This window comes from Amblyomma americanum, chromosome 9 (assembly GCF_052857255.1).
Source record: "Amblyomma americanum isolate KBUSLIRL-KWMA chromosome 9, ASM5285725v1, whole genome shotgun sequence".
Lineage (NCBI taxonomy): Eukaryota > Metazoa > Arthropoda > Arachnida > Ixodida > Ixodidae > Amblyomma > Amblyomma americanum.
In genome coordinates this window covers 113,809,747-113,879,596 of record NC_135505.1, presented here as the reverse complement: position 1 = coordinate 113,879,596, position 69,850 = coordinate 113,809,747, and the positions used below count along the sequence as shown (strand labels likewise).

At 48.8% G+C, this 69,850-nt stretch overlaps 1 protein-coding gene and 15 non-coding genes across 16 annotated transcripts in view; 12 read left to right on the top strand and 4 right to left on the bottom strand.

Moving 5' to 3' along the window:
• Stip1 (Stress-induced phosphoprotein 1) overlaps window positions 1–8,435 on the top strand; it is a 30,609-nt gene extending 22,174 nt beyond the window's left edge. The window contains exons 7-9 of the mRNA XM_077636962.1: window positions 6,102–6,205; window positions 6,738–6,901; window positions 8,063–8,435. Of these exons, the coding sequence (XP_077493088.1) occupies window positions 6,102–6,205; window positions 6,738–6,901; window positions 8,063–8,135 (341 nt within the window). The 3' untranslated portion in view covers window positions 8,136–8,435. The remainder of the gene's footprint in view (window positions 1–6,101; window positions 6,206–6,737; window positions 6,902–8,062) is intronic.
• Window positions 8,436–16,255: 7,820 nt separating this feature from the next.
• Window positions 16,256–16,470, bottom strand: LOC144105764 (small nucleolar RNA U3). Its single transcript, XR_013308888.1, has one exon. It is a non-coding gene; the product is annotated as a small nucleolar RNA U3 (small nucleolar RNA).
• Window positions 16,471–16,771: 301 nt separating this feature from the next.
• On the top strand, window positions 16,772–16,845 carry TRNAN-GUU (transfer RNA asparagine (anticodon GUU)). The gene has a single exon. It is a non-coding gene; the product is annotated as a tRNA-Asn (tRNA).
• A 19,814-nt stretch (window positions 16,846–36,659) lies between these two features.
• TRNAH-GUG (transfer RNA histidin (anticodon GUG)) lies at window positions 36,660–36,731 on the top strand. Its single transcript has one exon. It is a non-coding gene; the product is annotated as a tRNA-His (tRNA).
• Window positions 36,732–36,854: 123 nt separating this feature from the next.
• Window positions 36,855–36,926, top strand: TRNAH-GUG (transfer RNA histidin (anticodon GUG)). The gene has a single exon. It is a non-coding gene; the product is annotated as a tRNA-His (tRNA).
• Window positions 36,927–37,048: 122 nt separating this feature from the next.
• On the top strand, window positions 37,049–37,120 carry TRNAH-GUG (transfer RNA histidin (anticodon GUG)). The gene has a single exon. It is a non-coding gene; the product is annotated as a tRNA-His (tRNA).
• A 122-nt stretch (window positions 37,121–37,242) lies between these two features.
• On the top strand, window positions 37,243–37,314 carry TRNAH-GUG (transfer RNA histidin (anticodon GUG)). Its single transcript has one exon. It is a non-coding gene; the product is annotated as a tRNA-His (tRNA).
• Window positions 37,315–39,187: 1,873 nt separating this feature from the next.
• On the top strand, window positions 39,188–39,259 carry TRNAH-GUG (transfer RNA histidin (anticodon GUG)). Its single transcript has one exon. It is a non-coding gene; the product is annotated as a tRNA-His (tRNA).
• Window positions 39,260–39,736: 477 nt separating this feature from the next.
• TRNAH-GUG (transfer RNA histidin (anticodon GUG)) lies at window positions 39,737–39,808 on the top strand. The gene has a single exon. It is a non-coding gene; the product is annotated as a tRNA-His (tRNA).
• A 122-nt stretch (window positions 39,809–39,930) lies between these two features.
• TRNAH-GUG (transfer RNA histidin (anticodon GUG)) lies at window positions 39,931–40,002 on the top strand. The gene has a single exon. It is a non-coding gene; the product is annotated as a tRNA-His (tRNA).
• A 122-nt stretch (window positions 40,003–40,124) lies between these two features.
• TRNAH-GUG (transfer RNA histidin (anticodon GUG)) lies at window positions 40,125–40,196 on the top strand. The gene has a single exon. It is a non-coding gene; the product is annotated as a tRNA-His (tRNA).
• A 122-nt stretch (window positions 40,197–40,318) lies between these two features.
• TRNAH-GUG (transfer RNA histidin (anticodon GUG)) lies at window positions 40,319–40,390 on the top strand. The gene has a single exon. It is a non-coding gene; the product is annotated as a tRNA-His (tRNA).
• Window positions 40,391–40,512: 122 nt separating this feature from the next.
• On the top strand, window positions 40,513–40,584 carry TRNAH-GUG (transfer RNA histidin (anticodon GUG)). The gene has a single exon. It is a non-coding gene; the product is annotated as a tRNA-His (tRNA).
• Window positions 40,585–48,218: 7,634 nt separating this feature from the next.
• On the bottom strand, window positions 48,219–48,290 carry TRNAH-GUG (transfer RNA histidin (anticodon GUG)). Its single transcript has one exon. It is a non-coding gene; the product is annotated as a tRNA-His (tRNA).
• A 1,609-nt stretch (window positions 48,291–49,899) lies between these two features.
• TRNAH-GUG (transfer RNA histidin (anticodon GUG)) lies at window positions 49,900–49,971 on the bottom strand. Its single transcript has one exon. It is a non-coding gene; the product is annotated as a tRNA-His (tRNA).
• Window positions 49,972–55,465: 5,494 nt separating this feature from the next.
• On the bottom strand, window positions 55,466–55,537 carry TRNAH-GUG (transfer RNA histidin (anticodon GUG)). The gene has a single exon. It is a non-coding gene; the product is annotated as a tRNA-His (tRNA).
• Window positions 55,538–69,850: the final 14,313 nt, after the last annotated feature.

The following is a 69,850-nucleotide window of genomic DNA, read 5'->3' as shown; positions in this document are numbered from 1 at the left end:
AAGTATTGCAAAACACCAAATAGAAGTATTTTAAGGGGGGACACTGGTCTTAAAGCTATTTTTGTTGTTTTTTGACCAATCTTAATAAAAATGCATAGACTTATTCAAATTTTTATGCTGATTTCAAATATGCATTTAAGTGTAGGCCAATTAGTTTTCAAGATAATTAACAATTAATGTCCATTGTTTGAGGCCCAAATAGCAAAATAAAGATTTCATCTAAAATTAATTTTAAGGCATGGTTAGATAGCCAGAATAGTGAATTATGAAATGTAGAGAGCAGATTTTTGATATGTCAATTATTACTCATTTTACAACCTTCTGAATTTCAGTATAAAAAATGTGTGTACCAAGTAATGGTAAATTAACGAAAATAATTATTTTTTTAAGGTAAAATGAAAAAATCTGCTCCCAACATTTCACACAGCATACATTAGGCTTTCCATTGCAACCGAAATTTCAGCTCTATGTGACTTGGTTGCTGAGATATCAAGGCCTCAAGACTGCTAGCAGTCAACCATATGCATTTTGAGAAAAGCCCCAAAAACAAGCAGGGGACAGTTTAATAAATATTTACAAGTGCAGTAATATATTTACAAAAGGAAATGGCTAGTAGCCACCAGGAATGTAGTCCTTTTGATTGCCAGTAGTATCCAGGTGCCGCTTCTTGAGCACTCCTTGAATACTTTCCGCAATGGAATGCTTTCGAGCGCACTTTTGCTCTCGGCGCTCATCCTTCTCTCGCATTCTTTTTGCGCTCATAGCATTCGTATTGAGGCCCAGTTCCTGTAATATTGCTGCAGAAGTTCTTTTGCTGCCTGCGTTGAACCGCATTACTGCCTCAGCCACGGCAGCCTCAACAGTAAACAATGATGCGTGGCGCTATTTGGGTGCCAAGGCCCATATCAAAGAGTGTAGGCTTTCATTACTGTTTTGGGTTTTACCCCTATGGCACCGCTCTAAGAGCTTCCTATCCGACAGTCGCTCATAGACAGGGAGCAATGCTTTAGCAACATGGGGTGGAATGTTGTACCGATGCTTTGGAGCAGATTCGCCTCGGGCTGCTGCCGCATTTTGCTGGCACCAAGAGTCCAGTCCCGATGGGCAGAAGCTATGGTTTGATGCCTCATCAGTAGAGGTAATGTGGTGGTAGGTGGCCATCACAGCCTTCTGCGTAGCCTCAGCATCCCCTTTATGGGATTTTAAAGCCCAGGCATAATAGGAGCTTAACTTTGTTATGAGGCTGCCTGTCAGTTTGCCTTTTCCTCCAAGGTTTTCGGCACCTTTGTGTTTGGACAACAAAGTCCGCAACGCTGTTCCCATACGTTTGTGCACGTGGTTTATGCAGTCTTCTTTTTTTACTTTGATGTATCCATACACATCTGCCTCTTGCACAGCTAGAAAAGCCCGACTATCACCGTCCGAAAGCATTGTGGTATAGCGAAGGCCACACTTCTTCAACGACCTTTCAAAAAGAATAAGGGCTGCCTCAACTTCCATCTCTCCAGCTTTTTTTCTGAGTTTTTTTGGCATAGGTGCCCAGCCCTCCAGGACTGGTATGGTGGGTCACCTTCTTTTGGGCCTCGCTCGCAGCCGGCACAGAAGTTGCACAATACAACATAGTCCAGCACAAGCCCGGTAAACAGTTCGATGACGGTTCCCACACCAATGTGGGATGTGTGGCCGCGTGTCATCCAAGTGCCGTCGTATGATACTGCAATATTGCCGGGGTTCCCAAGATCCAATTCATTATAAAGTTCTCGAACCGACCGCGCACACTCTTGTGTAACTTCTTCGGCTGCACGAGCTGCTGCAGGTGCCAACTTTTTTTTCACATAGTCTTGCCACGTTTTATTGTGGAGACCGCGGTGCGAAACGTTCAGCGATGAAAAAATGTCATTTAGAGCTGTCTGCTGGTTGCCAGTGCTCTGCATTGCACAAGCAGCGAGCACATTCACCACAAAAGGGTTGATCTTCTGATCGCCACGTACCCGCGGCGAACTCCATGCAGACGATGCGTCTCCACAGCTCGCACATTGAAGAGAAAGTTTAACGGCAAGGCCGTATTCTCTCTCATCTTTTACGAAGCTCAAGTCATTGCCGCCACACGTTTTACACTTCACAAGTTTCAACAAACTGTTGAGCGATTCCAAACAAACGATCGTGAAGCTTGCCTCGTCGAGCAGACAGTCCGACGCGCTGCCGTCACGTAAGCAACGAGACTTCCGCTCCGTTGCTGGAGTTGAGGCGAGTTCTCGCAGTTTTTGTTTAGTCTTCGTCTTATTTTGGAGCACATCTGAGGGCTCCAGCATCACTGTATCACGGCGGATGCGGGCGCTGCCGCTTACAGCTTCCCGTGCTGCGGAGCGCGTTAGGCCTACCTGCGCGGCCTCGCAGACACGATCGTTCAGCGCAGGAGTTTCATCATTGTCGGGGCGCACAGCAGGGCGTCTCTTGAGGTTATCGACCAGCGACTTCTTCCTTTTCTTGCCGAATTTATGCCTTGAGTGCACCTTGCGCGCTGAACCAGGCATCGCTGCGCGCTTCTTGCACTGCACGGTCCGGCACAAAGAGTCGAGTCTCCCCGCGGCTCGGGCGCGTCAAGCAGACGCTGCCAGCCAGCTCCACCAATCGGATGACGACCTGCTGTCACGTGATCCGCGGCAGCCAATAGGATTTTGAATACTACCTTTTCTTTTTTGCTATTTTCTCGGCAACCAATGGGCGAACGGAAGCCGTGGTGGCGGGAAATTGAAGGCGAAAGGCGGCTTTTTCAAATGAGACCAAGATGGCTGCGGTGCCGCGCATGAAACGGGATCTACGCTTTGCGAAATACTGCTGTTTCGGCGCCGATTTCAGCTCAAATTCGGGCGACATGGATTATATAAATTGGTATTGTGAGTAAAATACTGACCTTAGAGGCGAGAAATTTAACAGAGAGGTAGATAAATGGCTGCTGATTTCGAAAATAACATTTTCTAAAAACTGATTTTTTCGAGATTTTTCGGCCCGAAAGACCCGTGTCCCCCCTTAAAACAGCAGAAATTGGGAAACTGCAAGCGAAACTGGGTTTTGGCCAAACTGTGACTTCACGAATACTGTTTCAAAACTTATTGTATGCGTATTGTATGATTATTGATTGGCTGAACTGGTGACTGCAGGCGACAGCTTCGTTCGTTATTTGTCTGAAGTGACCACAGTGAATATCGATGAGCTTGCCAAACTGTGACGTCACAGACGCAAGGTTGCCTGTAGAAATTGCCCCGATTGAGGCCACAAGCCGGAAGGAAAACATGAAAATTGCTTTGGGTTGCAACAAGACGTCACCTGGCTGCAAAATTGGTCGCAAACATGGAGGAAGGAAAGCTCAGGGGAGGCCCTCGCTATCCGAGCTTCGCATCAAGAAGTGTGCCGGAAGTCGCGCTATTGCAAAGACTACTGGGAGTCTTTGGCCGCCGGCACAGCCAGTAGTAATGCTGGGCGAAGCGGCTTTGTCTGCTGCGCCTGCGCAAGCACGCTTGAGACGGCAGCCAAGCAGGGTGGAGCCTTACCGGTTCGGCTTCAAAAAAAAAGACTTACCGTATTTACTCGAATCTAGGCCGGCCACGATTCTAAGCCGAGACCCGAAAGTTGAAGGCCACAGAAAAAAAAAAAACTTACCTCGATTGTAGGCCGGCCGAAAAAACAACACTGTTTATACCTCATTATCACAATTATTTTTATGACGCGACACGACTGTTCTTACGTCGCCGCGCACGTGAAAGTGCGTGGCGCGAAACGACTGCACCATGTGTCTGCGCATAGGCGACTTGGTGTAGAGAGAGGAACTCGAGTGAGACACAGCGGGAAGCATCGTGCCTGCATGCTCTGCCGAAATGTGATTGATGGCCCCGAGAGGGACCGTTGAAAAAAAAAAGCTGCCAAAGGAGCTTTGAGAGAAGAGGAGGAGGAGAGGCGGCGTTGGGCGAGGAGACATATGCAACGCCAGCCCGGGATCAGCCCCCGCTCATTCGTCATCATCATCGCTGACTTCTTTATCGCTGGCCTCCTCGAACAGTGCACTATCTTCACTGCCATCAAGTGCATTAGAGATGCAGCACTTGCGGAATGAGCGTGCAACCAAGCTTTCTGGGATGTCATCCCAGGCTGCAGCTACCCAAGTGGCTACAACTCCCAGTGAGGCACGCTTTATTCGGCCTGTTGGTGTAAGCTCGCGCCGCTCTTCACTAAGCCAGTCCACGTAGTACTTGCGCAGCCGATCCTTGAAAGGCTTATTGAGGCACACATCAAGAGGCTGCAGCTGGCCTGTCATGCCGCCGGGTATGATGGCGACGTCGGTACCGGCTTCGGAAAGCGCAGCTTTTACGCCGTCAGTGAGGTGTCCACGGTAAGAGTCCAGGACGAGGAGGGAACGTTTGGCCAAGAGGGCCCCTGGACGCCGCTGCCAAACCATTCTGATCCACTGCTCAACCATATCGCTCGCCATCCATCCATTTTCGTTGGCGCGGACGATCACATTTCTTGGAAACACTTCCCGAGCTGGTAGAGTCTTCCTCTTAAAAATTATATACGCCGGCAGCTTGTGGCCATCCGCCGTGCAGGCCAGCATTACAGTCATGCGCTGCTTTTCGTATCCGGCCGAGCGCACTTTCACTTCCTTGGCACCTTTTTCGTTCACGGTGCACGCCACTGGCATGTCAAACCATACCGGCGTCTGGTCAGCGTTTCCCATTTGTCCTACGGCGTAGCCGTGCTCCATCCTCTTCCTTATTACGAATCGCTGAAATGAGATGAGCTTCTCTTCGAAGTCGCCCGGCAGCTTTTGACAAATGGACGTGCGACTTCGGAGGCTGAAGCCAAAGCGCTTCATGAACTTCTGCAACCAGCCCCGGCTGGCTTTGAACAGTTCCCGGGGGACGCCTCGCTCTCTCGCCAGCTCTCGCTTTGGCTTGCAGCACTTCCGTGGTCACTGGAAGTGCCGCTGACCTCTGCGTCTCCACAAACTCGGCCAGAGCTACCTCCACTTCTGGATGGCGGCCTTTCTTGGGGCCCGTGAAAGCCGTTCTCGTTGCCGCGCAAGCAAAAATTTCGTTACGCTGCCCCCTCCAACGGCGAACATTCTTCTCATCCACGCCGAAGTCCCGCCCGGCTTGAAGATTTGACGACTGCTCTGCAGCGACTATAACTTTCCGCTTGAAGGCGGCACTATAATGGCACCGCCTGTTTGGTGCCATGGTGTTGGTGATAAAAACTACGCACGAAAACTTCACTGCTGCGAATGTGCTCACGCCACCGCACGAGAACAGAACAAGGCCAAAATGGCAGCCAGTGCTCATGTGTGCTTTGATCAGTATCGCCTACGGATAGCAACGGCTACGGATAGCAACAGCTACAGTGCTGTCTTTCGTTGGCGTTTTGTGGGGGCGCCACCTGCGTGCTACATTTATTCGTATTTTACGAATACGAAACCTCGAAACGAAATCCTCGAATCTAAGCCGACATAAGAGTTCTACATCTCGTTTTTTTGAAAAAACTATCGGCCTAGATTCGAATAAATACGGTAACCGTCTCTCCTGAATTCTTTCTTTACTCCTTGGTCACAAATGACTGGAGAACTGCGTAGAACTTACCGTGAAAGTTTCAGTAAAATCCGTGGAGGTTCAGAAACACCAGAATTGTCTTTTAATTCAGCAAGATGGTGCATACGCCCTCTGGCTGCAATGCTTGTGCCTTGTCATCCAAGGGGTGCATTTCTTGTTGTGGTTAATGGCTCAGTCGACCATTATTGTAGCAGAAATCATGCACTAGCTGATTTTGAGCACAGCATCTACTGATGCTGTGCTCTAAATTGTGTTAAAGAGCAGTTTATCTAGAAGAATACTGCCAGCCTGAGTGCCAGGCTGGGCTCTTACAAATATGTTGGACGGAACTGAAAGGGGGCAGCAGATGTAGTGACTATTTATGCAGCCTCGTAGTGTGGGGCAAGTTTGCAATTCGTGCACCATCTAATCATTTCGCTAGAGTGGGCATGTGCACGTACTAATATGTCTCCCTGCAGAAATCTCAGAACAGTGGTGCCCTTCTCTCTGCTACGATTGCAGTGAAAGGGTACGTGCGGAAAGGAATGGCCCTCATGGCGATGAAGGAGCACTCCAAGGCACTCACGGCATTCCAGAAGGCCATAGAGATCGATCCCAACAACCAGGTGCGGACCTTGTTTACTCACTTGCTGTTATCATTCTCTTAAGGGCTGCAGAAATTGTGGGAAAACTTTTTTTCTTCCCACGTCGTCATATTCAGATGTGCGAGATTCTTTCCTACTGATAGCTTCGGTTTAAAAGCTGAAAATTTCTTGGTTTTGCCAAAAATATCAAATCAGTGTGCTATCTCTCTTCTTTCATTCCCACCACCCTCCTTTCCCTTAGGGCTCTGTTCAGGTGTCCACTGAGATTTGGCACAAGTACTGAGTCATCCTCAAAACCAAATTTCAATTTTTTTTTGTCTGGACACAGTACCAGCATCAAAACATTAATTTTACAACCATCCACTGTTAACACTGCTAGTTCAGCTTCGTGTGTCACATGTTGCCCTCTGCCATTAATGTAATTTATGGATATCTTTGGTGATATGCTGTTGTTTTCTTTATTGAGCCCTAAACTGTGGATTGTGCGTGTGTGTGTGTGTGGAAATGGGCTACTATTTCATTTATTGACTGTTGGGCACTGTCCCTCCGGCAGGATGCTGTGGATGGTTACAAGCGGTGCCTGATGGCGTCGGACGCGGATCCAGAGGAGGTGCGGAAGCGTGCCATGGCAGACCCCGAGGTGCAAAAGATCCTGGGTGATCCTGCCATGCGGATCATCCTCGAACAGATGCAGAGTGACCCCAAGGCATTGCAAGAGTGAGCACTCTCATTTTCTTAGCACCACATTGGTCCTCTAGAACCCGAGCTTTCTGGAACCTGCATCAGTTTGTGCATGGGCTTCATGAAGTTTATTGAAAGTTCTCAACCATTTTTTCTTTTTTTGAAGGGGGGGGGGGGCTATTTTAGTGCATATTGGCTGCTGTCATGGGTCTCGCATTAATATCACCTGCGGTGGTATGGGGTGTATCACTTTTAGTGATGGCACGAGAGTTTGGACAACACCCAAAATTCAGCATATTGTACACAGTGCACTTCTGCCAGTGGATTTCAAAAATTTGTATTGTACCAAGATTTGCGTCAGCTGTTGTGTTCTAGAGATTCTACTGCAGCATAACACCAGTTTGTTTTGTTATCCTGCACATATGCTTCCATATTACAATACTTGATGCCAAATGTTTATTTTTGAAGCTGCGTGAATACATGTGGTTGAATTGTATGTTGGGCTTGAATGAGCACATGCAGCTGTGCTGGGTATCGTCGTGTTGCAAGCAGGAATGTGGGGAGTTTCACCGAAGATAAGTAAGGACTCCAGAGTGCCCTTGGTCCCTTGATCTGAGGATCGCTATCCTAGGACCAGCACAGTGCATTTTCTGCATGCATTTTCAGGTCTTGCTGCTTTCGTTCTAAAAGCCCACTGGAAAGAGAGAGCAATATTGTGCTTTGACAGGTACAGACAGGCTGTGTATAGCCTGTGTTTACAGAATCTTGAGCAAGGTACCACAAAGCTTCTTGAAGTTCTTGTGCAAATCCATATCCAGTAGGATTCGCTGTGGTGGCAAGTGGCCTTGACGTTCATCTGCTGGTCCCAAGGTAGCAGGTTCGATTCTGGCCAAGGCGGCCATATTTCGATTTGGGCACAAACACTCTTGTGCGGTGCGACGTTCGGTGCACAGATAAGAACCCCGGGTGGCCTAAATTAATCTGGAACCGTTCACTACTGCGTTCCTCATATTCTGGGTCGCTTCAGAACATTAAGACCCCACAATCCGTATCCAGGAGAAAAACTTGTGTTCCTGTCTTCAGCAGAAGCCGTGGTCATGTAGTGGTTAAGGCTCTCTAACTGTGCCTCGTGGAAATGTGGTGAACTGCTTTCCATTGACTCCGCTTCATTTATTTTTATTTTTCCCGAAAACGCAGGCATCTGAAGAACCCCGACATTGCAGCCAAGATCCAGAAGCTCTTGGAGTCTGGGCTCATTGCCATTCGCTGACGGGGTCATCGGAGCAGTCGTGTGAACCAAGAAACAACACTGCCTCCACTTTGCCGCAAGATAGGACGTTAAGAAAAAAATGCCACCCGGTCTTGTTGGGACTCTCGGACATCGCCCCTTAGCTTCTCTTTTGGAGGCCACTTTTTTTCTTACATGCGTTGCAGTCTCGTGTTGTTTTTTTTTTCTTTTTCTGTACAATTTGCAGACGCACATGTCTCTCACCTTGCGTTTATTTCTTTTTCTGTCGTTTTTCGACACATTAAAAGACTGTTGCTTTGCACAGCGTATGTGTGGTCATTAGATCTTCTTGTATGACTGCATTTCTTATGGCACTGTCCAGTGCATTCCATCAGGTCTCTTGTTACCGACATGCGGAAACAGTGAGAATTTGAACAAATGCCGAGACATAAGAATGGACAGGTTAGCGGAACTGGATTAGGCACGGTTTGTGATAGAAGAGAAACTTTTTGATAACTACCCAATTGCAGACTGGTTGGTGGATGACTGGGAAAATCGATGTGTGTGGTGGGATCAGGTGTTGGTTGAAAATATCGGGCTTTTAACTATGCATGAATGTTGGTAGTGCATTTAGAGACTGCGTGCATTCTGTTCATTCCCTGGACAAGGATGCAGAGCTTCAGTAAATTATGATGACATCATTTGCAATGCTCGTAGATGTCTAGCAAGTTTTTTTTTTGCATTGAATAAGGTGGTGGGTTCTAGCTATGGTGAAACTTGCTGTGAGGGTTTGCTCCAACCTGATAATAATAGAATGCTGCATCTCTTAGTTTCCCCTATTTCGCTAAGCATGAAATTTACTTTCTTTGTATGGCACGGTTGCAATACTCTGCACTTCGCTGCATCAAGATTGGTTTGCATTTCGGGAGACTCAAGTCTACAACTTGCCTACATTTTCGATGCCTGGAAATTACTGGGTTAAAAATCAGGCCTGCAGGCATGAAGTATGGGAATCTGGCTCATTTAAAGTACTGTAATGTGTTGCTAACATTGGGGCAATTTTTTTTTATGTACATGTACAGTCTTTGTCAAAAATATTCAGCCCAAGGGGTCTGCTTCCGAGCCATACTGCGTGGCTCCTTGCGTACTCGGGGGACCCTAATCTCACGAAGCCGGGAGGAACTTGAGTTTTCAACCCTCTCAAGCTTAGGACTGTCCAATGTGCTTAGGAGCCCCGCTACATGGCTTGGAAGCCTTGGGCTGTATATTTTTGATCATTGTATTATGGCTTCATGATTTTTTGCCAGTGTAGAAAAAGTGGCTGCACCGACATACACGAACGCAATTCTTTTTTTGTGTGTATTGTAGCATGAGAACTTACTGTAATACACTTTTCCTAAAGGTGTAGGCTAGCAGACGAAAAAAAAGTGTTCGAAAGAGCTGTGCCATTTTCTGGCGACAAACGCCACGAAGGCTTGCAGGTAAGGCAGTTCTCACGACTGACAGTGCGTATTTGAGGCTGCTGTTGAATGTAACTTCGAGTTTGGATAATCCACATTCATTCTATATTGTTAGCCCTGAATGACTCCCGTAAAAAGAATGGCTGGCTGTTTAGCGAAAATATGTGAAGAAAGCATTTTTTTTTGCAGGTGGATGTACCATGCCACAAACCAAAGTGCCATTGAGGTGTGCACTGAGCCAGGGAGCCAGTTAAGCGCCTTTCCTTTCCTCGAAATCAAAGTAGTCCTAACCTGCTAGTCTTTTGGAAAAGGAGAGGCGCATAGCTGCCTCAATTTGCAGCTAGATGCCACTGCCTACTCGCAGGGACTGTGTTGTTACTGAGGCTTCACACAAATATGCAGCACACATTGCTGAAACCCAGGGAGTGCAGGCAGAAGTGCTTTTGCATACATGGAGATCTACGAGACTAATGCCCAGCTTTCTATGCGGACACTTGCGTCTTTCATGACGGTGTATGGTAGTGCGGTGGCTTTTCAAAGCACTCAATGGTAGAGTCACTGGATATCCAGCGACTCCACTCACCGGCTGAGCCAAAATAGTAATTGAAAGTCGCACTTACCTGCCTCTGCCACCTGCCTGAGATGAGAGCCTGCGTCCAAACATGATCTTAGTGATTTTTCTGCTATATCTACATAGTACGAGTGCACATAGTGCTCCAAGGGCTTTATTTGTAAAGAAAATTTTTCTCGCAAAAAATACTCGTAACAAAAATCACGGATATTTACAATAAGATCACATAATCTACAGCAACACAAAAGCTTTTGCTCTACAGCCAAGTCTGCAACTGCGAACCAATGTCATAACCTCTACCCCATGCATGTGAATCTGCACGCAGATGCAGAGGCGCTTTAAAAAAATTCACATTTAATTTTTTTTGGTTTACGATCATTTCAGGGCAATGCAAATGATGAAGTAGGCTAACGTGAAAGGATACGTTTCATTGGGTAAACTGTGCCTGCAGTTAAAAGTAGTGCATTTAAGGCGTTCAGTGGCGAAGAAGAGTGCCTATTATCTGCAATGACTTCTGCTTGCTAATAGAACAAAAACTATCTTTGTCACCAAGCTGACACTTCTTATTTTCGTTTTTACATTTTAATTGTCAATGTGGTGTGAACAGTAAGGGCGAAAACAAAAAGGACCAAAAGGAGGGGGAATGCAGTGCTCAGAAAATTTCGGGGGATATTCTGACACCGAAACAACCACCTTCCGTCTACGGCCCTGCTATAGTGTACTCGGCATACACACTGCACCGCAATGGGTGAAGTGCGTTTCCAGATTCAGCGCAGAGGACCATGGGAAAGTCGTTTGCTGCCGCTGCTTCCGGTTCAAAATTTCTCCTGCTCGCCTGCTTCACGGCAGCCACTTTGTTAATATCGCATACCTACACTAATTTATTTGTACTGCAGCACCGCTGACTGTATTGCATCATCACAAGACCAACGCGACATCCTCTGCTGTAGTGCACTGTTTTTGCGCGAAATGTTATCAAAATAATGTAAATGGTAGGAGGCTTTCTATGGGTATGTATATTATGGTGCTATGTGTTGAGACGTGATGCGCGCACAGTGGCATGCGCGGATAGTTTGCTAGCACACTGGCAGCTTTTACATGATGTAAGGAAAATGCACCTAGCGTCTGCTAAATTTTGTTTGTTTCAGCCCTTCGTTGCCTTTGTAGTGTGGCGAAAAACAAATATATGTTATGACCAATGCGTTACATTAGTTCACACGCACATGCAACCAACTGCCGTGCATACGCAGAACAGGCAGCCTACGTTGCATATTATAACCACGACAAAACGCTATTGCTACTGTCAGTTTCTGCGCTGATGACACCTGAATTGCGTGGTAAGGGAAGGGATAAAGGAGGGGGTGAAAGAAAGCACATCGGAAGTAGAATGCTCCTCACAGCTAAACCAGCCAATAGGTGGAGCCCAAACTACGACGGACATTGCATCACGGCGAAGCTCCGTCATGTGAATTTGGACTTACGGGTCGTTCCTGCGGTTTCGTTTGTATAGGCATTGCTTGCAAACGTACGGTTTCGACCTTTCTTTCCTTAATACCTACGCTCACATCGCTGAAAAAATGGTGCTGTGTGCTGCCTGAAACTGCAGCAACTTCACTGCAGCAGCATGCAACATGTTCCAAGTGCCGTCAAGTAGTGAACGGCGAAAACAGTATGCCACAGTATGCCGTTGCGATCCGCTGGCAGACTGCCGGCTGCGAGCTTGACGGACAACCCTTAGTGTTGCTTTGAGCATTTTGTTGGTGGTAAACGTTTCAGAGCGTTGTGGAATTTCTGGAATTTGGTTAGGTAGGCTGTTTTCTCTCCTTGAGGAGCACCAATTTCTGTCTCTGACAACTTCAGCCACAGACAGTCTCGCATGATGGCGGCAGAACCGCGCGGCCATAGGTGTGCAGATTTGTGCTATTCGGCCTCCGTCACTACAGCTCGACAAGATGTTAAAGGACAGAGCAATTTATTCCTCAGAAATTTGTGCCGCATGCGAGTTGCTGAAATTCAGAGCTAATACTTCAGGCCTATGCGATCGCAACTGTCAGCTGCCGAAACGGCGACACCGGCCACGATGGGGTCCCGTTGCCTGACATTGCTGGTCGCAGTATATGTTTACGAGCAGTTTTAGGATTTATTAAGTGTTATATAAGAATATATTTGCTAGCTTGATTCCCAAAATGAAATGCGTGTTTTCACCAGCAGACCAGTTGACACGTGCACGCAGCAGGTATGGAAAAATTATAAGCGAGCTGTTACGTTTAAGTTCCCCGTTTGCGTAGACCCGCATGTTGCAGTTATGTTTCTTCATTCCAGTGTGCGGAGAGGGAGGGTGACAGACAAGGTGATCACATTACAAAGTGATAAGAATTATTCACCACCATTCTTTCCATACTCTGAGGCAGTAAGTTATGAGAAGCATCACTTCAGGATAACCAAACTTAAAAAATATATAGCAGCCAACATAGTCTAGCATGTCCTGTCGTATGTGTGTCTTTTTCATCCCCGTTTTTTCGTGCTGCTTTGTTTTCTCAAGATAGTCTAGCAGTTTATCATCTTTCATTGTACAGCACATAGAATTGACATCTGAGACAAATGTTATAATACTGAACTGTTGCTGAGTAGCAAAGCATCATTTGAAAACTGTCTAGGTGCTGAACATGCATGTGAAGTAGATAAATGTCTGTCTCTAGCTTACGCTGGAGTAGCATGCCAGACCAACAACCAGGCAGACCTCCTGTTCCATTAAAGTACTCCTCCTCCTCCTCTAACTTACGTGTGATGCATCGCATCCTTGCACGTCGGAATATTGCACCGAATGGTTGATTATTGACAGTGACGTTTGTGATTTCAAGAAGTGCAGAATGCTGCAGGGACAACAAAGGCTGGTCTGGTGGTCGGCCGGGTCAATTATCCGTAAGCATAAAGAGTAATAAACATGCTATAAAACTACTAGTTTTAAAAGGCCAAGAAACACATTATGTTCACAGACAATCCAGATTTTTTGGCATCACTAGTGTCTTATGGACGGTTTACCAAAGCCAGTTAACATGCAAGCTATGTTGCAGTGTTCACGCCAAAGCTAAAACTGGGTGGGAATGTCTTTTGTTCAACATTGCAGAAGACTTGGTCAAAAGAACTTGTAGAAATTAAATGCTGAAAACAACTCTGATCAAGCTTCTGTGTGTGCTGGAAAAGCCGAAGCATGATTTTTTTATGCTCTACCATGCTATTTATTATAATTTACTATTTGTCGCTGAGATCTCCTGCATTAAACTCATTTATGACATGCTGTACGTGCTGTATAAATGTGCCTGTGCAAGAGTTTTTGCAAGACAAGGGTGATATCAGATGTTATTATTGCCCACATGACAAAAGGAGTTTCCATTTAACAGCCGATGAACTTTCTCATTTTGCAATTCAACAGTAAAGCTGCCTATGTGAAGAATTAGTTCTGTTTTTGACTGCTGTCTGTTTTGCTTTTGTGCCTGACTACGTTTATGCTGTGGTGCCTGTAGCGAAGCTGTGTAGCAGGCTTTGATGCTTTGCTTTGGCTTGAGGTTTTCATTAAAAAAAACACAAGGCAAGCTAATCTTCTGCCTAGCTGCTTGTGTTATTCCTTGCCTACGTTACCTTGAACACTGCATACAATGCATGTTTTTATATTTCCACATTTCTGTACATATGCATCAACAGCTGAGGTGCCCGCCATTGGGGATATCTGTCCGTACATTGGCTGGTGGTTCTTCGACTAGGCTCTGAGCACTAATTTCACGACAGCAAAATGGCTACAAGCTCCCCTCTGCCATGATGGGAAGCCACGTTGATTTTAATTTCTGTAGCTAGTGAAAATTCAAGAGATGCCATAAAACAAAGCAAATTTATTTCAGTACTTTTTTTCATGTACATAAAGCAGCAACCAGCATTGGTAAATCAAGCACAAGAATTCTTAACATTCAGAGCTGCAAGTTTTATGTAAATGGCATGTAATGTCCCACACCACCATGCAGGCTGTGAAATGCATTGCACTGCATAACTGCGTGGTTATAATTTTGCGTGTGAGTGAGGTTCTTATGCTGGGTTAATAATAAATAATAATAATAGTAAATGGGTGCACCTCTCTCAGTGCTAGCATAGCTGCCATGTCACTTTCCTATCCATGGCCTTGATGCACTTTACTAGAGGTTTTCAGCGACAAAGTCTCGGTGCATGCTAGGTGCAATTCGTACTGGCAGATGCAGTAGGGCTGAAAATGCAACACATTTATCATGCAGTTGTATTTTTGCATAACAGACGAACTGAAATTCAGTTGCTTGAGACAGTTGTTATGCATGCCAGCTTGTGCAGTAATTATTCCATAAGCCATAGCAAATATTCGACAAAAGCAGTTAAGCTGACTAGAACATTAATCGACAGCAAAACAGATCGTGCAGTGGCCTTTGCTATGGTTGTGAAGCATTGTTAAGTACAGACTTTTGGGAGGAGCTCAACGCACCGCATGTGCCAATTTTAGTGCAGCAAATAAAACGCGGTCTACCAATGCTTGCAGGCAACGACAGCTCCGGTGCTACCGCGTAGCAAGAAACCCTTGCAGCTCCGATGGAGTGCACATGAAAGCTTTGTAGACTATAAAATCATAAAATATTGCAAATTGTATGGTGTTACGTCTAGAAACGATGCATGGTCAATGAGGGACGCCGTAGTGAAAGGCTCCGGATTAGTTTAGACGGATTCTGCCGCACAGCACACGGGTGCCTTTCGCGCTTCGCCTCCCTCGGAACGCGGCCGCCGCGTGCCGGATTGAACCCGGGTCCTCCGATTCGGTAGCCGACTGCCCTAACCACTAGGCCACCGCGGCTGGTGCAGAAAAAGCACCGCAAGTAGCCGGAGGATTTGCATGATGCAAGTTCTTCGCCGTCGCAGCCACTCCTGCAATGTGCGCAGCAGTGCGCTCGTACGCAATGCTAGGTTAGGCTACGGTTGCTGGTAGTCCATATATTCAGCGCCTGATAGCGTTAAACCTCTCAGAAATATATACCCTAACATATATTAGAGATCAATGTAGCAGTCACATGATAATAACAACAGGAGAACTTTTCAGCGAGTGAATGTAGCGTCTTCTGCGCGAACAGACGACGCACGCCGAAACGTTCGTACTTGCAACGCTTTTTCGCCATTAATTCAAATATGGAACGTCGAGCGCGGAGCACGTACAGCATCCTGACCTTTTTTACGGCTTCATTCGCGTGTATTAACGCGTGAAGAGCCGAATTCAAGCTTGTCAGTTGTGCATTTTAAGCACAGCGTTACACACGCAACTCGGCAAACAACCCAGAATTCAGAGTACCCAACATGCCTTGCGGCTCGTTCAGATTGGGCGCCACCTATTCAAAGTTCGCACAGAAATGGCATTTGGTCGGCAGAATTGTTTTATACCACATTCATTTGTGGTACCTGTCTGAAAGAATCAATAAGAAGTCGGATATTCGCATCGTCTGCAGCGACAACGGCGAAACGAAACAGGCCCTCTCGCAACGATTGCACCGGTTGCGCCATCTCGTTGGTGACCGTAAAGATTAGGCGAAGGACAGGGGTCTTTTGCTGCAGGCTTCAAGTCTCTTCACCAGCTGCTTTATCAATGACAACAAAAAGCTTCGTTCGGCCAAACCAGTATTAAGTTTTAAGACTTTCGTGGCACAGCATCGCCAAACATGTTGCAAAACAATCCCCCACTTTCTTCGGCGAATTTTCACAGCAAAGAAACGAGATGGCGCCACTAGTGCAACAGCTAACAAACAGGCTAGCCATGCGGCAAGCTGAACCGTTTCGCCGTCGGCACAGGCGGTGCGAATATCCCACATGATGTTATTGATGCAGGAAAGTAGACAAATGCTTCGTAAACAATTCTGCCTACCAAATGCCATTTGTGTGAAATTTGAGCTCGAACAATTGACCAGTTTAACTAGACATGCATACTACGGCGCACGTTTAATTGCGGGACACGTTACAGATCTCACGCATGCCTCGTGCTCTCCACGCAGAGAGGGCTCCTGCTTCGCGGACTCAACTATTGCTACAGAACTGGAAATTTAATTCTGCTTTTAGATTCTTTAAAAATTCACTCAACCACTCAGACTGGGCCTCCGCCCTCCCAACAGGCTTTTAAACCTGAGGGAACGGTCATCAATGGCAGGAACCCGGGTCGGAACCCAGAGTCCCGTAGCCGGCTTCGCGCTCAGGCGGAGACCCTCAACTCCTCATCGTGGATGAGTGTGTTCCGAAATCGCGACTAGCGACTCGGCGATCATCCTATAGAAATGATCCTATGAAGAATGATCTTGCCCAAACACCGGTTGCGATTCGGACCAACCTTCTTCGGCCGTACATGTTGAACAAGCTTAACCGTCTTAAAAAGTAAATAATTTGCTGTTAAACACTAATGTTAACCTTTTTTCTTTGCAGCAGTCAATTGAAAAGGTCGTTCGGCAATGAACTTTTATCTGAAACAAGAATAGTACCTAATAACGTGAAAATAATTGGCAAAATAATGCTCAATACAGCAAACAAAACGTTTGAGAACGTGCCACAGTTGGAAAGACTTATGGTAGAGAACCTGCTTTCACGCCGCACCTTGCAGACCCGCCTCCGTGGCGCAATCGGCTAGCGCGTTCGGCTGTTAACCGAAAGGTTGGAGGTTCGAGCCCTCCCGGGGGCGGCTAATTTTTTTTTTTTGGTTACTTATTTCATTTTCTTCTATTCTCAAGGCTAAGCGCCACTAAAACAAATACACGTGCTCGCTCACTAATGACTGTAACACCCCGTCCCGTCGTATCGTTCTCAAGCCCGTTTCACATGCCTGCGATTTTCGCCGACACTGCGAATTCTGTCGGTCTGCGACCAGGAGAGCCGTCGGTCTAGTCGCAGACGGCTTGCGATCGAGTTCCGTGCGGTTGGTATTCAGTCGCAGTGTCGGTGTGTTCGCTCTGCGACTGACCAATGGGGAGTGCCGAGACGGCGTGCGACGTGCGGTCACGTGGGAGCCGTTACCGCGGTGGAAGCAAAACTGTTTATTCTAATGAAAACATGCGGAATAATGCCTTGCATCTAAAAATACGTTGGCCATAAAATCATCAACACATCCTGTGTGATGTTCTTGTCGCGTTTAAGAATGGGTTCCCTATGCAAACATAGGAACCTTGCCTGTTTTCCGACCGAATTCGTTGTGTCGGCGTTGCATGTCAAAGCACTGACCGAAAATCGCACTGCGGCCTTACCGACTTCACCGGATATTTTCGGTCCAGTCGCAGCATGTGTAACGGGCCTCAGAGGACTGACACAAAAATTGGCATGTGAAATGCGAAAAGAAAAAATTATATCGCAGTTTGCTGAATTTTTACTTCTTCGTATTCTAGCCAATGCGATGCCTGACTGCATAAGCGGGAAGTTTTTTTTTTTCCCCTCATGCCGTGGTCGCAGCAGGAGGGGTCGAGTGTGTTGGCGGCATGCAGGCAAGCGACGCCGCTGACGCCGATCGAGCGGTGACTGCGAATAGCATCAAGAGAGGGCGACACTATAACTGCGACGCTGTGACTCTCCCTCGCCCAGCTTTTGCAACACAACACGTTCGCATGGAGGAAGGAAAAATTCTCGTTCGTGTTCTGTTGCAAAACACGTGACACATTGGAGGCATAGCGTTACGTCATGGCCACGTCGTATCTCCAAGTCTTTTCCGTATATTTATTTTCTTTTTCCTTCGCCTCTCAAGCCGACCACACGCGCGGGAAAGATGAAAGGCAAGGTTGGTGTGCTGACCTAGCCTGCTGCCGAAACGCATAGTCTGCCCGCACTGCGGAAGAATTTCTCAAACGAAGTTCCCAATGACGGCTTCGAGCCGTCATTGAAGATGGCATATGTTGCTCGGGTGTCGAAGCTCAGTTGTTTGGGAACTTTAAATGCAGTCTTGAGACACCTGCTCTTTGCTCAGTTCCTGTGCATTATTTATTACGAAGTGTCCAAAGATACGCCAGACGTTCCCAGTAGATTCTGATTACAGGCACGGCGGAGGTCGCTGCACGGCCATGGCTATAGTAACGTCATGTCATTTGCGCATACGGAGCTATGGAGTTCACCCTTCGCGACTTCCGAGGAGTTGCAAAGAGAAGTTCGCCCATCTCCACAGTACCACAAATGACACAGGTCGGATTCTTCACACGCCCCGCCGCGGTGGCTCAGTGGTTAAGGCGCTCGACTACTGATCCGGAGTTCCCGGGTTCGAACCCGACCGCGGCGGCTGCGTTTTTATGGAGGAAAAACGCTAAGGCGCCCGTGTGCTGTGCGATGTCAGTGCACGTTAAAGATCCCCAGGTGGTCGAAATTATTCCGGAGCCCTCCACTACGGCACCTATTCTTCCTTTCTTCTTTCACTCCCTCCTTTATCCCTTCCCTTACGGCGCGGTTCAGGTGTCCAAAGATATATGAGACAGATACTGCGCCATTTCCTTTCCCCCCAAAAAAAAACCAATTATAAAATTATATAAATTCTTCACACCCGGTTGTGACGGCGACAGGTGACGCTACCTCGATATGGTCGTAATTTAAGCAGTCAGTATCACTGTATAAACTCGCCGCAGTGGCTCAGTGGTTAGGGCGCTCGACTACTGATCCGGAGTACCATGGTTCCACCTCGACCGCGGCGGCCGCGTTTCGATGGAGGCGAAACGCAAAAGCGTCCGTGTGTTGTGGGATATCAGTGCACGGTAAAGATCCCCATGTGGTCGAAATTATTCGGAGACCTCCACTACGGCACCTCTTTCTTCTCTCAGTCCCTCCTTTACCCCTTCCCTTAAGGCGCGGTTCAGGTGTCCACCGAGATGTGAGGCAGATACTGCGCCATTTCCTTTCCCCAAAAAAAACAATTTTCATTTTTTTACTGTATAGCATCAGCGCTTCTGCACCAGCTTCTGAAGAGCGAGTATATGCATATTGGATCGAGCGCTTGTATACCCAGCACACCACGCATTCCACCGCGTGCAGAGTAATCCGTAAGAAATAAATGCTACATACCTGTTTTCCGCATACAGAGCAAATAGGGTGTCCATCACCTAAATTTTACAGCGAAAGCTGTAATAGCTTTATTACAAGTCATTTAGAGGGTACAACGGCAGCCGTAAAGCGTAATGCGTAATGTCACGTTACATGAAAAAAAAACTAATGTGGATTAGGAGAGCAGAAAGTTGGGCTAGTTGGTTGATATGCATACTGAAGAAGTTGGCGCGGAAGAACGAGACAAAGACGAGCGCTACTCAAAACTGAAGGTTTATTCCAGACAATGCTCGAATAAATAGTGAAACCAACAAGAACAAAAACAAACAAACGTCATGAACACCACAGGTTACCCCGTGAATCCCAATGATTTGGTTAGGAACAGATACTCCCTATCAGAGAAGCGGACGGAAGTCTGACTAATGCACTTATCGCCACTGATGCGCATATGAAAGGCTTCCATGAGCTCACGCGTGAGTTGCTCCCTGTGCCTGAATAGGATGGTCGTTTTTTCGAAGAGCGGTTTACACTGGATTTTCTTTTCCTTGTCGTTTGTAATGCACGTGCGGCAATGTTTAGGGAGGTTGTCAAGAGAATCTCCCCAGAGCAATCTTCGGTGTTCTCCTAATCTCTCGTTGACGCATTGTCCAGTTTTGCCGATGTTTAGTGCGCCACACGACAACGGCAATCTGTACACAACCCCCCTGGCACAGGTTAACGAACGGGGCTTTGTGTTTGATGCTGCATTCATTTCTTGTTTTTCTTGTTTTTCGTAACGTTCTTTCGCCTCCTTCTTCCATCCGTTTGTGCACCTGTGAACAGATTGCTCCCAACTTCCGAGGGGCGGAAAACACAATGGGAATTTGATAACGCCCGGCAACATTTTTCAGTCCATGCGCCAATCTGTGCACATATGGCATCACTGCAAAATTTTGACGCTCTGTTTCCCGGAGTTTAGGTCGCGACCCATCCTTGATCCACCTTACCAATCTTCCACAAGCTTCCACAATTATATGCTGAGGGTACCCGCTTTCTTTCAGCCTCTTCACCGGGGACTCGACGCTTTCCTTGATAGCATGTGAGCAAGACTTGGTGATGGCCGCTTTCAGGCAGGAAGTGACTATCCCGTTCTTTATGACTTTGGAGTGACCGGATGAATAATCAAGCAACGCTTTTTTGACCCTAGGGTGGTATGCCCAACAAACATGTTTGGGGCGAAAATGCAAAGACAGATCTAGGAACTGGAGCCTTCCATCTCTTGGTACTTCTACTGTGAAATTGAGACCAACCAGGGCCGCACTCCTTAAAAAGTTTTAGCACATTGACGACGGTGCGTTGCAGGTTGGGTTCAGAAGATAACACTAAGTAGTCATCAACATACCTACATGCCTTCAAAATTATCCCTCCTGATTTCTTTTCTATGGCTCTGTCGACCTTAGCCAGAACAATGTTGCTAAGGATGGGGGCTACGAGAGACCCGTTACAAACACCAGTTCGCTGTACGAAAAATTTCCCGTTCCACCCTATGACCGTTGATTTGAGATAAAACGTGAGTATCTCCAAAAAAGACCCAACAGATACACCACATCGGGACACGAATGCGGCCTCGTCGTTGTGCTCCATAATGCATTCCTGGACACTTTTTATCATCTCGTTACTTGGCATTGAATAGTACAAGTCCTCAATGTCCACGCTGAAAGAGGTACACTGTTCTGGGTTCCTGTTGCTGAGTAGACTCACCACTGCCTCAGAATTTGCCACCATGAAAGGGTCCTCCACGCTTAGGCTTCCCAGATGTTTCTGAAGGTACACGGCCATCAGTAATTGCCACGTGTTCCGCTCGGACACGATTGCCCGGAACGGAATTCCTTCCTTGTGGGTTTTTGCCGTAAAAAATGCGGCTAGATGAGGGTCTTGAGCTTTCTTGATGCCATTTGCTAGTTTCTCCAGGTTGTGGCGGAGCGCCAAAGCCAAAGCTTCTTCCTTTATCTTCTTCTCCTTGAAGTCGATCTCTCTGAAGTTCTTCGCGATGGCTGCCTCGGCTTTCTCCGAGAACATTCCTTCAGGAATCAACACGAACCCCCCTAGCTTATCCGCACATAGTACTCCTGGGGTTCAATAACGCGCAGTGACATCGCACAGCACACGGGCGCCTTTGGACAGCACGAAGCTTCTTTCCACCGCTGCTCTGCGTCGGTTACTCGAAACAACAATCCCGACGGAAAATCGTTGATCCAGCACCGTTAGGTAGACATCTTGTACCTTTTTCTATTTATTTATTCTATTATTCAAAGTGAGGACCATAAATGCCGTTGCATGTAGCTGTCGAAACATATCATATCGTTAAGCCAACAAATGGACAAAAAAATGGGGGGGGGGACGTGAAGAAAATTGACACAACTGCCTGCAGACGCCATCATTTTCAAAGCACGAAACCACTGTTGGTTTGTTCCACTAGTGCCCGCACGCTCGCAATGGAGCAGTGGTACAGCGTACGTGCTTTCCCTACGTGGGAAAAAAAAAGCGTTCCGGGTCCGTCCGACGTGCTGTTAGCCACAGCCTTCGGACCCGTCCGACGCATTCGGGGAAAAAAGCGTACAGGGTCGGTCCGACGTACAGTCTTTGTCAAAATTATGCTGCCCAAGGGACTGCTTCTGAGCCCTGCAGTGCAACTCATCTTGCGTACTCAGGAACCCTAACCTCACGAAGGCAGGATGAATTTGTGTCCTAAACCCTCCCAAGCGCAGGACTGTCAAATGTGCTAGAGAGCCCTGCTACACGGCTTGGAAGCAAACCCTTTGGGCTGTATATTCTTTACAAAGATGACACCTTTAGCCACAGGCGATTTACAAATTATTTTACAGTTCGATCCGTTTTAATCAGAAGCCACCACTACACCTACCTGCAACAGCCTTTATGGTCCTCACTTTGAAGAATAGAATAAATAAATTGGAAAATGTACAAGATGTCTACCTAGCGGTGCTGGATTGACGACTTTCCGTCGGGATTGTTGTTTCGAATAACCGAAGCAGAGCAGCAGTGCACAGAAGCTTTGTTCTAAACCGGCTTCCAGTAACACCAGGGGCCCACTGGGCGACAGAAAAATTAAGCGAGCGCTTCCTGGCGAGGACTTTTCATGATACCACGCCCCGCATCCGGCCTCCTCGTTGATGAAGCTGTGACATTCCGTGTGTGCTACGAGGATCCACGTTCGACGGCGCGGCGTAGACGGAGACCCGTGACAGCGGCATCATCAATTACCCAGCCATGCTCTTTGAGTGACGACCAGAAAAACCGGACCCGCCGCCGCCCCGGGGAAACAGGCTTTATCCTCCCCAATTTCCGGTTACATTCCAGGACAAGGGAGCTGTCAGCGGGCCAGAGCGCGCCGTACCACAGCCGACGCTATGCGCTACCGGGAAGACGACATTCTTTCCCTCCCCCCCCTTTGTCGTGGGCTATCGCCGGGAAGGCACCCACAGCTTCCCAGAAGGGCCGCGACGGACACCTGTCATGGCGGACAGGCAGTACTCGCCAAGAATGTGGAAGGACAGGCGCTAGTGAATTAGCTCCGAAGAGAGAGCCTGTGTATACTCTCACTTGAGAGAGAGTGGTGGCGTTTTTGTTGTTTATTTAGTTTGTATTGTTAACAGACTCTGGGTTCGAGGCTAAGCCCAACCCAAAGGGGTGGTCCCCATCTCGCATGTTATTTTGGATTGGAGAATTGATGCTTTGGGCGGGCCACTGGAAATGACCGCCCTTAGTCCTTATTAATCAAGTGCTTAAAAGCACATGTAAACGGATGCAGTCCAGTCTGAGCTGGGGCTCCATGCTTAGCATGTAATGTGATGCTACTTAGGCACTAACCTGCCCGGTCGATGAGTAAAGTAGTGCAAAGTTTCTTCTGTTGTAAAATTATGCTCTGCTGTCATCATCTACAAGCTCGCCTCCTGTTCATCTTCCAAGCCGAACGACACTAGAGGAAGGGTTTGTGAGCCATCCTCGAAGAAACGGACGACTATTGAAATTCTACTGCATACACGCTCAGGACGACATCGTTAGCGAAGAGGGCCTTCAGCGCCGAAGCCCGACGGCGTGCAGCTTCTGCCAGCAACCGCTCGAGCCCAACTCCGGAGCCACTCCATCGCCCCCATGAAGTCGTCGGCACGTAAGCTCGGACGCCCCAGCCTCTGATGTATAACCTTAATCATGTGTAATTATTGAATATACCTGTTTGTTTAAACTGAGCCATACGGTGTCTCTTTGCCTCTCCGTCCCGTGTGGACCTGCGCATTATGGGGGTCATCACACTGGTGTCAGAAGTGGGGTCTCAAAAGCAAATGTCCTCTGAATGCTGTGACATTCATGACTTCAAAATTGTAATCAAAAGGGAATCACGGGACTGATTGTGGGACTTTTACCCCCATTTGAGAGGCTTGAGGCACTGGAGGGCTTGAAAAAAAAAATGACTGTATCTGAGGGAGCTCCCACTCCACAGCAGTCGCTCGGAGCAAGCATGCTGGCATTAGGAAGCGTCATTCCGACGTTTACGGGAGATAAGACAGGGGTTCCAATCTGCGATTTCTTTTCCATGCTAGAAGAGATTGGGAAAATGGGGGGATGGTCCGATGCTCAAATGCTGGGAATGGCGAGGTGTAAGATGGCAGGAGCTGCTCATGATTTTGCATGGCGAGACGAAAAAGTAAAATCCACAAAATCATTTGCGGAATTTAAGAAGCTCGCGTTTGAGCATTTTGACACTGAACCACGTCACGTGCGAGTACAGAGGTTCCGTGACGCCGGACAGATGGTAGGGGAGGACGTGCGAACGTTTGCGTCGCGGCTTCAGCGCTTAGCGCGCGATACGTTAAGCAGGGAGGAGGAAGGAGACCAGCTTAAGAAGAAATACGCGGAGGATATACTTAAAGAGGAAATGACCGCTTTGTTTGTGGCTGGTCTGCAAGACCCCGTGCGCCGGTTCGTGCTCTCGCGCAAGCCGAGCAATTTCGACCAAGCCGTGGAGGCCGCATTGGATGAGGAACAAAATGAGGCGTTAACGACAGCCGCAGCGAGAGTACGCGTCATAGAGAGAGCGGTGCCCAACCCTGAGGTTGCTCTCTTGACAGAGCGGTTAGATCGCTTAGAACAGCTGCTATCTCAGCAGGTAGAATGCCAGGTTGAAGCGCGCGCTCAACAGCGCCCATTCGCTGGAAACCGGAGACCGCCACAAAGCTACAGGCGCGGTATGCGAGATTTTGAAGAAATCGTATGCTTCGCTTGCCAGGGTCGCGGACACATCGCCAGGTTCTGCCAAAACGTGCGCCGTGGGGAGCCACAAAGAGAAGCAGGCGAGACACGCCCTAAGCAAGCCGACAGCGGGGCTCCAGATACCGAGACAAAAAACTAGTTAGTCCTCCCCAGCCTGAGGAGCGTGGGGAGGGAGCAGTAGATGATGAGGTGGTGGTAGTTTGTGTGGCCGACGAGGCATGCCCTGTTGTGCGTTGCAAGTTAAATGGTTGTTGTATGGAATTGTTGATAGATACGGGGTCAAAGGTGACATTGCTTAAGGAGAGCAGTTTTAACACGCTTCGAAGGAAAGGGGACCGCGAGGTGTTGGAAGCGTCTGGTGGTATGACAACCAAATTTGTAGGCATAACGGGGGATCCTCTTGGCATAAGTGGACTCTACCGGTTACACTTCTCTCTCGGCGGAATTGCATTGGAGCACCCCTGCTACGTATGCCCGGACACGGTGTCTCTGCCAAACGGAGTGTCAGGTATATTAGGGCAGGATTTTTTGAGAAAAGGGAAGGTAGTAGTCTCATTCTCTGAGGAAGAGGTTAATGCGGGCGGCTCAAAAGTTCCGTTTTTGAACAGGAGAGGGGCTGAGATTCGCATTACCGATATTGACACCCGTCAAACAGTGGGATCATTGGAGAAGGTATATTCGCGGGTTGCCGTCCGGCTGGTCGAGGAGGCGGTCGTCCTTCCTTGGTCGGAGCACATTTTGTACGCGTTTGTGCCTTCAGATGTAGAGAGCGGCGCCGTGGGAGTGCTTGAGCCGGTCGACTCTCTCAGCAATGGCCTGAAGGCAGCCGCGTGCCTCGTGACAGTTAATGAGGCCCACAGAGTGCCCCTACGGGTGGTTAACTGTAGCCAGCAGCCACTGAGCCTTCCCAAGAACAAAACATTGGCTTTCTTCACCTCTGCGATAGAGCAACGTGAGCCCACCGATACGGTACTCGCAACTGTAGAGCATGCTAGTTCTTCGGCTGCTCCAAAGGTGTCGTTCGATCTTTCTCACGTAAAATCCAGGGAGAGGGAGGCTCTGGCTGGTTTGCTGAACGACTACTCGGAGGTATTCGCCGCGTCCAACCTGGATTTGGGCTGCTGTGGCGTTATAAAGCACAGGATAGAAACCGGCACTTCATCGCCCGTTTACCAGCGTGCGTACAGGATTCCTTACTCCCAACGTGAGGAGATGGAGCGGCAGGTGCAGGACCTGATTGATCGCGGCATTGTCGAACACTCAAAGTCACCCTGGGGAGCACCAGCACTATTGGTGGAAAAGCCAGATGGCTCGTATCGATTGGTAGTGGACTACCGCAAACTAAATGCCGTAACTCGCATCGATCCATACCCCATCCCCAATATACAGGAGACGCTTTCTCAGCTGGGCTCTGCCAGGTACTTCACGGTAGTGGACATGGCGGCGGGATTCTGGCAGATAGCAATGGATCCGGCAGATGCCGGGAAAACGGCATTCAACACGCCCTCAGGGCACTATGAATGGAAAAGAATGCCGATGGGTCTGGCCAACAGCCCTGCTGTCTGGCAGAGAACCGCTGATGTTATCCTGGCAGGTCTTCTGGGGAGGCTGTGCTTCGTGTATATGGATGACATTATCATATACAGTGACAGTTTTGATAACCATTTGCGCGATATTGAGCAGGTTTTGGTGCGACTAAGAGCAGCGGGTCTCAAGCTGAAGCCCTCTAAGTGCCAATTCCTCAAAAACGAGGTGAAGTACCTCGGGCACGTTGTTTCAGCTGACGGCGTGCGACCGGACCCTGAGAAACTAAGGTGTGTCTCGGATTTTCCATCCCCGACTAGCGTCCGCCAGGTCCGGCAGTTTCTCGGCCTGATCGGTTACTACCGAAGGCACATAGAGGAGTTCGCCAAGCTCGCTAAGCCGCTCACCGCCTTAACAGCCAAAAATGTCGCCTTTCGCTGGGACGAAAACGCGGAGAATGCTTTTGGGGCCCTGAAAAGGAAGCTAATGAGTGCACCGCTGTTGCGCCACCCGGATTTTAATTTGCCCTTCGTTATGGCCACAGATGCGTCAAAGTTCGCAGTTGGTGCCGTGCTATCTCAGGTTATCGAGGGCAAAGAACATCCCGTTGCTTTTGCTAGCCGACAGCTGAGCCCCACAGAGCAAAAGTACGGAGCTACGGAAAGGGAGTGCCTCGCCGTTGTCTGGGCAGTAAAGCACTTCAGATGCTACCTTTACGGCCGCAAATTCAAGCTAGTCACAGACTGCCATCCTCTGAAATGGGTGATGAGTGTCAGGGACCCTAGCTCGCGACTCGCTAGATGGAATCTACACCTGCAGGAATACTGCTTTGAAGTTGAGCACAAGTCAGGAAAGACACATCTGAATGCTGATGCACTCAGCCGCACAGCTGCCGTGGCAGCTATAGATGAGTTTGTCCCCGTAGTCGACCCCGCCGAATTACGCACAGAGCAGTGCAAAGATCCTGACCTGAAGCGAATAATCGAAAGCTTAGAGGGCGCACCGTCTCACCCCGAACAGCTAGGTTATTTCATTGACAAAGACGGCACCCTGTGTCGGCGCACGAGGCCAACCAGGAAAGGGAGACCAGAGAAAACCGCTTGGGAGAGAGTCGTCATACCTCGGTCGTGGACAGAAAGGGTTCTTCGCGCGTTTCACGATGCGCCATGCGCCGGTCATTTTGGCGTAGCGAAGACACGCAGGCGTGTGGAGCGTTTGTACTTTTGGAGTGGCATGCGACAGGATGTTAGAGACTACTGTGCGAAGTGTCATTCCTGTCTCGAAAGAAAAACACCCAAGGGACGAAGACGAGCTCCAATTCAGCCGTTCCCTGAGGTTTCGGCTCCCTTCGAGCGGACAGGTATGGACATAATGGGCCCATTGCCCACGACCACTTCCGGAAACAAGTACATTTTAGTATTTGTCGATCACCTTTCAAAATACGCGGAAGCGGTAGCACTCCCAGATCAGAAGGCAGACACGGTTGCAAGAGCATTTGTCGAACAGATCGTGCTCCGACATGGACCCCCGAGGCAACTCTTGACAGATCGGGGAACGAACTTCGTGTCGCAGCTAATGAGGAGAGTTTGCGAGCTGCTTAAGATCGCTAAGAAGCAGACAACACCGTACCATCCGGCTTGCAACGGCGCGGTGGAGCGACTGAACCAAACCGTGGCCGGGTTCCTGTCGCATTTTGTTTCGCGCGACCAGCGGGACTGGGATTTGTGGCTCCCGTATGCAATGTTTGCCTACAATTCCGCAGCACACGAGAGCACGGGCGAATCGCCATTCTTTCTTCTCTACGGCCGAGACCCGGACCAGCCTAGTGAAGTGCCAGAGGGCCCCCGTCGTGTCCCATACGCTTCACTGGACGACTATAAGGTTGAGCTAGAATCGCGCTTGCAAGTGGCGAGGGACATAGCAAAGGAGTCCTTAAAGAAAGCGGCGAAGCGCAGGAAGGAGGTGCACGATCGCAGTGCTAGAGACGCGCCGTTTAATGTGGGGGACAGCGTGTACATTGAAAACTGCCAAAGGCAGATTGGGCTAGCTCGTAAGTTCCAGACGAAGTGGAGAGGACCGTGCGAGGTTGTCGAGAAGCTTTCTCCGGTAAACTTCAGAGTCCGAGACGTGAACCGGCGTTTGATAAGGATACACGCAAATCGCCTCAAGTCGGCACCGGTTCAGTATTCACGAAATGAGGAAAGGGAAAGCGCGGATTTTGATGGGGACAGAAGTGAAGCGGAGCGCGCAGATAGTTCGCAAGAAACGCCCTCTCCTGCATTTGTTCGGCAGGCGCCCGAGGTGACGGCCGGAATGCCACCGGATTTACTTCATGCATTGCTAGAAGAAGAAGCGCGCGAGGTTGCCGCGCAGATAACGCCAGGAGAGGCTCCTGCCACGAGCCCTCGCGAGTCCCAAAGCAGACAAAGGGGCACAGACTTACTTAGTATGACTCATGAAGGCCGATATCCGCTGCGAAATCGGAAAGCTAAGTCGGACTAATGGCGTAAACAGAGCGGAGTTGTGAACTGGTTAGAATTGTGTAATGCCGCAGCTCATAACATTGCTATGTGCTTATGTGTTAAGTTGTCGGAGTTGGTAGCTAAACCTTTCTGTCATTAAGTAACACCTTCACAGGAGAGCATGCAGAGCGCATGCAGAACCTGCCCTACTCCCTTTCGTTATCTATATTTTTGTCTGTGCCGTGATCGTGCTAGAAGTGGGAGCTCCTTTGTAACTGTGGTAAATTTATTTCGTCCAGTTTGGACTAGAAAGGAGAGGCTTGGGTGCTGAGTTTCATGTTTATCTGTAAAAGAAGATCAGTGCTGCCCCTGGAGACGCCAGTATTGACAGCGGAGGCATATGGTGTTATGCAGTGGTGTTGAGTGCAGCGAAAAGTGTTTTGTCGGACGCACTGTGCGAGGCGATTCAGAAAGACAAGGGGAGCTGCGTGGACCCAAATGTTCGGAGAACATTCTTCTGGAGGGTGAGCGAGTGTGACATTCCGTGTGTGCTACGAGGATCCACGTTCGACGGCGCGGCGTAGACGGAGACCCGTGACAGCGGCATCATCAATTACCCAGCCATGCTCTTTGAGTGACGACCAGAAAAACCGGACCCGCCGCCGCCCCGGGGAAACAGGCTTTATCCTCCCCAATTTCCGGTTACATTCCAGGACAAGGGAGCTGTCAGCGGGCCAGAGCGCGCCGTACCACAGCCGACGCTATGCGCTACCGGGAAGACGACATTCTTTCCCTCCCCCCCCTTTGTCGTGGGCTATCGCCGGGAGGGCACCCACAGCTTCCCAGAAGGGCCGCGACGGACACCTGTCATGGCGGACAGGCAGTACTCGCCAAGAATGTGGAAGGACAGGCGCTAGTGAATTAGCTCCGAAAAGAGAGCCTGTGTATACTCTCACTTGAGAGAGAGTGGTGGCGTTTTTGTTGTTTATTTAGTTTGTATTGTTAACAGACTCTGGGTTCGAGGCTAAGCCCAACCCAAAGGGGTGGTCCCCATCTCGCATGTTATTTTGGATTGGAGAATTGATGCTTTGGGCGGGCCACTGGAAATGACCGCCCTTAGTCCTTTGTTAATCAAGTGCTTAAAAGCACATGTAAACGGATGCAGTCCAGTCTGAGCTGGGGCTCCATGCTTAGCATGTAATGTGATGCTACTTAGGCACTAACCTGCCCGGTCGATGAGTAAAGTAGTGCAAAGTTTCTTCTGTTGTAAAATTATGCTCTGCTGTCATCATCTACAAGCTCGCCTCCTGTTCATCTTCCAAGCCGAACGACACTAGAGGAAGGGTTTGTGAACCATCCTCGAAGAAACGGACGACTATTGAAATTCTACTGCATACACGCTCAGGACGACATCGTTAGCGAAGAGGGCCTTCAGCGCCGAAGCCCGACGGCGTGCAGCTTCTGCCAGCAACCGCTCGAGCCCAACTCCGGAGCCACTCCATCGCCCCCATGAAGTCGTCGGCACGTAAGCTCGGACGCCCCAGCCTCTGATGTATAACCTTAATCATGTGTAATTATTGAATATACCTGTTTGTTTAAACTGAGCCATACGGTGTCTCTTTGCCTCTCCGTCCCGTGTGGACCTGCGCATTATGGGGGTCATCACAAAGCTTTCACCCATTTACTTCATTTTTATAAGGAGTAATGCCATATAAGCATCATGCCTACACACTAAACAAATTCTCACCCTTAAGGGTGCAAATCAGCTGTCCCCAGACGAACACCCTTTTGGGTGCTAAAAAGGGTGCAAAGATCAGCACCCTTCAGGAAGGCTGCAAAGCATGAAAGTTTCGATGGCGCGCATCAATCCAAGGCTTTTGCTTCATGGGTGAATCAACGTGGAGCACCCTTCCAACATGCATTCGTAGAGGTGTTATGGAAAAATAGTACCCTTTAATGAGGGTGCAACCATTACATCCTCTAAAGTATCACTAAGTGCACTCTTCATTAAGGGTGCTGATCTCTGCACCCTTTTTTAGCACCGAACAATTGGAAAAGGGTGTTCGTCTGGGGACAGCTGATTTACACCCTAAAGGGCGAGAAATTGTTTAGTGTGTACCCAACATGTGTCATCATAACACCATCAGAACTCGCTCAAGCGTATCTTCGCTCTAGGTTACGTCAATGCGTGTTCCGCGCATTTATTTAAAGCCCCCTTAAGGCACTGAGGACGACCATTTTCAGCTTTTTCAACGGAGCACTCAACATACCTGGCCATACACGTGCTCAGTTTCAATGAGCAGATGATTTGTCTCGCGCGCCTTGTTCACGTGACTAGTGCATGCTGCTCATTGGCAGGCCGACTGCAAAAGCGCAACAAGGAAAGGCTGCCAAGTTGGTCAGCTAAATTGATCATCCGGCGCATCGAATTACCGTCGTCAAAGGGTGAAACACTATAATGCATAAGCTTTGCCTTCAATAAATTACGAGCAGTGGTACAGCGTACGTGCTTTCGGTGACACGCACAAACACGCCGTGAAGCACGGCCACTATTGCAGCTTCAAATGAAAGCTTCTATCAATATCCTCTTAGCAGGTGTCACGGCGCCAAACACACCTAAGGCTGCGCGCTTACAGGAACGAAGTTTATGACGCACTTGATGACCACGCATCAGCAGGAAACAAACATATATCGCTAACCCAACAAATGGACCAAAAAAAGGGGGGAGGGGACGTGAAGAAAATTGACACAACTGCGTGCAGACGCACGACACCACTGCTGGCTTGTTTCACGAGTGCCCGCACGCTCGCTGTAATGCGGTCTGCTGTTCCTGCCGCGGGCGCAAGAGTGATCACGATTCAATACAATATTGCTTACCTGAGGTTCATCCACTGCTGTTCTTGTCATTCAGATGGTACCAGTGACGAACAACGCTAAAGCAAACACGAAACTACTCGGAGACACCATGGGAGATTACAGCAGCCAGAGTCCCGCGGCCGTACCGTCTCGTCGGCTGACCGTGAGAGGGCGTCACTAAAGTTTCTTACTTTCGGGAATGCGGTTCTATGCTTAAGGGCTGCAGTTCAGTCGCGATTAGAAGTAAATCAGAGAACTGTCGAAGATTAGCACTAGGTGCCCACGGGAAAAACACAAACGAGGCAGTACAGGGGGATATGGGCTGGGCAACGTTCGAAGCACGGGAAGCTCAGAGTAAAGTGCTATACGAAGAACGCCTGAGGAAATTGGATAACAGGAGGGCAGCTAAGGTATTTAAATACCTGTACAGAAAGAGCGTTGACACACAGTGGAGGAAACGAACTAGAAAACTGGCCAGTAAGTTTGCCAGAGACGAGGAAGAAGAATGAGCATTAAAGGGACACTGAGGAGAAATTGAAGTTGGCTTGTATCGATAGAATACCAGCTCCGGATCACAAAAACGCCGCTCTTACTGAAAACATAGCTCTTGTAAGGTAGAAAATAGCAAGAACCAAAATACAGGTGTCGCCGCCACAGGCCAATCTCGCAAGTACAAGCGTGATGACTTCCTAGGACAAGAGGTGCCACCTTGGAGGAATTTTCATTACTTCATAGAATCCACGAATCTCTGAGGCTGGCAAAGGTAGGTTGCACACCGCACCGCTAGCCGTCAGAAATCACGGAGTCTGCGTTTACGTCACGTATCACGTCACTCCGTTCTGAGACGTCATAAGAGTTGCCGTGGCGTCATAAGAGTTCCCTGAATTTGAATCAGAGCAGCGGGAAAAACTTTTTCATCTTCGAATCCAAATTTCTTTGAAATAAATGCATCTTTCGCGCCCGGACAAGCGGCAACAAAGCCATGAAATGCCGAACTATCAGATTTTGCTAACAAAAAAAAGATAGAGTTCTCCTCAGTGTCCCTTTAAACGACAGGTTAAAAACGTCGAAGGTAAAAATTGGATAGATTCAATGGAAAAGAAGCATAGTGTAGAACTATATCGATGCTGGAAAAGGCAGATCAGGAAGGAAACGTTTTATGATAACTCAAGAGGCAGTGTCTTCCTCTTTGAAGCTAGGTCAGGGTGTCTTAGAACGCGCAGCTACAGAAAAAAATTTAACGAAGAAGATGACACATGTGCTGTGTGTGGTAAATCTGAAGAAACAATGGAACACCTCATCCTAAAATGCGATGGTATCCATCCCGATGTCAATGCAGGCACAGTCACTCTTCCTGAGGTCTTAGGGTTTAGAGATAACAATAGTAATGTAAATAAATCTGCGGTGGAAATGAGCAAAAAGCGATTGGAGGATTGGTGGCACAAAAGCAGAGAGGTGACATAAGTTTTAAAGTGTAGGAAGACGTTTTCTTAAAGGAAATGGCGAATGGTATTAACAACTTACAGCAGAGTAAACAAAAATAAAGGAAAAAAACTGAGCATAGTGGCAACAACCACTGCCCCGTTTCAAAGGGGACGCTCCTACCTTCCATCCATCCATCGGGGCCAGAAATAAACCGCACATAAATTGAAAGCATGCTTGAAAGTAACTGTGACCGGATCAAAACAACACTTTGCTCACATAAGGCCATCTTCATCCAAAACTCGCAATCTATAGTCCGGCTCGTAGTGAGAGTGTCAGGAAATGTATTGTGAGGAAAGAAAGCGCGCACCAAGTGTCGCCCTCTATACGTAGGCACCAAAACAACGCACTGCGAGATGAATGGCGCAGAGTGAAAGGAAGCTCAAGAAATGCGCCGTAGTGGAAGGCATCAGATTTATTTAGACCAACCGAGGCAACCGAGATGCTTTAAAGCGCGCTGAGGTCACACACAGCAGGCGGGTGCTTTTCTCATTTCGCATCGAACGAAATGCGGCCGCCTAGAGGCCGTTGGCACTTAGGATACGCGAGATTCCCAGTTGGCAATGCGACCCCAGAAAAATTGGAGGAGACAGTTAAGCGCCGTGTTAAAGGTATGACGCGATAGAGTTAATGGGTTAATGTTCATATATGCGGCATTGGTGACACTTTACATTCATACATCCGTAGGAGTCCTCATACCACTCACGGCGACGTGGTGCAGCGGTTAAAGCGATGTTCCACAGCCCTGCGATGGCAGGTGTTGCCATCGATGGAGCTTGTGAGACTGAGGTTGCACTTCCCGAGCCACTTCTCGCGACCAATAAGTAATTTAACCGCCATCTGCCATGGTGGGAAGTTCGCTCACTATCCGGTGAGCGGGTCGTGATGACGCCACAAGGTCATGCGACCGGCCAATTTTTCGGCCATGGCGGGTGGCGCGGAGCCGCGGGCAGAATATTTGGCCCCAGATTGGACATAGGGTGGCCACCTGGGCCACCTTACCCCAGTCGATTTTTCGCTCACAGCTCCGATGACGACACCGGATTTTCTGCAGTGCGGTGAAGTGGCTAACAGTTATGCCACATGGTATGGGCACGCCACAAAAATCCAGATATCGCGGGAATCAATGACCCATCAGCTAAGGACTGCAGGAGGCAGAGCTGTCCAGCTAACACATGGAAGGCCAGCTTTGGCTGGTGAACCGTGCAAGAGCGGTGACAAATGCCAATGGGCTCCTGGAATGAGGGCTTACCCAACTGACCTCGACTTATTCTGTTCATTAAATGCTTTTTTTTTTCACAAACGCACTACGGAAACCTTAACGCCATCGTGTTAAAAACGCCGCCACTTAAAGCAAGGCCTACAAACGAAGCTGAAGGAATGGGGCAATTGCGAGCAGTGAAAGTTATGAGGTACCACCGAGAAGCAAAACGCTTTGCGCCAACTGCAGCGTACAGTTTTCTCGGGGAGTTTCGGTGCTGAGCATGAGACCATGGGTTCAAGTCTGGGCCTGGCTGGCAGCCACAGTTCTAGGGAGGCGAAATTCAAAAAGACGGCCTGCAGTGATGTGCGATGAGAGTGCGCGTTATAAAACTCGGCCTGGGTGTCCGATATGTAAACGCGAGGACATTGAAGCCGGAATTCAGCACTTACTGTGAGACTGCCCTGCTCTCAAGCCTACAAGGATCCGGCACCTAAAGGTAGCGGGTCTTTCACCGAGTAACCCTGCTTAATATATTGCCTGGACGCAGGGACCATACCATCGCTCTCTACTGGACTTCATAAAATCAGCTACCCTTTTCCATTAATTTTACTTTACTCATTACTGCATTCTTCACCACACCTTCTCCCATTGATGCCCTGAGGCAAATAAATCTCGTTCATAAAAAAATTCAAAGTGGTCAGAATTAATCTGTACTCCTTCACTACGGCACCTCTTTTAATACGATAGCATTGTAGAAGGGCTATGAAGGCGAAAACTATCCGGTGGCGTCGGCGTGATGTGTTAAGCCTGCGCCTGCCAGTTGGTGTTTAAAGTAATATTTGCTCTCTCCGCCTTCCACCTGTCAACTGAACCCCTCTCCTCCTACCTCTCTCTCCATCACCTTCTACACTTGTAAAGGAGCGGAAGGACGAAGAATGACTCAGCGAGAATGAAAATGACTCGCACAACAGAAAGCCTAAGTACAAAACTACTACTCCCGAGTAACTATCTGCACAAAAGCGAAGCTTGAGGGAGCTTTTCCTTCTCGCATGGGTCGGGAAGAGTAACCTAGTGTCTCACAATCCTCACCGGTGGCTTTGTTTGAAACAACCACCTAGATGCCAGTGCAGTGATTTTTTTTTCTTCATTGCCTGGCTTTGGCTCATAACATTTAACCAAAAAAAAACATTCAACAAAAAACACAAAACACTATGTACATAAGACACTGTCGTGGTCAGCCAGCATGAGTCTGGCTTCGTCATTCTAAAATTCACGAAGCATACAGAGCGGCTCTAGCGTCGAGAGCCACTCGGGAGGCTCCGCAGCTGCTTTCTGGATGGCCAAAAAGCACTCCATTCTTTCCCGAAAATAAATTCGGGCAGGTCGTGCGTCTTTGTCACAATAATAGCCTGTCATTCTGGAGCGCCATATACTGTGGAGGCCCAAGAGCAGTATGAGATCAAATGGTACCCCATCCTCATTGTCTGTGCTTAAATAACGAATTCCCTGCGCGTCAAGTGGTAGCTCTTTCTTTATTGTCCTTTGTAACACATCCCAAAAATAAACCCCTTCCCAGCAATGCAAAAAAACATGGTCTATTGTTTCGGGCTGTTTACAAATTAAGCAGTTCGATCCCCACGGTAAAAAGAAATCCTTTCCTTCCAAAAACTTTTTAACTGGGAGTGTCCCGGTGTGTAATTTAAAAAAAGAAGGTCTTTACTCCTGGTGGCACCTGCATTTTCTTCACCCTATTTAAAACATCAGCTCCCGGACCTCCACTGTGCAAGGCCCTGTACATAGGCTCTGGGAAAACAATATCACAAAGATCATGGTACAACTTCTTTCTTTTAGTTTTATACAAATAATCGCTAGAAAAACGCGCTGAAAGAAACCTAACACTTGCTACAATCTCTTTGTAGTAACCAAAAATTCCACCCGAGAGCTCTTCTGTGGTAACAACAGTGTTTTAAACGCTGCGCCTCAACGCCGGTAGTGCTACGAGGACTCGCCGCGGTCTATGAATGTCACACAATTTGCGTCATTGTGTAGTCGGAATGGGAATATAATGAGCATTGGAAGAGGTTGGGGAGTGAAGGTTAATGAAGTGGGGATTGGAATAGAATCAGAACTACAATTACCGGCGAGTGAAAAAAAGCAAGCTATCGCATTTCCTGCGCAATAAACCAGTTGATCACTTCTAACTTCCCCTCTTTCTAGAATCTCAACATTCTTCACCCACTCGCTCACCCGCATGGTGAGAAAATCGGCATTTGCCAGTGGCAGACTGAAAGCATCGCCAGGTATACGGGATGCATACCTCGGCCGCAATAACCCAGTCTCGAGTCATGTGGTCAAGGGAAGTATATTTTTTATTTTCCGTCTCGGCACACCCATGCTATTCCTCCTCTCTATCTTCCTACTCCCATCTTCGTCGAAACCAGTTTGTCATCTTTGGCACTCGCTCTTTCATTTCACAGCCTGTCCCTCCCGGACAGCAGTGATCGTATTGTGGTTAGTACCTTGCGCTGTGGCCGCAATAACCCAGGTTCGAATCCTGGTCACGGCAACTTTTTTTCTTCTTCCCACTCGGGACATCCCTGCTCTCCATCTTTCTCCTCCCTTCTTCATCAGAACCAGTTTGGCTTCCTCGGCGCCGGCTCTTTCCCCCGTACCGTCCGTCCCTCCCGGGCAGCCGTGATCGTATAGTGGTTAGTACCTTGCGTTGTGGCCGCAATAACCCAGGTTCGAATCCTGGTCACGGCAACTTTTTTCTTTTCCCACTCGGGACATCCCTGCTCTCCATCTTTCTCCTCCCTTCTTCATCAGAACCAGTTTGGCCTCCTTGGCGTCGGGTCTTTCCCCCGTACCGTCCGTCCCTCCCGGGCAGCCGTGATCGTATAGTGGTTAGTACCTTGCGTTGTGGCCGCAATAACCCAGGTTCGAATCCTGGTCACGGCAACTTTTTTCTTTTCCCACTCGGGACATCCCTGCTCTCCATCTTTCTCCTCCTTTCTTCATCAGAACCAGTTTGGCCTCCTTGGCGCGGGCTCTTTCCCCCTGCAGTCCGTCCCTCCCGGGCAGCCGTGATCGTATAGTGGTTAGTACCTTGCGTTGTGGCCGCAATAACCCAGGTTCGAATCCTGGTCACGGCAACTTTTTTCTTTTTCCACTCGGGACACCCCTGCTCTCCATCTTTCTCCTCCTTTCTTCATCAGAACCAGTTTGGCCTCCTTGGCGCGGGCTCTTTCCCCCTGCAGTCCGTCCCTCCCGGGCAGCCGTGATCGTATAGTGGTTAGTACCTTGCGTTGTGGCCGCAATAACCCAGGTTCGAATCCTGGTCACGGCAACTTTTTTCTTTTCCCACTCGGGACACCCCTGCTCTCCATCTTTCTCCTCCTTTCTTCATTAGAACCAGTTTGGCCTCCTTGGCGCGGGCTCTTTCCCCCTGCAGTCCGTCCCTCCCGGGCAGCGTTTGATAAAGTTCGGCACGATTTCTTGTTCGCGGTCTTGGAGTATGCAAATATTGGTGACGTCTTGCTCAAAGGCATAAGGCTGTGCTATAAGAACTCCTATACAAGGGTTATTGTTAATCAGGAGCTAACGAAACCAGTACCACTAGAAGCATCTGTTCGTTAAGGATGTCCACTGTCTCCATTGTTGTTTTCCCTATATCTGGAACCCCTCTGTCTCAGTATAATTAACAGCGCAGCTATCCGCGGTTTCTCTCTGGCTCAATGTGAAGTTAAAGTTTTAGCTTACGCTGATGATGTCGCCCTCTTTTGTTCTGACAAAAAGAGTGTACTCGAGGCTCTAAACTTGACTAAACAGTTCTGCGATGTATCAGGCGCGGCTCTTAATTTAGAGAAATCCAAAGGCTTTTGGTTGGGTCATTGGGGAACTAGGCCAAGCCAGTTCGGTGGTATATGCTGGAACTGTAGCCCTCTTGAGTACCTAGGCGTTCCGCTGCACCAAGTTCGCAACAGTACAGCCTACTGGGATTCACAAACTGTAACTCTACGGCGGCAAACACAGGCTTGGATGGGTAGGGAACTCTCAGTGTTTGCGAGGGCACAGGTCTGTAACATTTTTTTGTTTGCAAAGCTCGCGTATGTCCTTCAAGTCCTGCATTGTGCGAGGAGGAAGGTGCAAGCAATACATAGAATATTTGCAGCATTCGTTTGGCGCTCTCAATGGGAGCCGATGAGGCGTGACAACTTGTTCCTTCCCTTAGAGAGTGGTGGAGTGGGCCTTGTTCACGTGTTCGTGCATCAACTCGTTTCCCGTTTTTTTCTTTTTCAAATCGGCAAACGACCCGTTTCTGGTAGCTGTGCTCATTAGGCGGCTTAGTTTTCATTTGCCTTACTTATTCGCACCGACTGTGCAGGCTCGTGAGGGGACTTTATGGGGATTTCTTAAGGAGGTTGCTGACACTTTCAATTTTCTCACTGTGCGCTTCTCTTTAGATTACCTGTATAGCCTCTCGAGAAAGCAGATGACCCAGGCTCTCACTGAGTCTTTGTTCCCTACACCATTGTATCGGCAGACTTATTTGGGGTCTTTGGACATCAGTGTTCTAAAGCGTGTTAGGCGGATGTGCATTCAGGCAGCCGCTAAAACGTTCTTTTTCAAACTACACACAGCGACGCTGCCTGTCAAGACATTTCTTAATGACAAGGGGATGTTTGTACCCTGGAATGTGAATTGTCGTCTGTGTAACGTGCCTGAGACAATTGATCATTGCTTCATCCTGTGCCGTGATGCCATGTTCTTTTGGGACATACTACAACGAACTCTTAAGAAGGACATTGAAATTACACCATACACTATTAGATTTCTGCCTGTTGACAAAAACTTTGTTGTGCCTTATGACGTGTTTGTGTTGATGGGACTATTCAGTCTTTGGAAAAGCCGTATGATGGACAGACATGCCGAGCCACCAAGATCGCCCAAATCTGTGTTTCGGGAACAGTGTGCGTTGGTGAGGAGTGTATATGCTGCTCGCGACGAACCTCCAAGCTGGCTGCCGTGCCTAGATGCTTGTGTGTGCCTCCCTGAATTTTGATGTTTTGATGGGGATGCAGTGGTGAGTTAGGGCTATGGGGGGCTCATATTAAGCAGCCCGGTAACTTGAGACGCGAACTAGTCTGATTGAAGTTTCCTCCTTTCTACAGAAGTTCTTCCATGCAATAAAGAAAAAAAATAAAAGTCCCTCCCGGGCAGCCGTGATCGTATAGTGGTTAGTACCTTGCGTTGTGGCCGCAATAACCCAGGTTCGAATCCTGGTCACGGCAACTTTTTTCTTTTCCCACTCGGGACACCCCTGCTCTCCATCTGTCTCCTCCTTTCTTCATCAGGACCGCTCTGTATGATTCGTGAATTTTAGTATGACGAAGCCAGACTCATGATGGCTGACCACGACAGTGTCGTATGTACATAGCGTTTTGTGTGTTTTTTGTTGAGTGTTTTTTGTGTAAATGTTATGGGTCAAAGCCAGGCAATAAAGGAAAAAAAAAAGAACCAGTTTGGCATCCTTGGCGCGGGCTCTTTCCCCCTGCAGTCCGTCCCTTCCGGGCAGCCGTAATCGTATAGTGGTTAGTACCTTGCGTTGTGGCCGCAATAACCCAGGTTCGAATCGTGGTCACGGCAACTTTTTTCTTTTCCCACTTGGGACACCCCTGCTCTCCATCTTTCTCCTCCTTTCTTCATCAGAACCAGTTTGGCCTCCTTGGCGCCGGCTCTTTCCCCGTGCCGTCCGTCCCTTCCGGGCAGCCGTGATCGTATAGTGGTTAGTACCTTGCGTTGTGGCCGCAATAACCCAGGTTCGAATCCTGGTCACGGCAACTTTTTTCTTTTCCCACTTGGGACACCCCTGCTCTCCATCTTTCTCCTCCTTTCTTCATCAGAACCAGTTTGGCCTCCTTGGCGCCGGCTCTTTCCCCGTGCCGTCCGTCCCTTCCGGGCAGCCGTGATCGTATAGTGGTTAGTACCTTGCGTTGTGGCCGCAATAACCCAGGTTCGAATCCTGGTCACGGCAACTTTTTTCTTTTCCCACTTGGGACACCCCTGCTCTCCATCTTTCTCCTCCTTTCTTCATCAGAACCAGTTTGGCCTCCTTGGCGCCGGCTCTTTCCCCGTGCCGTCCGTCCCTTCCGGGCAGCCGTGATCGTATAGTGGTTAGTACCTTGCGTTGTGGCCGCAATAACCCAGGTTCGAATCCTGGTCACGGCAACTTTTTTCTTTTCCCACTTGGGACACCCCTGCTCTCCATCTTTCTCCTCCTTTCTTCATCAGAACCAGTTTGGCCTCCTTGGCGCCGGCTCTTTCCCCGTGCCGTCCGTCCCTTCCGGGCAGCCGTGATCGTATAGTGGTTAGTACCTTGCGTTGTGGCCGCAATAACCCAGGTTCGAATCCTGGTCACGGCAACTTTTTTCTTTTCCCACTTGGGACACCCCTGCTCTCCATCTTTCTCCTCCTTTCTTCATCAGAACCAGTTTGGCCTCCTTGGCGCCGGCTCTTTCCCCGTGCCGTCCGTCCCTTCCGGGCAGCCGTGATCGTATAGTGGTTAGTACCTTGCGTTGTGGCCGCAATAACCCAGGTTCGAATCCTGGTCACGGCAACTTTTTTTTCTTCTTCCCACTCGGGACACCCTTGCTCTCCATCAGAACCAGTTTGACTTCCTTGGCGCCGGCTCTTTCCATATACCGTCCGTCCCTCTTGTGCAGCTGTGATCGTATAGCGGTTAGTGTGTGATTAAAGGCCAGTCGATTTTTTTTCCAACATCCACAAAGCGCGCAGTATCTTAGAATGCTGTAATGACACTGATGGTCGAGTGACCATTCTCCAGGTTGTTCTAGAAAAGGCATTTGACTCCGTCGTCCATGAACTTTTGTTTGCCGTATTGGACCACGTGAATGTCGGTTCTGTTATCCGCGAGGGTGTGGCCCTGGCGTACCGGAACTGCACGACGAGATTGATCGTTAAAAGTACTTTGGGAGCCCCCATTCGCGGGCAGCATTCGGTGCGCCAGGGCTGCCCCCTCGGCCTCCTTTTATTTTGTATTTATAATGAGAACCTTTGAAAATACTGAAAAACAGCAACAACAATGGATTCAGTTTACAAGAAGACGTAGTAAAGCTCCTGGCGTACGCAGACGATATGACAGTGTTTGGACAGACAGACAGAAAAACTTTATTCAGTAAGTGAGTTTTAGACCCAGCTAGGTCCCTGGGCCACTGCGCGGTCCCGCACTGCATCAAGTAGGTCATGCCGGGACATGACGTCGGCAGCCTGAGTCACCGCAGCAAGCTGCGATGTCGGGTCTGCAGACATAAGCAGGACCTCCCAGTCCTCCCAGCTCGAGATGGCGTGCTGTCCCCGCGGGAGAGGGTCAGCAGGGCAGCCGAAAAGGATGTGGGAGAGTGTGGCGTGGGGGTCACCGCATAGGGAGCATGCAGGGGATGTGCCGCAATAGTGGGATAAAAGCTGAGGGGATGACAGAGAGCGGGTCTGGAGGCGTCTGAAGAGGATCTGTTGGGAGTGCGTAAGAGAGGAGTGGGGAGGAGGGTAAGTCCGACGGTCCAAACGGGGTATTTGCGTGAGCTCCGCAAAGGTGTGCGCCCGCTCCCTCGAGAATCCTGGATCGAGACTGTACTGAGCCCGGCAAATCAGACTTCGGGCCAATTTATCGGCAGCCTCGTTTCCAGGGTTCCCAGAGTGAGCCGGCACCCACTGAAGCTCTACCCTGCGCGGTAAATTTTGAGTAGGGGTGTTCAACAATTGCCAGGCAGGGGCGTGAATACTGCCCCTGGCAAATTTGGACAGAGCCGTTTTGGAGTCGCTGAAGATGTATTGGGCGCCCGAATGTGCAAGGGCTAGGGCGATGGCGGTCTCCTCTGCCTCCTCAGGCGTAGAGCCCGAGGGAAGACGGTGAGTTAGGGGGTGAGGTAGGGTTAGATTGTAGGCAACTGCTACCGCTTCATGCGCGCTGTACATGCGGCATCTACCCAAACGGCCTCGTGGGTTTGCCCATAATACTTATGGAGGGCATTAGCGCGAGCTACGCGGCGAGGGATGTGATATTGGGGATGGACGTTTCGAGGAAGGGGTTTCGCAACGAGAGGTGTATGGATGTGTCGAGGGATGGCTATAAGGGTTGACTGGTTAGCGGGTATGTTGATGTGAAGGGAGGAGAGTATATGGCGGCCAGTGGCGCTCGTGGCAAGTCTAAGGTACTGTGTCTGAAGGTGCGCGTCAACTAGTTCCTGAATGGTGTTATGCATGCCTAGTGCAAGAAGTTTGGGTGTGCTAGTGCTACGAGGTAGGTTTAGGGCTGCCTTAGTCGCAAGGCGGATCATTGCGTTCACGCGTTCGGTTTCTGTGGGGTTCAATTTGAGATATGGGGTTGCGTATAGAATGCGGCTAAGCGTAAATGCGCGCACTGCTTTCATGTTGTCCGCTTCGTCTAAACCCTTGTTAAGGGAGGACACTCGGCGTAGAAGGTGCAACACGGATTGCGTGGAGGCCTTGAGCCTTGTAAGGGTATGTTCATTTCCTCCAGAATCCTGCAAGTGGAGGCCAAGGATGCGGAGGGTGGGTGTGATGGGGATGGGGGATCCTTTTAAATTGATTTGGATGGGCGAGTTAGTGCTATATTTTGGCCTAATTAGGAAGAGCGCGGACTTAGATGGGGAGCATTCGAGCCCGATGAATGACGCGTGAGAGGAGATGGTGTCTGCTGCTAACTGAAGAGTTTCCTCAATTTCCCCGTCAGAGCCACGAGTGGTCCATGTGGTAATATCATCAGCGTACAGGGTATGCTTTAGGTGTGGGATTAGAGCCAGTTTGTGAGCTAGGGGGATGAGAGCAACGTTAAAGAAAAGGGGAGAAAGGTCCGCCCCTTGAGGGGTTCTGAGCTCTCCGAGTGTATAAGGGGATGTGGTAATCTGATCTATGTGCAGGGAGGCAGTGCGGCCCGAGAGAAACGCGCGAGCGTAATTGTAGGTTTTAGGGCCTACCTGTAGAGCCTGCAGTTCCCGTAAGATGGCATCGTGTCGAATTCTGTCAAATGCCTTGGTGAGGTCAACTGCCAGGATAGCTTTAGTGTGGTGGGGGATGATGTCATCAAGCGCGTCATGCGCAATTTGAAGTAGGGCGTCCTGCGCAGTTAGATGCCCACGAAATCCGAGCATACTGTGGGGGAAAAGGTGGTTGTCTTCCATGTACGTTGTTAGCCGAGCAAGAATTATGTGCTCGAAGACCTTGCCTAGACAGGATGTAAGAGAAATGGGGCGGATGTTGTCTATGGTGATAGGCTTGCGGGGTTTTGGAATAAAAATAATTTTTTCATGCTTCCACGAGGCAGGGAGAGTACCTGCCTCCCAACATTCGTTAAAGTAGTTGACTAAGTCAGAGATGGAAGCATCGTCAAGATTTCTGATCGCTGCATTGGTAATTTGATCATCTCCGGGAGCGGTATTCCGTAGTTTCAATAGGGCGGCGCGAAATTCTGATTCTGTAATAAGGGCGTCAAGCTCGGGTTGGGGTGGGCCTGCATAATCAGGATACTTGCAAGGGAGACCGGGGGTTGTATAGGTGCATTTCACCTGGGCGAGGAAGACGTCGGTGTCCTGTCGATGGTTGTGAGCGAGGCGGCAAATGGTAAGGCGCGTCTGAGATTTGGATTGCGTGGGGTCTAGCATGTGCCGTAACAGATGCCAAGCGCGGGTTGTGGAGAGATTGCAGCGGAGACCGTCACAAACCTGAGCCCAGTTAGCTTTGCAAAAAGTGGCACTACACTGTATTATTTTGGATTGAATCTGGGCAAGTTTGAGTTTTAGTCTCCTATTGTGCTTCTGAGTCTTCCACCTTGCGTTATGTTGTCCTGTGCTTGGAGGAGGTGGGCGAGCTTGCTGTCAATAACAGGGGTGTCTGGCGTAGAGTCGAGTGTTTGAGTGTGTTGACAGTTGAAGATGGAGGCATAAGCGAGGCTGTTAAATGTGTACCCCAATTCAGCCAAGACTCCTCGAACGGGGTTGATTGGCCGAAGTGCCTCAGGCTTTGGCATGGAAGGTGGCCATCTACGTCTGAACGGTTCGCCAATTTGCCTTGGACAACACCGGATAGGTACTTGGCCGTTCCGCTCAATGCTTACCGTGATAGTGAACAGTACTGGAAAGGGCAGATGAAAGAGATAGGGGAGAGAGCGGAGATGTGGAAAAGGACCACCCTGTCGATTTTTGCCAGAACCACTGTTTGCAACCTGTTCTTTATCAGCAAGCTCTGGTACGTAATGCCGGTGTTGCACTGTTCACGGTTAAGTATTCAAAAGCTAGACAGGATTTGTGCCGTCTTTATCTGGTCGTCTGAATGGGAGCGCTGCAGCAGAGGACCAACTTGTTCCGACGAGTACAAGACGGAGGGCTGGGATTGGGCCACCTTATTGCGACAGCTGGTCAATCGTTTTCTTTTTGTTTTTTCGGGACACAAAGGACCCGTTCTTTCGCACCGTATGACAAGTTAGGTGGTGGCACCAGCTTCCGGAGTGCTTGGTCGGAACTGAAGAGGTTTTTGGTGGTATCTGGGGTTTTTACCGGGAAATCGTAGCGAGTGTGGGATTTCTTTCCGCGCGGTTTTCAAATGAACTTTCGTCTACGGTGAAACGGAAGAAACTGTACCGTGCTTTGTGCAACTTTGTTTTCTCAGTGCCCTTGAAGATGGCCTTGTACAGCGGAGGGCGAGGCAGAGATGTTTTGAAGAGGGTAAAAAAAAAGCAGGTTCCGCCAGGGACATAAACCTTCTTTTTTAAGTTGCACACCGGACTCTTACTGTTTAGAAAAATTTTAGAGAGAAAGCAATTATTTTTACTTTGTGGATCTCACTGTTTAGTTTGCAAAAACCCGGAAACAATAGACCACGTTTTTTTACACTGTTGGAAAGTGGGTTATTTTTGGGATGTATTGCAAAGGACCCTAAAGAAAGAATTGCCATTAGACCCATACGGCACCTGGTACTTATGCGGAGAAAATGAGGACGGGGTACCGTTTGACTTAATTATGCTGATGGGCCTTCACTGTATATGGCGCTCCAGAATGGTAGGCTATCATTGTGATACAGATGCACGACCTGTCCGAATTTATTTTTGGGAAAGTATGCCCTGGTTTCTTGCCATCCAGAAAGTCGCTGGGGAGCCTCCTGAGTGGCTGTCAAGAGCAGAGACGTTGTGTATGTTGAGCGAACTTTAGTATGATGAAGCCAGACTCACGCTGGCTGATCACGGCATTTTCTTATGTACATACGTTTTGTATGTCTTGTTGATTGTTTGTTTGGTTAAATGTTATGTGCGAAAGCAAGGAAATAAAGAAAAAAATCGACCACCTGGGGATCCTTAACACGCACCGACATCGGAAAAAACATGGGTGCCTTTTGCGTTTCGCCTCCATCCATACGCGGCCGCCGCGGTAAAAAAGCGACTTCAGATTCCCCTTTAGTGCACCTTTAAGTGAACGTTGCCAAGGGGATGAAAGCTAACTTAGTTTTGCCCGGATTGAGTTTTACGTGCGAAGAAATAACTCTGCGAATGAGACCCGGACGGCAAAAGGGAAAAGATCTATTTGTATGCGACTTTGTCTCTTCGCCGTTCGTGTCATTTCTGCGCAATTCTTCGCATTTGTAATGAGCCAACTAGCCCAACAAGTTCTACTGAGTTTTACTTCGAGTTTCAGTATTTCCGTGACACCGACAGAACACGTGAACCTGACGCCTGTTGACTTGAGTGAATTAAACCATCTACACGCACACCGGTTCATCAAATATACTGATCCATGCAAGAGGCTCAGGCAACCCTTTATTGACTTCTCTCATGTCAGCCATACAACTTTCGTAAAGATAACGAACGTGATCATCTGCATGTGTTTTCAGCAAGAAAAAAGAAATTGGCTGGCGGGTTAGCATTGCTAAGCATGAAATAGCAAAAGCGCAAAAGAGATAAAACAGGGAGTGAAAGAAGAGAGGAAGAAAGAGGTGCCGTAGTGGAGGCCTCCGGAATAATTTCGACCACCTGGGGATCTTTACCATGCACTGACATTAAAGATTGTTAGGCTTTTGAGGGAAGGAAATGACGCAGTATCTGTCTCGCATATCGGCGGACACCCGAACCGCGCCGTAAGGGAAGAGATAAAGGAGGGAGTGAAAGAAGAGAGGAAGAAAGAGGTGCCGTAGTGGAGGGCTCCGGAATAATTTCGACCACCTGGGGATTTTTACAGTACACTGACATTAAAGATTGGTAGGTTTTTGAGGGAAGGCAATGGTGCAGTATCTGTCTCGCATATCGGCGGACACCCGAACCGCGCCGTAAGGGAAGGGATATGGGGGGAGTGAAAGAAGAAAGGAAAAAAGGTGCCGTAGTGGAGGGCTCCGGAATCATTTCGGCCTCCTGGGGATCTTTAACGTGCACTGACATCGCACATCAGTCGGGCGCCTATGCCTTTCGCCTCCATCGAAACGTGGCCGCCTTGGTCGGGTTTGAGCACGGGAACTCTGGATCAGTAGCCGAGCGCCCTAACCACTGAGCCACAGCGGCGGGTCCATCAAATCATGCAGCAAACATCTTTCCGTCACTATCACCACATGGCTCCAAGCGCGAATATTAGTTTGATAGTAGTATTAGTTGATGAACACTACGATGTGCAAAGCGCAGCACGAGAGAGTGTTGCAGTTTAACTCGAGGCCTGTTTGGGGTCGGCGATAGCCTAGTGCTCTCGTGCAGTGGTCAGCAAAGCTGATCTGTTCGCGGCGCCCGAGGGGTTCGAATCCCAGTCGTGTCAATATGGTTCGCCCAAGGTCACCTTCAAAGTCAAGCATCACACATACCGGTGAGCCAGTTTTTCCTCGTGAATTCTCACCAAAAGTCTTAACACACACACACTCTACACACCATTGATCTGCACCCTCCTTGCACTTATTCCTGCATAACGGGTGCACGGATGCACTAATATGTCGGCGTGCACAACGGACCGCTTTAAACAACAAAAAATAAAGGGTGCTTGTGTTTTGCATTTAATGGTGAAAAAATTTGTTCGACATATACAACAATTCAGGACAAAACCAGTTTTGAGCGGGAAATCATTTATGAACGCAAATATTTCACCTAATGTAAGATTAACTGTAACCATCAATCTGTCCCCAGATCACCCGACGGCCGTCTTGCACTTTTTTTATATATTCACGTAAGGTACTGACCACTATACGATCACGGCTGTCTGGGAGGGACGGGCTGGGCAGGGAAAGAACGAGTGCCGAGGCTCACAGTGATTGATTGGAAAACGTTTATTGCCAACGATGAACCCTAGTGAGCACTATACTAGATGGCTTCGAGCCCATGGCTCTCGGCGACCTTGTGAGCCCAATCAGTGGCCCGGACTTGCGTCAACGGGTTTGAACTGGCCAGCATAGCCTCCCACCACTCTAGAGAAGGGACTGGTAGTAGGTCCGCCAATGGCGGCGCCCTTTTGTAGCTCCACAGAATGTGGTCGTATCCGGCTATCTCGCCGCATTGTTTGCAAGTCGGATGCTATTGCGTTGGATACATGTGTTCCAGTCTCGACGGGCCAAAGAAGGCTCGCGTCTGGAGCACGCCACGTTGCCTTCTGGCTTTTGTCGAACTTTTTGCCTGGTGACGGGTAGATCCTTCTTTCCAGTTTAAACTGTTTGGAGTAGTCGGGAAAGGATACGAATGCATCTCTCGTGGAACACTGGGGACTCAACCCGGCTCACTGCTCGGCTGACATAACCTCGAGCTATACTGTGAGCCAACTCGTTTTCCCTGTTCCCCGAGTGTGCCGGCACCCGTATTAGTTCCACGTTTCTTTGGTTCCAAGCTTGATGTCTTCGAATTCGTTCTGCCTCCTGGGAGATCATACCCCGCGCGAAATTATGGTGACTGCTATGGTGCTGGCCATTGCCATGGCGATAGCCGCCTCCTCCGCTGTCCCAGAGTTCTTTGTTTTGACCAAACCGGCCGTTAATGTTTCCCCCGACTCGTTCACGCCCACGACCACAAAGGAGTCGCCTGCTTCGTATTCCGCCGCGTTTAAATAGGCTGCGTATACCGAGCCTCCTAGCTTGGCTTCAAGGGCCTTTGCTCTTGCTCTCCTCCTGCCTTCGTGAAAAGCAGGCTGAAAAACTGGTTCTGACGAAGAAGGGAGGAGGAGGATGGAGAGCAGGGGTGTCCCGAGTGGGAAGAAGAAAAAAAGTTGCCGTGACCAGGATTCGAACCTGGGTTTTTGCGGCCACAACGCAAGGTACTAACCACTATACGATCACGGCTGCCCGGGAGGGACAGACGGCATAGGGAAAGAGCCGGCGCCAAGGAGGCCAAACTGGTTCTGATGAAGAAGGGAGGAGATAGATGGAGAGCAGGGGTGTCCCGAGTGGGAAGAAGAAAAAAAAAAGTTCGGCTGCAACGTTCCCATTCGGAAGCCCATATAAAGACGGCAAAAATCCGGTGTAACTTCTGAATGTGCACCCGAGAGCAATGCAAAACCTGCATCACATACCAGAGCTTGCTAATAAAAAACAGGTTGCAGACTGTAGCTCTGGCGAAAATGGAGAGATTGGTGCCTTTCCATTTTCCAGCTCTGTCACGTGCTTCTTTCGTTTGCGGTTTCCAATACTCCTCGCTTTCGCGACAAGCATCGAGCGGAACGCCCAAATACTTGCCCGGTGTCGTCGCCCACGGTACGTTGGCAAAATGGTCCGGGTGGGATGGCCACCATCCATGCCAGAGTCCGAGGCATTTGGACCAATTAACCCCGCTACCGGTGACTTCGCTGAACTCGCGTACACACCCGACAGCTTCGCTTATGCTCCCCTGATCAACCGTGAATACAGCAACGTCGTCAGCATACGCCAGCCTGTTCCGGCGGGTAAAAGACGGGGGGTTGGGGCTAGGGCACCTCTTTTTAATGCAGCTGGTGAACCGTTTTTTGTTTTTTCGCGACGTCTCAGACCCGTTCTTGCGCACCGTGTGCCAGGTGAGGCTGCGGCGATTGCTGCCCGAGTTTGTTGTTACCACAGAAGAGCTCTCGGGTGGAATTTTTGGTTACTACAAAGAGATTGTAGCAAGTGTTAGGTTTCTTTCAGAGCGTTTTTCTAGCGATTATTTGTATAAAACTAAAAGAAAGAAGTTGTACCATGATCTTTGTGATATTGTTTTCCCAGAGCCGATGTACAGGGCCTTGTAAAGTGGAGTTCCTGGAGCTGGTGTTTTAAAAAGGGTAAAGAAAATGCAGGTGCCACCAGGAGTAAAGACCTTCTTTTTTAAATTACACACCGGGACACTCCCATTTAAAAAGTTTTTGGAAGGAAAGGATTTCTTTTTACCGTGGGGATCGAACTGCTTAATTTGTAAACAGCCCGAAACAATAGACCATGTTTTTTTGCATTGCTGGGAAGGGGTTTATTTTTGGGATGTGTTACAAAGGACAATAAAGAAAGAGCTACCACTTGACGCGCAGGGAATTCGTTTTTTAAGCACAGACAATGAGGATGGGGTACCATTTGATCTCATAATGCTCTTGGGCCTCCACTGTATATGGCGCTCCAGAATGGCAGGCTATTATTGTAACAAAGACGCACGACCTGCCCGAATTTATTTTCGGGAAAGAATGGACTGCTTTCTGGCCATCCAGAAAGCAGCTGCGGAGCCTCCCAAGTGGCTCTCGAGGCTAGAGCCGCTCTGTATGCTTCGTGAATTTTAGAATGACGAAGCCAGACTCATGCTGGCTGACCACGACAGTGTCTTATGTACATAGTGTTTTGTGTGTTTTTTGTTGAATGTTTTTTTTGGTTAAATGTTATGAGCCAAAGCCAGGCAATAAAGAAAAAAAAGGAGATAGATGGAGAGCAGGGGTGTCCCGAGTGGGAAGAAAAAAGTTGCCGTGACCAGGATTCGAACCTGGGTTATTGCGGCCACAACGCAAGGTACTAACCACTATACGATCACGGCTGCCCGGGAGGGACGGACGGCACGGGGAAAGAGCCGGCGCCAAGGCAGACAAACTGGTTCTGATGAAGGCTTGAGGAAAAGGATGACGGGCAGGCATGCCCCCCGGGGGAGGGGGGGCGGGGGGGGGGGACTTGACGTGACCAGGATTTGAACCTGGGTTATTGCGGCCAGAACGCAAGTTTTTTTCTTTATTGTCTGGCTTTTTTATTGCACAGGAACGACTGGAACAAAATTACAGGACAGATGAACACATGCTATTGATACAGTCAGCCTGCCAAGGGCTGGCTTCATCACATTAAAATTCCTTTAGGGCTTAGAAGGACTTTGGTGTAGGCCAGTTGGTATGACATCGTGAAGAGCAAAACCGCAAAACACGACGGGACTGAGGCAGGCGACAACACAGGCCCGCCCTGTGTTGTCGCCTGCCTCAGTCCCGTCCTGTTTTGCGGTTTTGTTCTTCACGATCCTTTAGGGCCATCAAAGGCTCCACCCTTGACAACCACTCAGAAACATCGCCATCAGCTCGGACCCTCTGAACAAAGCGATGCAGTTTCACGAAAATAAATTCGTGCTGGCCGTGCGTCGGGATCACAGTAATATCCTGCCATTCGCGAGCGCCAAATACTGTGGAGGCCCATACATATTATTAAATCAAATGGTACTCCATCTTCGTCATCAATGGACAGATACCGTATTCCATGGGGGTGAAGTGGAAATTGTTTCTTTATCGTCCTTTGGAGCACGTCCCAAACCCTTCCCAACAATGCAGAAAAACGTGGTCTATCGTTTCTGGTTGCTTGCAGATAAGGCAGTTAGGACCCCACCGAATAAATAAGCCCTTATCCTGTAAAAACATTTTGACTGATAACTTTCCAGTGTGCGACTTGAAAAAGAAAGTTTTAACCCCTGGCTCGACGCGCATTCTCTTTACCCTCTTCAACACATTCCTTCCAGGGCCTCCACTGTACAAGGCTCTGTACATCGGTTCCGGCAGAAAAACTTCACATAAATCCTTATACAGCTTCTTCTTGTTCACTGTAGATAAATATTCGTTGGAAAACCTCGTTGAGAGAAACCGCACACTTGCGACAACTTCTGTGAAGCACCCAAAAATTCCGCCCGACATGGTTTCGGTTGCCACAACAAAGTCAGGCAGCGCCCGCCCGAGCCTTACTTGGCACGCGGTGTGCAAAAACGGATCGCTGACATCACGCGGAAACATAAATCTATTAATCTGCCGAAGAAAAGGTGTCCCAGGCCCACTCCACTATTCTTAACTCTTCTAAATAAATTCGACCGGCTGCACCTTTCCCATTGCGTAGCCCACAGAAAAAGAGCAAAAATTCGATGTAGCTTCCGCACGTTCATTCTTCCACAATGCGACACATGCATCACATACCACACCCTGCTGATAAAGAAAAGGTTGCACATGGTGGCTCTGGCGAAAATTGATAATCCTCTTCCTTTCCATCTTTCCGCCTTCTCACGCACATCCTGGGTCTGCGCTTTCCAATACGTCTCGCTATCGCGATAGCTTTCTAGCGGTACTCCCAGGTACTTTGTTGGCGTCTTCACCCAGGGTACGTTTTGCAAAGTGGCTAGGCGTCGTTTGCCGTGCTCCGTGCCAGAGCCCCACTGACTTAGACCAGTTCACTTTGCTGCCTGAGGTTTTGCAGAATTCTGCAACGCATTCAATGGCCTCAGTAACACTCTCTCGATTAACGGAAAAAAACGCCAAATCATCCGCATATGCCAGCAGCTTGACCTCCGCCGCTTGCAGTCGAAAACCAGTGATTCTCTCGTTTCCAATGATGTTTAAACACAGCGTCTCAATGTAAATGGCAAACAGAAGAGGGCTGAGGGGGCAACCTTGACGTACCGAACGCTGCACGAAAATAGGGGCCCTGAGACTCTGGTTAAAAATCAACCTCGTCGTGCAGTTCCGATACGCCAAGGTGACTCCCTCCCGGATAATAGAACCAACATTCACGTAATCCAGAATGCACAGCAAAATTTTATGCGCGACACAGTCGAACGCCTTTTCGAGGTCAAGCTGCAAGATGGCAACACGACTATTCGTAAGGTCACAACACTCGAGCACACATCTTGCCTTGTGTATGTTAGTAAGAATAGACCAGTCCTTTATCCCACATGTTTGATGGGGGCCAACAATTCCCTGGATTACACACTGTAACCTTTGCGCCAACACCTTCATGTAAATTTGGTAATCCACGTTCGTGAGTGCAATTGACCTGTACCCTGTTACGTGTCGTAACTTGTCAGCTTCATCAGTTTTTGGAATTAGGACAGTGTGTGATTTACCAAAAGACGGAGTCAATTCATCTACGTCGTAAGCTTCATTGAAGACCGTCGTCAACACTGGCGCGATTCTGCTCTTAAATGCTTTGTAAAACGCCGCGCTTAACCCGTCTGGTCCTAGAGATTTCCCAGAATTTAAATTGTCTATTGCCGTTTCGACCTCTGATTCACTTATTGGGAGCTCTAACCCGTCTTTCTGCTCGTCACTAAGACGCGGCAGTGCCCCAGAAACCTGTCCTTAAAGGTGTTCGTGTCTGAGTCATGTAATGCGAAGAGCTCCTGATAGTGCTTAAAAAACGCACGCTGTATATGTTCGTTTTCGTCTGATAAGATGCCTCCCCATTCTATGCTGTCAATGTGATTTCGCCGCGCATGGGCCTTTCCAATGCCCAAGGCTCGTTTCGTCGGCGTCTCCCCTGCAGCAGCATCTTCCGCTCTGGCCTGCACCAACGCTCCGTGATGTCGGTCCTCTTCTATTAGTTGAATTTTTTGTTTTATTTTCCTGATGTCATCGATCCATTTACCAGGCGCTTCACATTCTTTTGTGAGCAGTTTTGCAAGCATACACCTTAGATTGCGTTCGTTTAGATTCTCTTCGTACGCAATGGCACTAGACCGTTCAACTGCTTTTATTTTAACCTGTTCTTTGCAAAGTTCCCACTGTTGCCATATTTTAAGTTCACTATTTGGCTCTATTTTGCTGATTTCTTCAATTACTGCGCGGTTAAAGTAATCGTCCTTAATTAGATTCTTATTTATTTTCCATAGATCCCAACTGAAAGCGCTGCCCCGTTTTTTCACTCCTATCCCACATTCTACTAAACAGTGGTCCGAAAAATACACCGGCACTACATGGTAACTGTTGCATTTTGGAATCACGTCAAGCGATACATAAATGCGGTCAAGTCGAGCATGGCTAGTCCTTTGAAAGTGTGTGTACTTCACACCGCTCGTGCCTTCCTCAAGGTTCCATTTGTCTATGATTTGCGACAGTATCTTCGTACTTGGGTCCCTGAACACCCTTGCACTGGTTTTATCGCAGCCGTTCATTACGCAGTTGAAGTCGCCCATGATGATAAGCTGTTTCTCGAAACAAAGACGCTGTTCAACACTTTGAAAAAACGCGGCCCTTTCGTCCGCAACATTTGGGGCATACACACAGACAACCCGCCACTCAGCGTTATTCAATGTAAAATCGACAGCGACACATCGACCTGAAGGGCACGAGAAATGATCGTGCACGACAAGACCCGGCAACTTCTTCACAAAAAGGACGCTACCAGCAGATGTACCAATCGCATGGCTTACAACAGCGGAGAATCTAGACGTGAAACGTCGCATCATGCACCCGGCCTCCTCCTTTTGTCTCCTGCACGGCCACTAGATCGATATCGTACTCCGTTAAAAGCCGGTACACTTGGCTTTGCTTTTTCTTTCCTGCCAAGCCCCTAACATTGAGTGTGGCTACTTCCAACGGGGTTACAGAAGCCATTTTCGCAAAGAGTGAAGAGGCCAAGAGCATGGTGCTTACCCCTCCCGTCTAGCACATGGTTAGACGCCGTCGTTGCCACCGGAGCCATCTGGTGCAGGCCCCTGACCTTGCCGCGGGGCTGCCTTATCGCCGGCATGCTTGTACGCCAAAAAGTTTGGTGTCGGTCGGAGAGAAGACCGTCGGGACTGAACAGTTTTTGCTGAAAGCGGCCGCCTTGTCCCCTTGGTTGCCGGTCAGGGCATGAGGGCGCTTGGCTGAGGCGGTGCCGCTCGCTGAACGGGCACAGCTCTGGCCCTGTTGTTTCTCACTGCTCATTGACTCGGCGTCCTTCATTGCCGGTACGCTCTCCCCATTTGTCGACGTGTTCGCTTAGTCGAAAGTAATTCTCCCTCTTCAACTTGCTTCCCCTCGTTGCCATTCTCACTAGTGTCTCCGCTGGGAGGCCCCGAAATATCTGTCGTGCCAGCAGCCTTGCCAACTTCCTCGACACCTTTCGCCGCCTCCTCCGCCTCGACGACATCCATCAGAAGCTCTGCCGTATCGTCTCTCGATACCGCACCGGTAGCCACCGCGTAAGTGCGAACACACTCACTATCGCCGTGGCCGTAACGCATGCATTTAGAGCACCGGGGCACGTTACATTCACGTCGAACGTGACCCGTGCCACGGCACCGTAGGCACTGCATATGCCGCCCAGGCACCACAACAAGGCCCAGCTCCCCGGTGACGCGTAACTGGCGTGGCAGGTCGTCAACCTTCATACCGGGTTTCAGTTTCAGGAGAACGGTCCTGGTTGTGGACCCCTTCTCCTTGACGCCTGAAACACGCCAACGCTCCCGGGTCACCTCCGTTACTCCCAAATGCCGCAAGTGCCGTCCGAATGTCGTCGTCGGATACACCTTGCAGCATCCAGTGCAGCCGTAGTTTCACCTGTTGGTCGGCAGGATCGATGAAAATGCAGCCCCGTCCTTTGACTTCCAGTTCCTTGAACGCTGCCAGCTTCTTCCTTGCCTCCATACTGTTGAGCGTGACCGCCCAAACATGGTTGACCTGATACACCCCAATGCCACAACGTCGGGAAGCGCACCAGCGTTGGCGAGGGCGTTGCGGAAATCCTCGACCCTGTAGGGCCTAACTCGCACGTCGCTGTGCCAGAAAAAACGGTGTTTAACACAACGCGACCGGTAGGCAACGTAGGCAAAACAACTTCGTAGTCCTGGTCTTCTTTATCTTCAATCCTGTTTCCGCGGCCCGCAACGGCCGCTATCGCCGCTTCGCCGGAGCTCACGATCCCACGTCCGCACTCCGCAGTGGCCGGAAGTAGAATGGCAAGGTACCAACCACTATACGATCATGGCTGTCCGGGAGGGATGGGGGTGTGCAGGGAAAGAGCGAGTGCCAAGGCTGACGAACAGGTTCTGAAGAAACCTTGAGGAAAAGTGTGAAGGGCAGGGATGCCCTGAGCGGTAAAAAAAAAAAAATACTTGCCGCGGCCAGGATTCGAACCTGGGTTATTGCGGCCACAACGCAAGGTACTAACCACTATACGATCACGGCAGTCTAGGAGGGACGGGTTATACAGGGAAAGAGTGAGTGTCAAGGCTGACGAACTGGTTCTGAAGAAACCTTGCGGAAAAGTGTGAAGGACAGGGATGCCCGGAGCGGTAAAAAAAAAAAAAAACTTGCCGTGACCAGGATTCGAACCTGGGTTATTGCGGCCACAACGCAAGGTACTAACCACTATACGATCACGGCTGTCTGGGAGGGACGGGGTTTTACAGGGAAAGAGCGAGTGTCAAGGCTGACGAACTGGTTCTGAAGAAACCTTGCGGAAAAGTGTGAAGGGCAGGGATGCCCGGAGCGGTAAAAGAAAAAAAAAAAACATGCCGTGACCAGGATTCGAACCTGGGTTATTGCGGCCGCAACGCAAGGTGCTAACCACTATACGATGTGGGGTTTTAGTCAAGGAGATAAATAGTTTCTCCCCACTTAACCGCTGCTGACACTGTTCAAAACCACCAGACCTCACCCCGTGATGGCGTACGCTACCGAGCGCACGCCGACCATGGTGGGCCTTGCTCTGAAGGGACAAAGGAACGACACATTGGCTGACACAAACAGGCATTTATTGCTACAGCAAAAATTACGTCAGATAGCAACAAAATGCACAAAGGAATCGAGGTACGTCGTCCGACTCACCAGCAAGGTTACGAGCGAATTTTCGCCCTCGCTAGGGCAAGGGATACTCCGAAGCCGGACGGGACAAGGTACGAGATCAAGTCTCCCCGCCACTTCCTTGCCTTGTCAGATGGGAGAGGAGACAGCGCTGTAGGTGCTGGCCCCGTTGAGACTACAGATCTCAGCCAACCATCATCACTCAAGCGCAACCCAGGGCAAGGCCCCCTCACCATCCGGGTGAGGGAGGTTTTGTTTTGGGGGCGCGGGCGGCTTCCCTGCCAAGGGGCTCTAGCAATCGAGGGCGTCGCCATCGCCAGGGGGAGACGGTACACTTGTGCCGCACTCATTCCACGCCGGCGGATCGAAGACCGATGCGAGCAGGTCTGCTAATACCTGATGCTTCTTCTCGCGCCGCATTCTTCGAAGATGACCATCGGCCGTTCCCGTTCTTCGCAGAGCTTCTTGCGTCCTAGATGTCTTCTTTGTCGTTGGAGGTGAAACCAGAGTTCCTTCCTGATCTTGTTTTTGATCTGCATCAGGTTGGGGATTCGTCCCCTGTAGGCCGCGCTGCATCGAGGCACCCAAACTTGGTAGTTGACCTCTGCAAGCGCCAGCGCGAACTGGTTTCGTGCCTCGCTGGGCATCGGGTTAAAGTATCGGATGGTCTGATACGGGATGCCTGGGAGGAAGAACAGATCGCGCACTCTAAGAAAAAAAGGAGTGGTCTTATACCCCTGTCACACGGCGAGTTTCAATGGCCATCGAGTCGAGGGTCTTCGAAATTCTCAATCGCCATCGAACTCGAAGTTGTTGTGTCGCTGCTACACGGCAAATATCAATGGCCATTGGAATGGTTCTCGTGTCTTACGCCAAGCTTATGTGGCGCCACAATCGCTACTTTGGATTTAGCAAAAATAACAAAAATATGTGATAAATGTATACTAAATGCTGAAATACACGTATACGCGCATGTCGTTTAAAACCCCTTTTAATTGCACGTACGCGACGGATAGTTGCAGACACTGATGTAGCCACTCTAATACAAGACGAGCCAAAACCAAGCCAGTCCAACTGGGTCGGAGCGCTGCTTCGTCAGGCTTAGGACCTGGGAAATCGCCTTGATATCTGAAAAAAAAAAGAGCTATTTGTCTCTTGAAAATTTATGCCAGGGTAAGAATGGGCAATTCGAAGGCGAATGCAACAGCTTAGAACACGATGTTGCGTTGAGGGATTAGCGACGAAGCTGTTATCGCTGTGAAGCGGGAGCGCAGGGCGCCGCCATGTTGTCAAGGCTAAGTATACGCAAGCAACGCAAAGACCGCAACGCAAAATTAATGCGCTCAAAACCAGTCTGATACAATTTTAATATTATTGTACAGACTGCTTGCATTAAATTTCAGGCGAATAATGTTTATTCATTGTTTTGTACCGTGAATGTGTCGTGTGCAAAAGTGTGCTTGGCGTCGCTCGAAGCAACGCTAGCAACCTTGGGCACCGCTCGAAGGCCCTCGAAATCTCGATGGAGTTCTGCGCTACTCCGTTGACTCGATAGGCTATTGACTCGATCGCCATTGAAACTGCCCGTGTAGTAGCGCTCTATCGCCTTTGAGTCGATCGACTATCGGTTCGAGGGCCCTCGAAATGCCCGTGTGATAGGGGTATTAGTCCTTTTAGAGGGTAAATCCACTGACGCTGTGGCGACCCCCTTTTGGTGTAGCGTTACACCTTCGTCGGGGACTATAACTGCGTACAGTGTAATGTTTAGGCTGTTATCGGGGTAATGTTATTCCGTCTGGCCAAGTGTAAGTATAACCCTTTGATGACTAACGTTACCCCTCCTCAGAAAGACAAACGCTTAGGCCGTGAAAGTGCAAACATATGCTTCACTTTCTGGTGCATGTTTGCGCCCACTCGGAATAAGCTTATGCTCAATCCCAGGGCGTAAACTTATACTCGCAAGTTCTACAGTTAATCCTGTCTAATGAGATTACTACAACCCACCTAAAAGCAACTTTGCACCTTATCAATGGGCGTAACATTGCTCTGCAAGAGCATATGGATTCCTCTTTTAGGTGCACCTTTACGCCAAGTAGGAAGGGTAACGTAAGCGTACGCTTACCCTCGCTGGGGCTATAGTTACCTAATGAGTTTTTTTACATCGCTTCTGTGGTGCAACTTTGCAGCGCGTCAGTGGGCATAACATTGCTCTGAAAGTGTGCATGTTTTGCTCTTTTAGGTGCATCCTTACGTCTCTTTTGGACGGATAACGTTACCGTCCAGAGGAATGTATCCCATATTACAGTGTATTGTTACAACTTCTCGGATGTAAGGCACAGGCACATTCGCTGTGATACTAGGCATCCATTGTTATTAAAGTAAGACCGTTTTTCGGCCTGTTAAGAAAACCACTTCACTTTGTCACTGCCGGTAATGGTGCATCTACTTCAATGTATTACGCACATCGAAACCAAACGCATCCTTACAATACACCTACAGAACAAAGCTGCTTGCTGAAAAGGCATGATAAGCTCCTCACTGCCATCAAGTTCACAGATGTTTTTCTCTTCCGCATTTCTTGTTATGTTCGTGTTAGTGCGATAAGTTCGTGGCGTGCCGTGCTCCAGTGATTGCACACCAGTATGCACGACAGGGTTTATTTCTTGTTGAATTAAAAATGGCAGCATAACTCAGCAGTCTCCTTTAAATCACGATGACATCCATTCTCCAAGCGAACCTGTGTTACAAAAAGCACACATTTAACGCATAAAGTGTAATTATGAGATCAAAATTAAATCTGCGGCAATTTGGTCTGAAGCGCGAAGGCGTTTTCCAAGCGAGCATACTGTACAGGCCAAGAAATAAGTAAAAGAATGAACAACACAAGCTCTGGATGCCAAACCATTGCAGAATATGGCACTGATTGAAGGACATGCATGCCCCACCAACTAGACCAAACTAGAAGGCTCCTACATTTGGTGTGTAGTACACATATTTCACATGCAGTGGAAGTAGAGCACATCTCCCACTTCCGTAAATGGCCAAGTTTTTTTTAATTACAATGTTCTTTTAGCGTTGATTCAAATGGGCCCGATTTTGCAGCTGATATCTGCAAGAGATAAGAACCGAACCGCAGTATATTTGACGCTTGTAAAATGTAAGCAGGGCGCCTTTATTCACCCCGTGGCTATCGTGCATGCAGTAGCGCTACCATTTAGTTAGAGTCATAGTATGACCATGGAACATTTTTTACAACCAAAAATGACCTGAATTGAGCTCTTCAGCGTTTGTCCAGTTATGTCTTTGGCGCTAGCAAAATTGTGGCTGAATTTTTGCCGCCTGCGTGCAACAAAAGCGTACGTGCACTGAGATAGTGCGTTTATTCCTGCAACAACTTGCAATATTATATAAGTCAGCTTCTCCAAAAGGATGTCTTCCGACCAAAAGTGCTCGTTTACAGGCAGCAGTCTCGCATTTTTAGAAAAGGTTGGAGGCCCCTTAATCTATTTCGAGACCGACTAACCAATCTCCCCTTTCGTGGCAAGAACAGGAATTGATAACGCAGACTGCGGTAAATGTCTCGAATCCAGACGACATACTGAAATTTTTCGAGCGAATAAAAACTCCGGATGGTTGCACACCGCCTGCAGCAGAGTGCAGGCGGAAAAATGAATGATACCGTCCTTTGTCACAGTGTTGTGGGGAGTGGGTTGTTCCTTGTACTGGCTAGGAGTGCGAGGGGGAGGGGGGAAGGGAAGGCAGTTAGCGCGACGGTGTTGTTCAGTAGAAACCTTTTAGAAAGTTTAGCATGAGGTAGTCCACTACTTCCGGCGCACAGGAACAAAGGCCCATTCCCTTATATTTCCTGCCTAGCCTCTACTACAGTGCTACCGAAGGTTGACTGCAAAAGTACAATTGTACTCTTGATGGCTCTCTCCAGGCCACTTTGAAGCAAACTGGCGACATTCCTGAGTTTAATCAGAAGAGGGAACTTCACTCTTTTCGTTTCCACAAGAATTGCGAGAGTGTCGTCCGGGAACGAGGCCTTTTCGTTGGAAAACAAGCCTTGCGGAGAAACTGACTTACACATTTCTGCAAATGGTCCATTTTGCTAGTTGTCAACTCTCGTGAGGATTAAGTGACTTGAAATAGCGATAGAAAAATGTTTGCGGGTGAAGCTTAAGCAGGGCCATAGCAGCATAGAGCTAATTCTGGAGTTCGGGGGAAAAAAACAGGCCCCTTTTCTGCATTACAAAGAAGAGAAAATCCTGACCGCGCAACTCAGCTGCGTCTGGAGAAAAGATGCCATATGGCTTTGGGCCTCGTCATAAAAAAGCTTTGTACTCCAGTTCGATCAATTTTTAAACTTCAACCACTCAGAGCAATCATCAAGGTTCTGAAAGAAAGTAGGACTAACCCTCTGAAGCTCAAAGGCCACATTAGCTGCACTCATGCTTGAGGTTGCATGCATTTTGCAACCTATACCTACACCCGCCGCCAAGAGTTCAAGAAAGGCGACTGTGTCGAAAACAGCTAATTGCTTCGTATCCAAAACTTATTACTGGAGATGTAAGGGTGCATTGCACAATTTGGACCATGACAATTATTATCTATACTAAGATCCATGAAATGGCGAGGGCGAAATTGAGTTGTTTTACTAAAAGTGTACATGAGCGTAAGTAATTGCCCACCACCACCCCGCCCTCTACAAAATACAAGCAGATAAACATTCGACCGTACTTACCAGGACTGATAATGGCGTCATCGCAAAGTTAGCCTGAGGGCAGGCTATTCGGTCATTCCAGCTGCTATAGGTGGCGCTGCGGCTGTACGACATGACGGACGAGGCCGTGATGACGCCGATGCCATAGCGTGCGTCTCTATAGAAGCATTGCGGTTTCTTGACGTTGTGGCACCTTTCGTGTCATTTTTAGAGTGTAGATAAGCAGCAGTAAATGATTGTCGGTTATTAATAAGATCCTATGCTTAAGTTTGGCTGCATTACAGGCTCGAAATAAATTTTTATCGACATGAGCTTGGAGTTGCTACTTCGCAAGTGCCGAAAAAACTCCGTCGGCGCTGAAACTTGCTAATTGAGCAGAGTGCGATAAACACTTTGGACTGTATTTTTTTTGCGTGTTGACTTTCTTGTTCTTTCGGCACTCACCCGAAAGCGAAAAGAAACTACTTTAATGACCCAGGCAGTCTGACGCTATATTTCGTGCGGCCCTTACCCGCATAAATACTATGAGTATTGATTGCGCGATGATCTTATAAGGACATAGTTTAAAAAAAAATATATACAGTTCGTAACACTGGCCATGGTCCGCGGCGTAATATAACTGCACTTACCAATTACAATAGAGATCAAAATACGCCTTTTAATGTTGGGCTGCATCAAACAAGCTAGAAAGATATAAATCCTCGAGCCTACAATTTCGACTCGTGATTGGCTGCTTGTTTAGGTAAACAGAAAAGTTTTACCAGCGGTCTATATTTTCTCACGGAGGAATTCTGTCCGGTGCTCCTGAATGTGGGCGGAGCTTTGCTGCAGCCTTAATTGTATCCGACTATGGTCCACCTGCAGCGTACGTTAGTCGCATATACGCGGTAATAAAAAAGGCAATGTAGCTGTTGTTTGAGACAAGGGGTCATTCGAGCTTTAATTATAATATAGTCGAAATAGCGCTCAAAATGTGTTTTTGACTAGCGAGGGACCCCGCCGCGGTGGCTCAGTGGTTAGGGCGCTCGACTACTGATCCGGAGTTCCCGGGTTCGAACACGACCGCGGCGGCTGCGTTTTTATGGAGGAAAAACGCTAAGGCGCCCGTGTGCTGTGCGATGTCAGTGCACGTTAAAGATCCCCAGGTGGTCGAAATTATGCCGGAGCCCTCCACTAAGGCACCTATTCTTCCTTTCTTCTTTCACTCCCTCCTTTATCCCTTCCCTTACGGCGCGGTTCAGGTGTCCAAAGATATATGAGACAGACACTGCGCCATTTCCTTTCCCCAAAAACCAATTATAATTATATACTAGCGAGGGAAAATGCTGTGATCAGGAAGCGTTTGCGGTTATTCATCCACTTTGCGCGTTATATCCGAGAAATAAGGTAGTACAGTTGCGAAATTCTTTCCATTCATATCGCTATTTAGGAATCACGTTGTGGCCAGAAAGCCGTGTTTAATCTAGGCCAAAATGGACTGAAGCTTGATGAAATATGTTTGCTGCAAACGTCTATCTTAAAATATAACCAATATACTTCGTATCAGCTCATTGTATAAGCACTGCATTGCTTACGTAGCTGTAATACGCTACGTTGGTCGCATGAACAAAGCACCGAAAAGGAATGCATTGACGACACGGTGTCGTGGCGTCAACAGAGTTCGTCGCTGAGACGGGTCATTGGGCTGAAACTCGTCGCCTGCCTGCTGACTGCACTTGATCACTGCTTTCTGAACTGTTTACGTGTTTGCAGAAACAACATGTTTGCTGTTTGGAATGCTCGCACATCGTAGAATAACAGAATACGCTCATCTTTGAAGCGTATCTTACGCTCCAAACCACTGCGATTGCACGCGCCGCGCAGAGCGATCACCGGCTCGCCGCTTCAGGACGAGGCCGCGTGGCGCCGCCACGGTCGCTGGAACGACCGAGATTATTCGCTCGGCGACTGCACACCACAGGTACAGAGTGCAACAGCAGATATAATGACAGGCACTGTCCAGAGACGCGAAGTGCAAACTGCGCCCTGCAGCAGCTGCAGTACCAGACAGTGCCATGACAAGTCGCGCTTTCCTCCTTCTGCTGGCAGATTTTTTTTTCTCTTTTCGTTCCCCGAACCGGATTCCGCGTGTCACCCGCGTATGCTTTCTTGGTAGAGGGATTTAGCATACCGCGGGGGACATACTACCGGTTTTAGGTACGCCTGTTGTGCACGTGCAGCGGCCCTTCCCGGCCGGAGGCTTGCTTCTGCGCATATGTGAAAAAATTCCTTCGTTAACTGTGGGAATAAAAAATCGCCTGTTTTCTTGACGGCTGAATACTAAAAAAGGTGTGCAGTAGGAAATATCGCAAATGTGCATCTGCTCTGCGCTTCTCGTCTCTAAAATGGCAGCCACTATGAAGGTGGTGCAAGCGTGCTTTAATATAAGTTATTTGAAATATTGCGTGTAAATTAGAAAATGAGCAAGTGCACGCACTTGTGCGGAAAAAGCCTGTTTTCGGATTCTGTTGCTGCCAATTCTTACATGTACAATTGCTACTACTATTGCTACAAAATTTTCTTGGCGCATGATGTTCTGAGTTGTCTATGTGCCATAAAACCCAACACAACACACAACTATTGCTAGAAAGAAAACTAAATGTTGAGACAGCTCCGTTATATAACATTCTTCAACACCTTACAGAAAGTAAGTAAGCGAGTACAATTAAAATGACTCCATCAGAAAATGTATATGAATACCGCGGTGAATTACAGCCTCAGGAAAGTAACGTAACAATTACAGAAAACTAGGCAGTTACTCTTTCGTTACTTTCCTCCCAAATTTTATAGTGCCATAACACAAATTTACTCAGACTGCAGTGAACTACAGCAGCTTGCCTGATGGTTTGTTCTACGCTGTTAATTTCCGAGAGGAATTGTTTTTCGAAGCTGCAGTCGATAACGTTCCTATCTTTCCTCGCGAAGCGATCAGCGGCTGCACTGAACACATTTAGAACACCTTGCGTCGATTTTGGGTGTAATGGGGGGTAAGCTGCGGCGCCATTTGACAAGACCGGGGGAGCGCGGCGGGGGGGTGTTCTACATAGCGGTCACGTGATACCTCTCGGGAAGAGAAGTGCCGTGGGAAGACGACGTTGACCCGGTTGTGGTGCGGACATGATCTTGCGCGATGCTTCTCGGCAGCCGGTCTGTTGTCGCTCGGTCACAAAGAAAACTGCTTGCCGTCAGGAAAGCTGTACCGTTGGTTCCAGCTTTTTTTTAGGGAAAAAAAGGAACTGATTACCTGCAATCAATTACAGAAAAAGTAATCGAATTGCCGGAACTTTGCCGTCTGAAAAAAGTAATAAATTAATCAGAAAATTGCAAGAAAGTGCACCTGATTGCAAGTAATCGATTTCATGTAATGCTCTGGTAGTATCGTCATATCTTCTATACTTTGAAGTCGCCGCAGTGGCTCAGTCGTTATGGCGCTCAGCTGATGACCCGAAAGACGCGGGTTCAATCGCGGCCGCGGCGGTCGAATTTGTGTGGAGGCGAAGTTCCAGAGGCAGCTGTGTACTGTGCGCTCTCAGTGGGCGTTAAAGATCCCCAGCTAGGTGGTCGAATTTCCGAGCACTTCACTACGGCGTCCTTCACAGCCTGAGTCGCTTTGGGATGTTAAACCCCCATAAACCATGAACCATCCATACTTTGAAAGATCTTCCAAGCGTTATTATTAAATAATGGAAAAGAAAATGTGCCAGATATCAAAATGAAGCAAATGTCAGCTTGTAGTTGTGGCAGGAGGAGCAAATCATGCCAATGTATACTAAAAATACAGGTACTAGTCTACTCATATTTACGAAGCCTTAGGCACGCACACACATTACATAATCGATAAAATGTGCATGGAGAGATGGCCCACAAGATGTGGGACAGAGATTTGTGGGCTGACCTGTACGTAGTGAAATTTGCTCAGTCAAAAAGCATACTTAATAAAAAATACGTTTCACAACGCTCTTGCAGTGTTCACACGTGTGTCTAGGATTCATGCTCACTTGCGCTCGCATTAGCAAATCAGTCGAAAAGCTTCTAATGCGGGATAACTTCAAACCCCTGAGTGTACTCCTGTGAGCAGGAAGTCAGCGCTGTGCATAGACAGCACGGACAGCACGGAGAAGGGCCTAGCGTGGCTTCCGAGCTGCGCGTCCGCTGCTCTATCCCGCATCAGAAGCTTTTCGACTGATTTGCTAGTGCGAGCGCAAGTGAGCGTGAATCCTAGACACACTTGTGAACACTGCAAGAGCGTTGTGAAACTTATTTTTTTTAAAGTATGCGTTTTGACTGAGAAAATTTCACTTCGTTCAGGTAAGCGCACAAATCCGTGTCCCCACATCTTGCGGACCATCTCTCCATGAAGATTTTATCGAATATATATGTGTGTGTGTGCATAAGGCTTCGTAAATATGAGTAAACTGTACACAGTGAATTGGAAGATAGGTATTCACGTCTGGGCGTCTATCAAGATGTTGGCCTTCGGAGGGGTGCCGCTAATCTTTCATCTTCGTGTTTTTTGGGACTCGCCCTTAGTCTGATAGTTGAGGTCGTTAAGATGTAGCAGTTTTCAGCTGGGGCAGCGGGAAGTGACGCCATCGGCTCTGGCTACATGTCCTTCGCTGCTCTGTGTTTCTCTTTTCGCTTCCCGCTTGAAGGCCATTTTCATGTTTTTTTTTGTTGCCGACGTATTTCTTTAGAATAGTGGCGGAAGCCTGGTATCGGGAGCGTCGGTCGACACCGGGCCGCACATGACTGACCTGCTGCGGCACTGACTGCTCTTTTCGCGCAAGCGCTTCGGCGTCGGGGAACAAAATGCTTCGCGTTCAACAGCAGTGACGGTGGCTTAGACGACAAGGAGAGCCCTTACTGGAATTAAAAATAAAACATTTGACAGAAGTCTGTCTGGTTAGAAAATTTAATTTAGGAGAAAGATGACTGACGCCAACCAAGCTAATTTTTGGGAAAAAAAAAACACGACGTTTCGAGACCGCCTCGGTCCCTTCTTCATGGTGTGACTACGGGCGAGGCGCCGCTTGGCGCTTTAAGCCCTCGCGTGGAAGACTTCCGGGTCAGTGGCCGCAAACCATGGATTGTAAGAAGAGAACAGTGTCCCCCAGGGAGCGATTAACATTCTTCCGCGTCTGTTGGATGTGTCACGACTCAAGTAGAAGCCTGCTGCGCGGGTTAGCTTCGGTTTCCAGTACAATAGTGCCGTCAAAGTCGATTCGGTGGTCGCATGCCTCGCAGTGTTCTGCCACAGCGCTGTGTTGACGGTTCATTTCTCGGACGTCCGCCTTGAGTTGCCTCATTCTTTCCGCGAAGTTCTTCGTCCCCCCCCCCCCCCCCCCCCCCCCCCCCCCCCCGTACGAGGCCGCGCAGACCGAGCAGGGGATTTTGCCTTGGGGCCCTTTCTTTAGGGTGACGGTCTTTCCGGCGGGGGACAAGGCGTCCGCTGGTGGTAGTCGGTTTGTGCGTTGTTACAACACCCTCTAAATACTTTCTTCGTTGGTTGTTAGCACCCTCTCTTTACCCAGAATGCGAGCCAGCATCTCGCTCACGCCTTTAACGTGTGGAATGCAAACGCGATTTTGCTTCTGGCGCATGCTTGGCGAAAGAATGCAGCTGTTTTTGTTCGGTCTTTTTTTTTGTTTTTGGCTAATGGGTCGGATCAATGAACTGGGGTACCCATTTTTTTTGGAGATGGGAGACGACTCGGTTCTTGTCCTTTCTTTTTTCTTCATGTGTGGAACATACGGTAATAAAGATGTAATGACAGATGCCTTGTGGGGAGTGGGATGGCTCGAGTATGAAATGGAGGTACTGTCCCGTGTGCCGAGAACTGCAAGCTATTGCCGTGCCTTGTGAGTAGAACGTTTCTTACAGGAATATCCAGGGAGCTTGGGGAGCGGAGAAAAGTGAGCATGCAAAAGCTCCAGGACACTACACGAGTAAAAAAAAAAGAAACTGAGGCCAAGGAAGCAAGCAGCCTCGTTTATAGTGGTTCAGACAATGGGAGATGCACGAAGTGATTTTAAAAGAGCTAGTGATCGAAACTCTTGCTTCGTATTTCAGTTAGAGAGAACGCCAACCAAATATAAAAAATGAAAAAAAAAACCCGGCGTTTCAGAACATACTCGGTTCCTTCATCACGTGTGACTGCGGGTGAGTTGCAGCTTGCCTTTTTAAGCCTTCGGTTAGTCATCCGCTGGGTCACTGAACGTAGACCCTGTATGTAAGAGGGGGCAAGTATTCCTATGGAGTGTTAAAGGGGCTGTGAAGTGGGCTCTAATAACGTTGCAGCATGCCTGGGATATTGAAACACGCCGCTTCACGAATGGTGTCCAGCAAAGATTTTTTAAATGCGCTTTGTAGAAGCTGAGTTATCTGTAGCTAAAATTTGAATTTCAGCGTCTTCGCGCCTTTCCCACTCCTCTCGTCACTTTTGCACACTGGAAGTTAGGCGCTCCTTCGCCGACCCCCCTCTAGGAGCGGAACTTCCCGACCCACCGGAGATAAGCGGCTTATTGGCCGCGGCCTCGGTAGCTGCCTGACGTCTGAATCTAACCGATGGCCACCTCTCACCTTGTCTACGCAGATGCGGGGGACGGAGGAGGGTGCGAGCATGAAAAAGTCGCCGGGAAGGGCTCGCCAACTTTGACGCGCGATTATGGGTCGACTGCTGCGTGTAGAAGAGTATTATTTGGCTCTGGTTTGCATGGCAACACAGTGCAGTTATTAAGTGAGTTAATGTGCTCTCCTCGGAAGGCGTTTCAGAGTCCCTTTAACATTGCCCCGCGTCTGAATCACGATTCAAGAGCTTTCTGCGCTGGAGCACATTAGCGCTCCGCGTTGCACATCGGCGAGACCAGGAACTTCGCCGAAAGAATGGAGCAGCACAAAGAGGATTAAAAATCTGGAGTAGCGGACTCGCGACACAAAACTTTTTGGACTAATTGTTGCAGTGACACGTGGCCAAAGGCGCCTTCTTTTTCCCCTTTCCTGCCCAGCCCTTGCTACAGGAATTTGCGTGTGTGCCATGAAAACTATAACAAAGTTTGAGCACTCTTTTATTGATTACACCATAATTATTTATGACAAGCACGTTTTCTGCTTTCTGTTTTTCTCTTGGCGTATAGCATTCAAAAGTCATTTTCAAATTTAATTGAGAAATAAACAAAAAATTCCAATGCCAGGGAGGAGGAGAAAGCGTCAGAGGACCCAAGACTCCTTCCCACAAATCAGTAGGTTAACCTGCGTGTGCGCCACTCAGCATTTCCCTATTTATTTCTGCTCCTTTGTGAGAGATTGCCTTGGGCTCACCCCCAGCCCTTTTAACGGCAAGGCTGTCAAGAAAAAAATTGCATTTGCGTTATCACTCGTAGCATAAAATGAAGTATGATGTAAACCACGAATGTCCTACAGACGAACGTGAGCTTATGGCGCAAGTTTAATCACGACGCTAAATCAAGGCCCGCTGACCTTGCCATTACGTGCAGCTGAGCGCGATGAGGAAATATGCACTGCTTGAAACGGAGACAGATTAAATGCGCATAGAACCTGAGCGTTGGAGCTGATCGCCGCATCATGTCAAATTAAAGCATGGAATGTTTTTAGTCGTACAAGAAACGGTCTATAAGGAAAAAAGATGTCAGCATTTGAATTCCGTTTTGAGCGTAGACTGTTAAGCTTATCTTTTTACTTGATGTATTTGCCACACAAGAGAAATCGACCATTATATAAATTTCCCGCCCCTCTATGAACTTGAATAGGACAAGTTGTCGGGCTAGTTGGTGGTGCTCCATACTTTTGTTGACAGCGCATAAAAAACAGTTAACGTCGTCTTCTATGTCTTCTGTCCGTGTTTTTTAAGCGCTGCCAACAAAAGAATGGATCGCTCTATGAAGACAGCACGCGCATCGAGACACTCCACACAAAATTCTCCACGAGCGCCTCGTCGCGACATACGAGCAAAGTATAATCACCACGCTGTTTTGGGGGCAGGAAAGGACGCGCAGTTATCAACACTGTTAGAGAGCGTAAATAGGGTGTAAGTCTTCTAAAAGGGGTAAGTGATGAGGAGCGCGCTTTTAACGGGTGCAAAGTTATTCCTATGGTCCTCTAAAGGGTGTAAAAGTCCTTTTTACCCCTTTCTCACACCCTTTTTCCTTAGTGCGGAGACGTTCGAGAAGCGCTGCAGGAATCGCGCAGTCCTGGAAAATGCCTCGCTGTTCTACAGTAGGGGCACGTGTCTATGAGTCCGGAGCTTCGCGAAGTATCTGTCTCATATATCATTGGACACCTGAACCGCGCCGTAAGGGAAGGGATAAGGGAGGGAGTGAAAGAAGAAAGGAAGAATGATCTGCCGTAGTGGAGGGCTCGGGAATAATTTCGACCACCTGGGGACCTTTAACGTGCACTGACATCGCACAGCACACGGGCGCCTTAGCGTGACATGAATGAAGCGCGGCGCGCGTCCAGGACACGCGTCCTGGAAATGCGCTGCCAGGTATTTCCTCTACGTTGGTCACTCGGTCGTCATCAGCGTCCGATGAAGGTGGATGAGAGGCGCTCTAGTGAGAAAGCTCAACATTGTCTTGAGGGCAATCTGGCGTGTGGGCTCGGTGGACTTTGCTCGAATCTGGTTCATGTCTGCGGCCGTGGCGCTGTAAAATGCGAGTGGTGTCCCCGGGCGGGGAGCGGTGTGCGGCAGCGACTGCTGCGTGAATGCATTTAGCCGCGTGGATAGAAGGAACGATGACAAGTGTTCTTGTTAGCGGCATGTCGCACTCGACCGCGTGGAGCGTTCACTGCAAATGCAGCGCTCTGGCCAGGGGATCCAGGTCAGGAATTCCGAGTCCTCCCTTGAGTCTAGGTTTCTTGACGACCCGCGCGACTGAACTTGTCAGGCGCTCCTTGCCGAAGAAATTGCTAACTTCTCTGCTTTCCTTCTCAACTGCTGCGGGGATCTCTGGATGCTGGCGCTGAAACTTATTATGGCGATCAGCAGGGTTCGAATGATGGTAGGTTGAGCTGTGATCGGGCACCGCAGTTGACCAAGATCCGCAGTCTTTGTTTCTAACTTTTCGGCTACCTGGTTCCAGTTACACGCCGAAGGTCCCTCCCTATCAAAGAAA